General features: G+C 45.9%; 1 protein-coding gene across 1 annotated transcript; it reads left to right on the top strand.

Annotated features, from left to right (window-relative positions):
* Positions 1-16,704: 16,704 nt before the first annotated feature.
* WNT10A (Wnt family member 10A) lies at positions 16,705-59,783 on the top strand. The gene is made up of 4 exons (XM_075609641.1): positions 16,705-17,263; positions 30,285-30,547; positions 48,719-49,092; positions 57,716-59,783. The coding sequence occupies exons 1-4, from the start codon at positions 17,199-17,201 to the stop codon at positions 58,181-58,183; spliced, it is 1,170 nt and encodes a 389-aa protein (XP_075465756.1). The 5' UTR covers positions 16,705-17,198; the 3' UTR covers positions 58,184-59,783.
* The last annotated feature ends 12,306 nt before the right edge of the window (positions 59,784-72,089 follow it).

Below are 72,089 nucleotides of genomic sequence, written 5' to 3'. Positions count from 1 at the left end.
GAAGCAGGGGGGAAAGTTTTCGCACCCCTGATCTACATCATCAAGGGGACTGGACAGAAGACGTAGTTGACCGAATATGACCATGCCACCAGCTTCTCCAGCATGGCCATATTCGGTCATCAATGCTGATCCACTCACTGAGCGAGCCCCTCACAACTGAGCCACCTGTGCTGAAGCAGGGATATCCTTAAAACCTGCCCTGTTGGTGGCCCTTGAGAACAAGAGTGGGCTGCCCTTGCACTAACCCTTTGCCTTCCATCCTATGGATCTTTGTAGGATTGAATCAGACATACTGTACATGTAATCCCATCCTCAGCAAGGAGCAACACGGGATCTGAGATTTTAACCCCCGACGGTCAGCAATGCATTTATAAAAATGTATTATATATGGAGGGGATTTTCTTCATCTCTGTCTAAACCATTAGCAGGCCGCCGACAGCAGGACATGGAAGCTGGGCCCCGGCTTGTCCCGAGTTTCTAACCCCTTTCTCCCCTATATATATATATATATATTTGTTTTTCACAGTTTGGGCCCAGTCCTGCTCTGTGGTTCTGAATGGTTCCCCCCCAGCTATTTTTGGCTGCCAGGTGTTAGATCACAGATATGCTGAGGTCTGCAGGCACCGATGCCCCTATAATTGTGGCTAGTGCATCTGCTTCAAACATATCTTGCCACTAACACAGCTGTGTGCTCTGCTTGGTGGAATTAAACAGGCAAATAAATAAAGCAGATGCAGCATCCACAGGAGTATCAGGTTTATGTCATAGAGCAAGGGCGATCAACTCCCGTCAAAAAGGGCCACCAACAGGTCAGGTTTAAAGGATATCCCGGCTTCAGCACAGGTGGCTCAATCAGAAGCTCAGCCAAAGACTGAGCCACCTGTGCTGAACCAGGGGAGCTGAAATCTGCAGGAGCTACCGGCACCCCCTTCGGAGGTAAGTGTCTGGGGAAGCAGGGGGTCCACGGAGCTGAAATTAATGGGGTTCAGCAATGGAAACCCCCCCGCGTCAAACCTATTTAAAAAAAAAAAGAGAAAAGACGCGTGCGTGGTGGGTAGGTATGGGGAAGCAATACTTCCAGGTAGATGGGAAGGGTGTGGCTTGTAAAGCCATTTATCTACCCCACGAAATCTAGGTCAGTGGGGCAGATTGATTCAGTCCAGTAGAGAAAGGAGCACAAAAAGACTAACTAGCACCGCCTGTCCTGCCACCGCCGCTCCGGTCAGCAGCCTTATGGGTTATACCTCAGTTTGGTCTTACTCTCTATGTTTACCAAAGGCGGTTACGTGGGGCTGTTCCCTTAGTTCCCTTAGTAGGGTTAAACTCTGGGTCCCTCATTCATTAGACGAGGAGACTGGAGGAGACTTCAAGGCATCTTCAACCAGGTTGCTCTTTGAAATCCCTCTTCTGAATTACAACTCTTCTCTAACAAGGCAATGTGTCTCTGGTAGGGAAGGGGTTAAAAAAACCAAACCAAACCTTAATCCCTGTCCCTATTTGTGATGGGGACTCCCTGATACTTCCATCCTGATAAAAGTTCCTTCTTCAAAAGCCTAGTCCAAGGGTGGCCAAGTCCAGTCCTCAAGGGCTACCAACAGGTCAGGTTTTCAGAATATCCCTGCTTCAGCACAGGTGGCTCAATCAGCCCTTGCTTCAGCACAGGTGGCTCAGTTAGTCCTTGCTTCAATGCAGGTGGCTCAATCAGTGGCTCAGCCTTCGACTGAGCCACTTGTACTGAAGCAGGGATATCCTGAAAACCTGCCCTGTTGGTGGCCCTTGAGGACTGGAGTTGGCCACCCCTAGACTAGTCAATGAGAAATGAGGTAACCTCCCCTCCCCCGAATTATCACCGATAGCTTTGACAAGGTACTCACGCCTGCCACACACGGCCACACCGGAGGAGGGTGAGTGATACGAAGATAAAAACATATTAGACAGAAGTAAGACGCCAACGTGTTGTAAGGCTGAGGATAAAGGAATTGCTGCCGTTAGTGTCCATGCAATAGTTTGGCAGCTTCTGCCCACTCACCCGGGGATAATAAGCACCCAGCAGTTACTGCTCTCACGCTCACCCAATGACCAATCAAATTCCAGCTATTATGCGACATCAAACATCTGGACAGCCACACTGCGGCCACATTTCAGCATCTGCAGAGGCACTGATGCCAGAACACGGATTTAAGGAGGAGAAGCGAGAGAGGTCTCAAATGGCTAAGCAAACATTAGCTAATCAGAATAACTTTCACTCACTCATCGCTGTACTTACTCTGTCTGCTATCACCCTCTCTGCTTCCATCTAAGCACTGACACCGAGCGACTGGCTGCGCATCCTGTCCTCATCCTGCTGGCCCCCCACTCTACTGCCAGGGCTGCAAGCTCTATGGGGTGCTATATGTAAGGGGTTCTCCGCTCAAGAACACCCCCCCCCCCCAAAAAGGTCAGGTTTTAAGGATAGCTCAGCTTCAGCACAGGTGGCTCAATCAGTGGCTGTCAAAGACTGAGCCACCGGTGCTGAAGTAGGGACTGATTGAGCCACCGGTGCTGAAGTAGGGACTGATTGAGCCACCTGTGCTGAAGCAGGGAATGATTGAGCCACCTGTGCTGAAGCTGGGATATCCTTAAAACCTGACCTGTTAGGGGGTCTTGACGACTGGAGTTGACAACCCGTGACGTACAGTATGCTATTAAGCTGCTTTCCCAGTGCTGGGGAAGAGTTGAGCTCCATTTGAACCTAAGGTACTAACATCTTCTCCAGCACAGAGAAACGACTTGCCAGCATATTGAATCAGGGACACCCTAATCAGGGTGTCCGCAAGGCGTTGCTGGCCCCTCTTGCGGCTAAAGGCTTGGGAATTTCTTGACGTAAGTTCTACTTTGGCCACTGGATCCCGTCCATCTGTCTGAACCATTGGACCTACCGAGAATAAGATATTACACGACAATTACAGGGTCCTGGAGGAGGTGCTGGTAACTATATATACTTTTTACAAAATATGAACCAGGCATCTCCTGTGCAGTACCGATCTGAGCAGCCCATTTATGTTCCAGGGATAACCGGTGCTAAAGATCAGGCTGTCTTCTGTTGCGCGCTACTCACTTTAAATCAATTAAACTTGGCATCATTAACATAATTCAGCCAATTTTTGGGGGGGCGTGTCCTATTCCTCGCCCTTATTTGTATATAGCCCATAACATGCAGTTATGCTCCCTCACCACTAGGGACTTGATTTGTAGTAATTCACCTGCAATTGCTGGGTGAGCAGGGGTGGCCGACTCCAGACCTCAAGGGCCACCAACAGGTCAGGTTTTAAGGATATCCCTGCTTCAGCACAGGTGGCTCTGTCATTATTTCTGAGCCACCTGTGCTGAAGCAGGGATATCCTTAAAACCTGACCTGTTGGTGGCCCTTGAGGACCAGAGTTGGCCACCCCTGCCGTAGAGTCACAAATGTGGACAAGAGTGGCCATTTGGACGTCCAAAGACAAACAGGCCTTATACTGGCACCATACAAATTGAATCTCATACAGTATGTAGCAGCTTATTTCATGCACCTGTGGTCCAGATCAGGGGTGCGCAAATTATTCGCGCTGCGCCTCCCCTGCCTACTCCCCCCGGTGCTCGCGCCCCCCCTACCTTCCTTTCCGGCGTGCGCGGGTCACGGGACATCACGCCATGACCCCGCGGCATAATTTGCCGTCGTGTTGCCATGGCAACGCTTTGTCGAAGACCCGGCTAGCAGCAGGTAAGTAAGTTACAGAGGTCTCACGCCCCTGTAACCGCCCGCGCCCTCCCCCCTTCCCCCCCAGCAAAATCTCCCGCCACCCCGTTTGCGCACCGCTGGTGTAGATATCAATCACTTCATCAAATAAGTGCAAAAATGTATTAGTTTTATGATCAACACTTAAAATGTGGCACTGCCTTCCGTATTATACTAAACACTTCTGAATAATGTATACAACAATGTATACATTGGAGTATCTTATTGATCCTATAAGTAATCACTATCTGTGATCACACGAACATAGAGGATGAGGACAGCCACTGACAAAAAGGGGTTTGAATTGGTGTTACTAAGCACTGCTTCCACAAGGAACTTTCAATGCAAATACAGCTAACCCCTTTAAGAGATGAACCCTATCAATAGCCTACAGTACATGTTTTTATTTATTTGTTATTTTAAAAAATCAGTTTTGTAGTATTAGAAAATACTTACTACATTATTTTAAAATTCAACTTAATGCCTTTTTTTAATGAGTTATAACAGGGGGGCGCAAACTTTTTTCCCTGCGCCCCCCTGCCGGCTGTCCCCTCACTCCCGCGCCCCCCTCCCAACCCCAACTTACCCGCGCTCCGGCGTAATGACGTCACGTTGCCATAGCAACGTGACGTCACATGACCTCGCAGCGTCATTTTGACGCCGCGTTGCCATGGCGACGCAGGGAGGAAGCCGCCGGAGCCACGGTAAGTTAGGTTTACAGAGGCCCTGCAGCTCCCCCGGCACTTAATTTAAGTGCCTTCGGGAAGCGCGCGGGGCCTCTGTAAACCCCGCGCCCCCCGTCGGCAGTCTCGCGCCCCCCCTGGGGGTCGCGCCCCACAGTTTGCGCACTGCTGAGTTATAATATACTGAGCATCCTTTGCCAGAGCAGGCTTCGCAAGATATTTGCAACACTTTCCTGTTTGTGATCATTTGTTGCCAATGTTCCCAGCAGTTTGAGCTGCAAACTGTAACAATAGATAATGTAGCAATCTATTAGTAATATTAGTCCATGATTATAACTGTGGCGCGTCGCCAAAACGAATGAATGTTTTCAACTGTGCGCGCACAACGCGTCCAAGCGCGCAAATTTTGAGCAGGCGTCTGAAATTGATATTGCTGAGCAACGGCTGCGTCACGTGAGCGGTTCAGCTAAGGAGGGCGAACCGCTCACGTGATGTCATGGCCACGCCTCCCTGTCGCCTCCCAATGCCTGCAGTGCAGGTTTCGTGCGTGCGCATCCTGCTATAATCAAGGCCTAAGAATACATTGTAGCTGCTGAGCTACACTCACTGAAGGGATTGATTGAAACTGAAAGGCGGTCATTTAGTGAACCCTGGGTAGCAAGATCTTTGCTGATCGATTACGGGAGAACTAATCGATCGGCAACTTAGGTAATTCGTTTTCAATAAAGGTAATCAAAGGCTGTATATATTTTTTTTTTAAATTATGTATATTTTTTTTTTAAAGTGCCGCTTGGATTGCCTCTTTAATATGACTGTTCCAGCACTATAAAGAGGCTGAAACAACAGCATCACCGCTGCAACTTTACTGGTCTTCACTGTTGTCGCCAGCTTTATAACAAGCAAATGTTAGAAAACCCTAAAAGACTGTGAGGGCTTTGTATACAGAACTGTTTTTTGAAAATGAATTCAAAGAGGGAATAACGTTAAAAAAAATTCTATTTCTGCCCTAAAATCATTTGCAGCATTTGTTAACATGTCATTATTAATGTTCTTACATTTGGCGCAAAGAAGAAGAAGCAGGCACACGCTCTTACTCAAAAGGAGGTTTAATATGCCATAAAGTCCAACGTTTCGGCAGTCAAATACTGCCTTTCACCTTGAGATAGGCAGTATTTGACTGCCGAAACGTTGGACTTTATGGCATATTAAACCTCTTTTTGAGTAAGACCGTGTGCCTGCTTCTTCTTCTTTGTACTGGAACATTTGGGACTACAGGAGCTCCCCAGGACCAGCGCACCGGCAGCTAAGTACCCCACCTCTATTACCCTTGATATTGAGTGCGTGTCTCATCCTCTGTCTTACATTTGGCACACCTTTTCTTAATCTCTGTATGTTTCATGCGTGTGGCATGTTCATACAAACGCACGAACGCGTTAAGAACTCTGTGTGTGTCTACTTTCACCTGTCTTTTATGCCAAGGAAAAGATGACGGACAATTTGGACGCATTCACGCTGCGCAACATTCACGCAAACTTGTTATTTATTATTACATATCATTTACATGTGTGTGCCCCCAGCATCATCCAAACTCCGTCCCCAACTCCGTCCCCTAACACCATTTGTTTTCTGGGTGAAAAAAAAAAAGTTGATGCACAACACATCAAAATAGGTCTTTTTATTTTTCTTTCCCACTGGCGCACCCAGACGCTGGAATCGGTCACTCTTCTATGCTCCCATTAACTCCAAAATTGCTTTTAGCGACACTTTATTCATTAACACCAACCTCTCCACTTTCAAGCCGTGTAGTTGTCTTAGAAACTCCCCTCTTTGTTTCGTTTCTAATTATTTTTTCCACATCTTTCTTTTTCATCATCCAATCGCAATTATAATATCACAAGGTTTTGCAGTGACACGCCGCTTAGCGAAGATCAAGAAGTCTAGGAGAGCTTTTATTGACAACGTATGTAGTTGCTTACATTGTTACAAAATAGCCTATTATATTGATGACGCACTTAAAAGCATCCTTGTCGTGCAAAGAGTAATTTATAAGCAGCCATACCCAATAAGCCTCTGTTCCCATCGAGAGACTGAGACACCAGGGACTAAGATAACAGGGAAGATTCAGTTTTCGGTGTTAGACCACAAATGGTCTCGGAGGGATAGGCAGTGGGTTCCTTAGCGGTGTGCAACTGCTTCAGGCCTCAGACAAGGAGTATACTAACTGCAGCATGTGCAGAAACATCTCCGCAAGGTGCACAATCACCTGTACAAAGTGTAGGGCATGTTTACACAGCGTATCATTTTCACCAGGTTTACGGACATTGGGTCTATGTCAGGGGGTTCTCAACTCCAGCCCTCGAGACCCCTCAACTGGTCAGGTTTTAAGGATATGAATGCTTCAGCACAGGTGGCTCAAGCAGCGGTGACTCAATCAGTCACCTGCTTCAGCACAGGTGGCTCAAGCAGTGGCTCAGTCAAAGACTGAGCCACTGCTTGAGCCACCTGTGCTGAAGCAGGGACCGATTGAGCCACCTGTGCTGAAGCAGGGAATGGTTGAGTCACCTGTGCTGAAGCAGGGACTGACTCCCGGAGTTAAGAACCCCTGGTCTATGTAATAAGGGGACTACCTCCCATCTCCGGTCAAAAGATTTATGTGATAACCCAAAAGAAATGAAACAGCAAGAGCAAGAAATGCAGAGATTTCTACAGGAATTTGGAGACATCAATTGAATGAATGAAGGGAGTTATTTAATGAAGTCTCCCAACTGTAAAACAGGGGCAAGCCCAATGTGAACGAATAACACCCGAAATTATCAAAGGAAAAACTCCAGTTGTTTTCCGATAGAATTCATTTTCTTTTTTCTCTTGGTAGTGTTGGGACACGCTCAGCACACTGTCAAACTCGGCTTTTGATATGTTTGTGCTTTTTTTAATTCCATAGATACCAAGCCATGAAACGCTGGGCTCTAGTGATGGGATAAAACATCCCACTGGGATTGCCAGAGAAATCGCAGAAACCAAATAAAAAAAATATTTTAATAACGGTTTAAATCGCTTTGAATTTGAAAGATTGGGGGGTGGGGGGGGGGGGTGGGGGGGAAACCCTCTTATGCTTGAGAAGAAAAAGAAAAGATTGTGTTATGATGTTAATGTATAAGTGTCTGTTGAAATCGCTGTATTAAGACTTTGCATCAATTGTGCCCTGCTTGTGTCAGATATCGTTGTTAGAAACGGATATAGGGGAAGAGTTACACGATGTATGCGTGACGATGGAATATATCGATTTAGTGTGTTTTGTTGTACATTTTGAAAACTTTTATGGGTCATTAAAACCCACCCGATGTAAGCTGACGTTAAACTGGTTCTCAAAAGAGAGAGTTGCGGAAAAAAAAGTTACATTGAATCAAGATGACGGTGAACCACCTGATAATTATCAGGTGCGAGCGGACATACCTGTTATCTGTACGGTATAAATTAAAGTGCTGTGCCACTTACTCAGCGACATTGAATTACAATACGTAGCACGTATGCATATCTTAAACAAGGGAAGGCCAACGCCAGTCCTCAAGAGTCACCAACAGGTCAGGTTTTAAGGATATCCCGGTTTCAGAAAGGGTGGCTCAATCAGTGGCTCAGTTGTTGGCCACTCCTGCCTTAAACCATCCACCTGCTCTACTATAGGAGGAAAGGATTATCTGCGCTATCAAGGAAAATAAAGGGTTAAAATAAAGGAGTACAGGTTCCAGCATGCACTGGAATGTGAGAAAGCAGAACAGGGGGATGAGAGAGGGAGAGAAATGGGGGGGAGGGGGAGGAGGGGGGGGAAGTATAGGGATAGGGGGAGAGAAAAAAGGAGATGAAAATGGGGGGGGGGGGGGAAGGAGATGGATATGAGAGATGAAAAATTAGATGGGTATGGGAAGAGAGGAAAGGCAGATGGGTATGGGGAGGGAGGAAAGGGAGATGGATATGGGGGAGAGGGAAAAGTAAATAGATATGAGAGAGAGGAAAAAAGCGATGGATATGGGAAGAGAAGAAAAGATAGATAGATATGAGGGAGAGGGGAAAGGGAGATAGATATTGGGAGAGAGGGAAGAAAGGGGATGAAAATGGGGGGGAAAGGAGATGGGTATGAGGAGAGTAAAAAGGAGATGGGTATGGGAGAGAGGAAAATGGAGAATGATATGGGGAGAGAGGAAAGGGAGATGGACATGGGGAGAATAAAAAGAAGATGGCATGGGGAGAGAGGAAAGATGAAATCATTATTGGGAGAGAGGAAAAATGAAATTGATGTAGGACAGAGGTAATAGGAAGTGGATATGGGATAGAGGGAAAAAGATGGATAGGGGGGTAGAGGAAAAAGGAAATTATTATTGGGAGAGAGGTAAAATGAATGCTATGGGATATAGGGGAAGGAGATGGATATGAGGAGAGAGGAAAAAGTAGATGATATCTGAGAGAGGAAAAGGGAGTGGATATGGGGGAGAGAGGAAAAAGGAGTGGATATGGGGGAGAGAGGAGACAGGATGGATATAGCAGAGAGGGAAAAGGACAGGGATATGGGAGAGAGGAGACAGGAGATGGATATGGGAGAGAGGAGACAGGAGATGGATATGGGAGAGAGGAGACAAGAGATGGATATGGGAGAGAGGAGACAGGAGATGGATATGGGAGAGGAGACAGGAGATGGATATGGGAGAGAGGAGACAGGAGATGGATATGGGAGAGAGGAGACAGGAGATGGATATAGCGAGGTGAAAAAAGGACAGGAATATGGAGAGAGGAAAAGGACAGAGATATAGGGAGAGGAAAAAGGATATGGATATTGGAGAGAGGAATAAAGGAGAAGCATATGGGGAGGGAAGAAAAAAGGAGATGGATATGTTGAAATAGGAAAAAAGAGATGATATGGGGAAATAGGGAAAAGGAGATGGTTATTGGAGAGAGGAAAAGGGAGATGGATAAGGGGAGAGAGATAAAAGGAGATGATATGGGAGAGAGGGAAAGGGAGATGGATAAGGGGAGAGAGATAAAAGGAGATGATATGGGAGAGAGGGAAAGGGAGATGGATAAGGGGAGAGAGATAAAAGGAGATGATATGGGAGAGAGGGAAAGGGAGATGGATAAGGGGAGAGAGATAAAAGGTGATGGATAAGGGGAGAGAGGAAAATAGGAAACGGATACGGGTAGATAGGACAATAGAGATGGACATGGGGAGAGAAAAATTAGATGATATGGGGAGAGGAAATGGATATGGGAGAGAGGAAATGGATATGGGAGAGAGGAAAATTGAGATGGAAGTTTGGAGAAAGGAAAAGGGAGACAGATATGGGGAGAGAGGAAAAGGGAGACAGATATGGGGAGAGAGGAAAAGGGAGACAGATATGGGGAGAGAGGAAAAGGGAGACGGATATGGGGAGAGAGGAAAAGGGAGACAGATATGGGGAGAGAGGAAAAGGGAGACAGATATGGGGAGAGAGGAAAAGGGAGATGGTTATGGGGAGAGGAAAAAGGAGATGGTTATGGGGAGAGAGGAAAAGGGAGACGGATATGGGGAGAGAGGAAAAGAGAGACGGATATGGGAGAGAGGAAAAGGGAGATGGTTATGGGGAGAGAGGAAAAGGGAGACGGATATGGGGAGAGAGGAAAAGGGAGATGGTTATGGGGAGAGAGGAAAAGGGAGACGGATATGGGGAGAGAGGAAAAGGGAGATGGTTATGGGGAGAGAGGAAAAGGGAGATGGTTATGGGGAGAGAGGAAAAGGGAGACGGATATGGGGAGAGAGGGAAAAAAGGAAATGGATATGGGAGATGAAAAAGGAAATTAATATGTGGAGAGGAAAAAAGGAGATGGATATGGGAGAGTGGAAAAAAGACATGGATATGGAAAATGAAAAAAGGAAATGGATATGGGGAGAGGAAAAAGGAAATGGATATGGGGAGAGGAAAAATGAGATGTATATGGGGAGAGGAAAAATGAGATGTATATGGGGAGATTGAGAGGAAAAGGAGATTGATATGGGGAGAGGAAAAAAGGAGAGTTATATGGGGAGAGAGAGGAAAAGGAGATGTATATGGGGAGAGTTACATAGTTACATATTAGATGAGGTTAAAAAAAGACGTAGTCCATCGAGTTCAACCTACGCTAAATTTAGACAACAGATACTTTATACTATATCTGTGCTTACAGTATATTGATCCAGAAGAAGGCAAATAAAAAACCCCAGTGAAATATAATCCATTGATATCTCATAAAAGGAAAAATAAATTCCTTCCTGATGCCAAAAATTGGCAATCAGATTACTCCCTGGATCAACATCCTTCCTATGTTTACTTTTTGGTATATCCCTGTATACCTTTCCTTTCTAAAAGATGTCCAGACTTTTTTTGAACCTATCTATTGTATCTGCCATCACAGTCTCCATGGGTAATGAATTCCACATTTTAACTGCCCTTACTGTAAAGAATCCTTTCCTTTGTTGCTAGTGAAATCTCCTTTCCTCCAAACTTAAGGGATGACCCTTGTCCTTTGTACTGCCCGTGGGATGAATAGTTCTTCTGAAAGCTCCTTGTATTGACCCCGAAAATATTTGTATATAGTTATCATATCCCCTATTATATTGGTAGCCTCTCCTCATAAATCAGATTATCCATCCCCTTTATTAATTTGGTGGCTCTTCTCTGCAGTTTCTCTAGTTCCATAATGTCTTTCTAAGGCATAATGCCCCAAATTATACTCCATATTCAAGGTGTGGTCTTACTAATGCTTTATAAAGGGGCATAATTATGTTTGCTTCCATTCCATCCATTGCCCGTTTAATGCAAGATAAGATCTTGTTTGCCTTTGCAGTTACTGCATGACTTTGGGCACTATTGCTAAACCTGCTGTCTACAAGCACTCCTAAATCCTTTTCCATCAAGGATTCCCCCAATTTATCCCCATTTAATTTGTAAGTCGCCTGTTTATTCTTGTTTCCCAAATGCATAACCTTACATTTATCTGTATTAAACCTCATCTGTAATTTACCTGCCCAAGTCTGCAGTCTATCCAAGTCCTTCTGGAAAGAAATTACATCCTGCTCTGATTCTACTACAGTACCTTACACAATGTAGTGTCATCAGAATAGATGGAGACTGTGCTCTCTATACCAACTTATACCGATCCCTGAGGTTATCCACTTACAACTTTAGCCCAACCTGAAAAAGTTCCATTGATGACAACTCTCTGTTGTCTATCCTTCAACCAGTTTCAATCCTGGTGCAAATATTTTTACCGAATCCAATTGGCTTTATTGTGTACACTAACCGTATCAAACGCCTTTGCAAAATCTATGTACTGTAGACCACATCGACTGCATTACCCTGGTCTAAATTCCTACTTACCTCCTGAAAGAAACTAATAAGGTTAGTTTGGCATGATCTATCCTTCATAAATCCATGCTGACTATTACTAATAATTTTGTTTTCCATTAGGTACTCCTGAATATTATCCTGTACTAAACCTTCAAGTAACTTCCCCAGTATTGATGTCAGGCTTCCAGGTCTGTAATGCCCCGGTTGTGATCTAGCTCCCTTTTTAAATATACAGTAGAGGCAACGTTTATTCTAACATTTGCCGTAAACTAGCCGGGTTACATTCTGGGTATGTGCTGGGTATGTGCTGGGTATGTTCTGGGCTAGTTTGAGGCACGTTTAAGGCATTTCTGCATTGACTAACGACCCATAGGATTAACACAGCAGGGATCCCTGGCAGTCCCATTCAGTTTGAATGGGACTGCCAAGGACCCCCGCTGTTAATCTGATAGGCCATTAATCAATGCAGAAATGCTGGGGCTAGTTTAAGGAAAGTTTAAGGCATGTATTCAGAATGTACCTGGGTGTTTCCTGGTTTTTTTGAGGAATTGCCACTGGTTTTTGTTCGAATAAGAGTTGCCTCTACTGTAGGCACCACATCTGCTTTACGCCAATCTTGTGGTACTGAGCCTGTGGAAATTGAGTCCTTGAATATTAAATGTAATCGTTTGGCAATTACTGAGCTTAACTCCTTGAGAACTCTTGCATGTATGCCATCGGGGCCAGGTGCCTTATTTACTTTACTTTTATCAAGCCACCTATGAACTTCTTCCTCAGTTAGCCAATTGTTCATTAATATGGAGGTTGTGGCTTCCTCCTGCGGCACTACTATTGAAATTGATTCCTCCCTGGTAAATACAGAGGCAAATAATTTGTTTAATACCTCAGCTTTTTCCTTATCTCCAATAATCTGCCTACCCATTTCACACTAAAAGGGTCCTACATGTTATTTACTAAAAAAAAAATTGATTAAGGTACTTAAAGAACTTTTTAGGGTTGATCATACTTCCTATTGCAATCCTTTTTTCATAATCCATTTTTGCTAATTTGATTGCCCTTCTGCAACTTTTGTTACATTCCTTATAATTCTGATACGATGCCTCCGTCCCTTCTGACTTTAAGAATCTAAACGCCTTCCTCTTCTTGTCCATTTCCTCCCCTACCTGTTTATTTTGCCACATTGGTTTAGACTTATTTATTTTATATTTATTACCCAAGGGTGATGAGTGTGCTTATCTAACAATGTTTTAAAGGCTGACCATTTTTTCCACATTTTTCCTGAAAAAACATCATACTAATGTATTACTTGTAGATTAGTCCTCAATTGATTAAACTCTGCCTTCCTAAAGTTTAAGGTCTTTGTTGAACACAAGTAATCTGATTGTTGATCATTTATTTCAAACGAGACCATGCTATGATCACTGTTTGTTATTACTTCTACATTGTTTGTTATTACCAAATCCAGTGCTTAATTGTCTTTAAACACCCCCAAAAACCTGTTTCCTTTAGTTGTAATGCTAATCTCATTACCCCAGTCTATGTCTGGATAATTCAAATCACCCATAATGCAAACATGGCCCAGTTTGGATGCCTTCTCCATTTTCAAAAGTATTTTAGCTTCCTCAATTTCACCGATATTTGATGGTTTATAGCATATCCCTACAAACATTTTCTTTATACTTTCACCTCCACTGCTAATTTCTATCCACAAGGTCTCTACATTTTCATCATTCCCTTCATAGTTTTCATCTTCCCTTGTAATAGGTTTTAGATCCGGTTTAACATATAAACATACTCCACCTCCCCTTCTATTTGCTCGATCCTTCTGAAAAAGGGAATAACACTCTAATTTAACTGCCCAGTCATGAGTTTGATCCCACCATGTTTCAGTAATGCCTATGACATCACACTCTTTGACAAAGGGCAGGAAGCCCGAAACGCGTCAGAGTTCCTCTCGCAGTACTATGTGAGCAAGTTCTTTGGAAGACCCAATTAAAAAAATCATATTTATTGAAATCTTGTTCCAGCCACCGTCGCCTTCTTTTTCCTTGGCTCCCCAAGCTGTGTACTGCCTGCACGTCTCCTCCCAGTCTGTACTATTATCTTATCTGCTCCTGCCTTTCTACACCAATTGGGTTTAGACTTTAGATGTTTTCTAGTATTATCTGTATTTAATATGGGTGTCTCCCTGCTTGTTAAACTCACACTTGCCCCCATTCTACCTCCATGACCCCTTGCTATTTGATGGATATGGGGAGAGAGGGGTAAAGGAGATGGATATGAGAGAGAGGAAAAGGAGATGGATATGGGGAGAGAGGAAAAGGAGATGAAACTGGTGAGAGAGTAAGAAAGACAGACATGGGAGAGAGGAAAGAGGAGATGGATATCGGAGAGTGGAAAAAGAGATGGATATGGGGAGGGAGGAAGAAGGATATAGACATGAGAGAGAGGAAAAGGAGATGGATATGGTGAGAGAGGAAGAAAGACAGACATGGGAGAGAGGAAAGAGGAGATAGATATCGGAGAGAGGAAAAAGAGATGGATATGGGGAGGGAGGAAAAGGAGATGGATATGGGGAGAGAGGAAAAGGAGATGGATATGGGGAGAGAGGAAAAGGAGATGAATATGGTGAGAGAGGAAGAAAGACAGACATGGGAGAGAGGAAAGAGGAGATGGATATCGGAGAGAGGAAAAAGAGATGGATATGGGGAGGGAGGAAGAAGGACATAGACATGGGAGAGAGGAAAAGGAGATGGATATGAGAACAGAGGAAAAAAGGCAGAAATGGTGAGCTAGAGAAGATCCCCACCCTGCAGTAAATTATCGCAATGCAGTCTTTGGCTGCAAATTGGGACTTAAATAGTGAAATAGTTGCAAAACTTGCAAAGAGCCCAGAAAGGTATGTATAGCTGGACAAGAGGCGACAGAGCAAAGCATAGCTTCAGGTACTACGTGTACCAGCGTGCGCTCGGTCTACATAAGGACCACAGGCTGGTTACATCCCGATGAGTCGTTTGGGTTATCTGGGGGTATGTGGTCTGTGTTGTCAGAGACAGGCCCTGCTATTGCTTCGCCTCTTAGGTCTCTCTGGCACCAAAGGGGTTAAGCAGACTCACAAAAGAGCCAGTCCTGCATCCACACAGCTCTAGTTGTAAATTCTTAGGAAATTACCCATGTCACATGCACATGGCCCTTCCTGACCGAGACTGTTCTCTCTCTCTCCCGCCCTCCAAGGTAATTACTTCTCTTTAAAAGTAACTTTTATCGCCATCATCACACACTCCATTGTGAAATACTTCTGCATTATTTATTTGGTTTGGGGAGGGGGGTGCTGGGGGGGATACTGAAAACAGAATGTAAGGGTTAAAATAACTTATGGGCAATATTAAAGATGGCTGTCACTTTTTGGAGCGGTTTAATCACTACAACTACATCATTTGATTGGCTGTCATTTCTTGTAGATTTCAGGTCCAAAATATTTATTTCTTTTCTTAACCCTTTGGCTTCTGGGGGGGGGGGGGGAGGGAGGGGTGGGAGCTTTTAACAAAAATGCTGCGTACTATGTAAGAAAGTGAAAATATTGGCTCAAAGTCATTCTTTGGGCGCAACTCGGACAGAAATATGCCCGCACCAGGCAGAGCGTATGTGTTGATCTTGGTTGCGCCCTTTTTTGCTGCGACGAGATGAGGGATTTATGGAGCAAGTAGGAGGAGTAAGGGGCGGAGTCACATTTGCATATTGGCTCCGGTCTGTGAGTTAGGAAGTGTGCGGCTTGCGCTAGTGCGTTGGTTTTTCTGTCACGTTCAAGGTGACGTAAGTTTTTTTTTTTTAGCGCAAAATACGAGCGCAGCACGCACCAAATTCTACAACAGTACAAATACACTTCATAAAAACGTAGCGTTTCAGACAGAAAACAATGCACACTTTGCCGCAGCTGCGTCAGCGCACATGTACGGTCTGTACCTCTGGAAACATAGCGCCCTTGGTCACAAATGTATGAACTGGCAGCTTTATTTTAACCCATTGTCGCTGCTGGAAGGGCGACCGATGCATTGGAGAGCCAAGTTAAGAGCAGATATATCCTTTTTGGTTACAAATACATAGATATTATTGGGAAACGAGGTCACTGTCAATGGGATGTTGATGTGGTCTGGGAGTTGGGGTTATATATGTAATCATCTGTCCGTATACAAGACTGCTGGATACACAGACGTTATCCACAGTAGGATTTACAGCAATCCTCAGGGGGAGACAGAGCCACTGGATGAGTCACCTGGTCAGGTTTTCGGGACAGGTGGCGCAATCAGTGGCTCAGTCTTCGTTTAAGTCACCTGTGCTGAAGCAGGGATCTCCTGAAAACCTGACCTATTGGTGGCCCTAGAGGACTGGAGTTGCCCACGCCTCATTTAAAGGCACAATAAACCCACATCCCAAACTGCTTGTGACGGCTCAGACTGTTAGCTCCTTGGGTTGTGTTTTCACAAGGCTGTGCTCCGCAGGCATCTGCCCGCACACGCCAGGAGCTCGAACACTTCCTGACATTACCATATAATGCCGAGCTTGGTATGTCAACTGTCAAAGGAAGCACAGCAAACATACACATACGGCCGATCTCCGCTCATCTTTCACATAACTCACTCGTGCACCTAACTTCTCTACAAGGCTAACGTGAGCACCCTCCTAACATCCCAGCCATGGAGACCCATGGGAGAGGTCTTCACACAACATCTCTCTAACAGGGGACTTCTCTCCGGGGTATGCCGGTGTGACCCTGTACATAAGGCTACCAGCTCTTTTCTCTCCAAGTCCTTAGGTGATGTCAGAGTAGGGGAGGCTGGGGGGGGGGGGGAGGTGTGTGACAGTGCAGAGAGGGTAATTTAAAGAGGAGGAGAGTAGCAGGGGAAGTGTAAGGAGGGAGGAACATGCAGACTCAGAGCAGAATAGGACAGTGTTGTGACAGCTTCTCTCAAGGACACCAGCAATATCCCAACACTGGAGCCTCTTTGCCAACTTATTGATGACAACTTTGCGGGAGTCTGATGCATTAGCACACAGAAGAAGACAGAACAAAATACCAAGAGGGGCAGAGAGAGAAAGAGGGGATGTGAGCAGGAGCTGAGCTCCTAACCCCAGTGCCTGCAGAGCCCAGAGTGATACAGAGAGGGGAGAGTCCCTGGGTGACCCATAGAGCCACTTCTTCTTTATGCTGCTGTCACCAACTCTTGGAACTGCACAAAGCAGGGGCAAGAGGACTGTGGTCTCATTTCCACAACAGGCGAGCTTCCCTCGTCCCCACCAGGGAAACATGAGCCCCACTTACAAAGAGCCACAAATCAATGGAAAGAGGCAACAGGGGAGAGAAGGATAAAGGGTCAAGGGCGAATCCCAGACCGATCGCGAACCAACATGGCAATGTGGCACCTACCCGGCGTTCTGCTCACACTGGTTGGTCTCGTGCTTTCCATACAAAGGTAATGCTGACTGCTTATGTGTAACTTCCTAATAACTTATTCCTATACAGAGCTGCTGACAACAGCACCGCACAAAAGGAATATTGGTTTATTGTGTAAAGTGCCGCTCCTCTTACTTTGCAGTAATTCCACAATCTGATACAGTTAACAAACAGCAGAGGGGTGTATGAATGACCCTGGTGCCTGAGCAGGATTCCAGCCTCACAATGATGACTGTATGCCTGTGGCTGTCACTGCTGTATTGTATAATCACTGCCTGTGTTTTATTCTGCCTGCATGGGAACTTTAAATCACTAGAAATAATCATCCTGCAATAACCCCCATTTCAGAGTCTCGGTGATACCTGAAAACAGGGGTGGCCAATTCCAGTCCTCAAGGGCCACCAACAGGTCAGGTTTTCAGGATATCCCTGCTTCAGCACAGGTGGCTCAGCCTTTGACTGAGCCACTGATTGAGCCACCTGTGCTGAAGCTGTGACTGAGCCACCAGTGCTGAAGCTGTGACTGATTGAGCCACCTGTGCTGAAGCAGGGATATCATGAAAACCTGACCTGTCGGTGGCCCTTGAAGACAGAAGTTGGTCACCCTTGCCTTAAAATGTAGAACTGCACCTCTGCTTTACATTGGGCCCTTTTGACAAGGAAGGGGTTAATGCACTCCAAGCATCTACTCTTCAGGGGCTGTTGTATCATGACATAATTCAGAGCATGGGTAATACTGTAGATGGGACATTTAAAATAAACTCAGAGCAGAAGAGTCTACTTGCATGAAACCCAAAGAGTTGAAACCCGTTGGAGTAGAGCTACATTTACCAATGTCATCCACAAAACACAACATGGGATTCTGTTATCATTGGGCACATCCAGGACCCCACTGAAAATAACACGTGTTTCTAGCTACTTTCTGTAACAAACCACATTACAATTTAAATCATGCAGCCACCTCTGGGGAGGGGATGTGACATCTCGGCCACATTGCTCTGCACGTGTAGCATCCACATGGAAGTCAGGTCCAAATTGCATTTTTATTCTCCAGTTAAACCTGGATCAAATGAAGGCACAGGAGGGTAACGTGATTAAACCACATTGAACCAAGAACTCTGTGTATCCAAGATTAATAAGATTCTTCCCATCAAATGAGACATTGCCAAGAGGTTGCATAATGGTAAACTAAGTCATGAAGTGCCTGCACGCTTTTAACAGGCAAATATCATTTCTCAAAAGATTATTCTATTAAGTACCCATTGTACTTATATCTGGTACCATTAGTATGATCACTAGGTCCTATAAAACAAATATCCAAATTCCCGTTTAAATATTTTTTTGCGCATTTTTCCTAACTTCGCCTCCTTGTTAAATGTTTTGCCACGCCTCAAAGGGCTAGTAATGTCGTGAAACCTTCGGAAGCTTTAAGCGAGAGATCTCAAAACAGCGAGTGAGACACGGTGGGTGCTGCGCCCAGTCTGCAGTCTGCATATTAGGCAAATCTAGACATTGGCGAGAATTTCGCAAGCGAATCTAGCGTCTTTAAAGACTTTCGCACATTAGCGCACTAAGCAAAGTTGCGACGTACATTGACTTAACGCTTGGTGAACTGCTTGCAAACGCTGACAAGGACGCCATTTTTGTTCGCGGCTGAAAAGGGGGACACAATTTGCCGTGTTAGCAAACTTGGGTGAAAGTGTGGCTCATTTCTATTAGTGAGCTCTGGTTTTAGATCTTCCCATCCTAATACATTATTCTTGATGTTGTAGCTTTATATAGAACAGGGAGCTCAGTCCTCTAGGACTACCAACAGGCCAGGTTTTATGGATATCCTTGCTTCAATCAGTGGCACAGCCACTGATTGAGTCAACTGTGCTGAAGCAAGGATATCCCAAAAACCTGGCCTGTTGGTGGCCCTTGAGGGCTGAGTTTGACACCCCTGAAATAGGAGCTCTGCACCGCCAACCTGTCCTTGGTAATGCGGAAGAGCTGGTTACACCGGGTACCATGTAAAATGACCATGTGCTTTAAATCTGTCAACCCTCATTATACACCATTGTGTTGCAGACTATGTTGACATTAAAGGGAATAGTCATAGTTATACCATTCATGTCCCTTCCTCTTTAAGCAACACCATTATTTCACATTTGTATTTTTCATTGTGACTTTTTTTTCCATCCCAACGCAAATCATCTGTGTCATAACAACCAATACACACAGACATCAGAGACAGAGATCTTCTATATGTATTTTAGTATGTATACTTATGGTACCAACCACGTGAACAGCACTTTACAGAAAACATATCGGAAATAAGGGTGTTATATTACAGCACCAAATATGAATGTGAACATTTGGAATAAGGAAACCCGGACACAAAGTGCTTAGTTTCAGTAGTTTGTGGGGAGAGTTACAGAGTCACCTGGAGCAGGCATAAGCTCTGTGTCTTGTTTGGCCAAGAAGATAAGTGCGTTTAGAGAGCGTTCTTAGGCTGCGTCCATACAGCCTTTCGACCACGCGCAGGCATGCACGTCCATGATGTCACCCGCGTGAAGCATGTGCGTTTTCTGGACATGGTAGATGCGCCATTGGAACGTGTCTAGGGGCGTGTCTGTGACGTCACGGAGCTGGATCGCACTCATCGGGCGGACCGCTCACATGACCTGCCCGTCGCCCCGAAAAATCAGTTTCAACTGATTCCTCGCATGCCCACTTCTGCTGTCGCGCGCGCGCCTGAGCGGTCTATGGGCGCGATCAATGCCTTAAGGCAATGTGATAACGCACGGACGCCTCCGCGCGGTCTTCGGCAGCATGGACGCCGCCTAAGTCTTGATTTGGAACCACTGACTTGTTTCATCAATATAGTAGGTTTTCACAACTCCTACTGAATCATCAGGAACCATTGTACTGAATCATCATACCTATCACTTGTGCCACTGATACATCTAGGACACATAACTACCACCCCTCCTGCAGAGCCCTAGGGACACATATTTTACTTGGGCCACTGAGATATCGACACATACAGTACCTAGCATCACGGACACAAACCTATCTTCAGATTCACAATGGATATACACACCTCGCCCATGTAGCTCCCACACCCTTCTTCCAAAGAAACATCCACACAGGTATCATAGAGATACCCCAGGAATACATACCACTTTTAATTAAAACAGAAACACATCAGTGACACAACCCTCCCACCAATTGTTTGTGTGACAAATAACTCTCTTCCAGGAACTTCAGGGACTTAGGAATGATTATACAAAACTGCTTCCCCGTTCCCTGTTACCTGAAAAGCTTCATCTCTTTTCTCTCCATTGTGACTTTGGGTAACACCATATTGTCAAATAAACTCAGCAGTGATTGTCAGCTCTTTAGACCAAAGGGGCATCAGCCTTACTAAGACTGAGCCACAGATTGAGCCACCTCTGCTGAAGCTGGGATATCCATAAAACCTGACCTGTTAGGGGGTCTTGAGGACTGGAGTTGAGCTCCCCCTGCTGTAGAACATTGTATTGCAACTAAAGATGAAAGGAGAAATTCAGATTTAGGGTAACACTGGCATATACAACCTTGAGCATGACTGTATATTTGTCACCAGTCAGCACTATTATCCCTGCTCACGTCAACAGCCTCCTCCAATGTTCCTTTTTTAACCCTCTCCCATAAATGAGAAATCACGACTTATTTCATTTGTGTAAAATAGGTTAGATCAGTGTGGTTCTCAAACTGTGGTCCATGGCACACCAGTTGTGTGTGTGTGTGTGTGTGTGTGTGTGTGTGTGTGTGTGTGTGTGTGTGTGTGTGTGTGTGTGTGTGTGTGTGTGTGTGTGTGTGTGTGTATACTGTATATACATTACAACATACATTACCCAAAGATTTGAATGAATATACAGCGCACGAGTCTTTCAGTGAAAAACTATATTTGTAGTCTGAGACTCCTGAGATTGCACATGTTGTGTCATATTTGTTTCTTTAAAGAGTGTCACTGTTCTGTCTTTGTTTATATTGATGAACAGAGCTATGTGTAAGTATGGGGGGACGCCAAATGATTCGTAGCGTGGTGCGTGACATGGACAAGTGTGAAGGCTCCTGGGATAGAGGGTTAAAGGAAGAGCAAAGCGTATCTCCTGTTGTGGGCACTTATATTTAAACTTGGATAGGAAAAAGAAGTTACAATGCTCAAACTGTACTGAGATACTCTGTATCACTGCATCTTCATTTGAAATGGTGCACCCCAGTTACACTTATCTGTTCAAAGGCGTGCTGTTTTCTTTACAAAATGCCTTTGCTTTAGCACCAGCTTCATTGTGAAATCACCCAGTAGATTTCTCTTGTTTAGTTTTCAGGGATTCATAAAAATAGCCATCTAGATTTTGTAAACACTGCTTAGTAATTCTCCCCTCATCTTTGTATGTTGTGCAATTGCTGCTGTATTGCCAGTGTCGCTGACGTACTGATAACGCAGATTATCACCGTTTCCATAGGATTCAATGGCAGTGCGAACGTCAGAATATGCAAACACAACAAATGCTAAATTAACCTCTCTGGGTACATACTGTATGCATTTCCTCAATCTACCCTGAGTACCATACAAGCCTCTACTAAAAGCAATATATATATATTGTATATATTGTATATAAGTAGGGACACTTTCACTCGTGTTGTGGTTTTAACATTTTTCGTATTTTTGTTTTTCAATGTGAAATGTTCTTGTGTTTGGGTTTTTGATTTGTGTGTTTGGGTTTTTGATTTGTGTGTTTGGGTTTTTGATTTGTGTGGTTGGGTTTTTGATTTGTGTGGTTGGGTTTTTGATTTGTGTGGTTGGGTTTTTGATTTGTGTGGTTGTGGTGGTGTTACATTTTTATAACATTACGAAAAGAAAAGAATAAAACAATTAAAAATAAGCATGAAAATGATACAATAGAACAATAAAACATGGAGGGGAAAATGCTTCAAATTTGTATAAAATCATGCAGTAGGCATAAGCTTATAGGGGCCCATGTTAAAATGGATAAGAAGTAAAGAGTGAGTCACAGTGAGTGCTCATTTGCATGTCATTACCCAGAATCCCTGGCGGCAGTGGAAGCATTGTTTGCTAAGTGATAATTGGGAAAGGCAGGGTTGCAGACCTGTCTGAAACGGGCAAATGCACCACACATGTTTTTTTTTTTTTTTGCTATAAAATCATCAAAACAATTGGGAAAATAAAATAATACAACTGAAAAACGTAAAAAAATTAAGAATATGGCGAGAAATCAGCCCGAGTTTTCCACTTCACTGCAGCGATGGGAACTTGGTCTAGCGTTCTGATTTTAAGTGATTTGGGGTTTTTGCTTTTGTTTCTAAAAATCTTAATGGGTTTGGATTGTGAGGTTCTGGTAGGTTCTGGTTTCACACACCTGGTTTTTCCCCATTTGTATAGTCTTTGATATTATGATTTTCAGGCCGTAATTTGCAACGCTGTTAAACATGTCTTAAGACAGGAGTGGCCAACTCCATTCCTCAAGAGCCATCAACAAACAGGTCAGGTTTTTAGGATATCCCTGCTTCAGCACAGGCGGCTCAATCAGTGGCTGAAGCTGCGCTGAAGTAGGGATATCCTGAAAACCTGACCTGTTGATGGCCCTCGAGGGCTGGAGTTGGCCACCCCTGTCTTAACCCCTTTGCTGTCAGAGGAGAAGGAGTTACATGGTTGAAACCTTTAATCCTGGTTGGGATTGCATATTTAAGAAAAGAAAAAAAGATACATTCTCTGTGAATACGAAATGCTCTTTTACGCTGAAAGGTTTTGCTATACAGACTATTTTGCCGTTGACTTCAACAGTCAGACAAAAGCAACTGGGATTCCGGTACTGACTTGTGAGTGTCTACAGATAGGGGAGGGAGAGATCGTCCCTCTGTATCCTACCTGTAATCACCTGGCAGGGCTACAGAAGAGACTTACTTAGCTCTGCACGTTTTTTAGAAATGTATTATTATTTATTTATTTGAGTGGCTGTGTCAGTTAGTCGGCATTTATAAATACCTCTGTACGAGGGGGGGAATTTTTACACTGGGCTGTAGAGATGCCTTGCTATACTGTATATCTTGCGCTGTACCTCAGTCTCCTAAAAACACCTCCTGCTACACTTGTACTGAACCATACGCAGAGGTCTGGCACCACAGTCATATATGTGCAGTACACGCCAAGCACCTTCTCTCCCCACCTTCAAGACAAACCAGAAAACCCATCTCTTAAATTAAGCATCCCAATAGCCTGGACTCGTGGCTATTGTCCCACAGTCACTCCTGCCAAGCACTGCCATCTACTACACTTAGTCCCTCGCCTGCTGTCTCTGCAAGTTTCCTAACCTACCACATAGATTGTAAGCTCCACGGGGCAGGGATTGCCTTTCCTATTGTGACTTTGTTGTGCTTATTGTATTATAATTCCCTGTACTGTATTGTCTTTGTAAAGTGCTGAGTACACTCTGGGTGCTATATAAAGAAAGCTATACATACATACATACATACATACATACACATATGTACATACAGTAGAGGTACTCAGCATCCTCATGCAAGCTTCATTGTCAGGAGTCTGAATGATTTTCCCTTCAATATAACATTGGGGTTTTTTTATATTACAGACACTTTGAAGGTTAAAATATGTAACAGATGTGGGATTTCTGTACTGATTTGGTGTTGGTGCAGGATGGGACTGTACAGTACAAACCCGGGAAGCAGAGTGGATCCCTGTCTTGTAGAGCATGCAATTCTTCCTTCAAACTAAGGTGGAGAGACAGACTGGGTTGCCCAAGGTCACACAAAGCAAGTGTTACACCTGAACACATTGCCCACTTCAAAGAGAAGTGTTTGAACCACAAGTCCACCCCCTCCTTTCATCGTGCACACGGAGGCCACACTTCACCTCCTCCACGTGTGACTGTTCAGAATAATAATTGGCTTTGGAAATTGGAACTTGTGCCCTATTCAGGGGGAGGGGGGGAAAAAACCTAAACGTAAATAAAAGATGTCAGAAATAAATTGTGGACGGGAAACACACCAGAGACTTGGCTTTGATCAGGGAACTCAGGACGTGGAGGGATCACTGGCTATTTTTGGCTGGGTTCTCATTTCATCCGGAGGGGTATGACCTCCCTTTGATCTGGAGGCTGTGAATACAATAAAGTAGCGGGCGGGGCTGGAGGTGCTCCCCGCGTACCCCTGTAAAGTGAGAGCGAGACTCATGCAATCACAATGAGATTTCGGAGCTAAAGACAGGTGCAAGCGGAGAGTGGATTTAGGGTCAAACCTCTGGCACATCTGGATTGTATTGTAACTCTACCATTATTTTGCAGGAGTGGCCAACTCCAGTCCTAAAGTTCTACCAACAGGTCAGGTTTTCAGGATATCCCTGCTTTAGCACAGATGGCTCAATCGAAGACTGGCCAACTCCAGTCTTCAAACGCCACCAACAGGTCTTTGACAGAGCCAGTGATTGAGCCACCTGTGCTGAAGCAGGGATAGCCCGAAAACCTGACCTGTTGGTGGCTCTTAAGGATAGAAATTGGCTACCCCAGCTCTATAGTTTGTCCCTACTCTATATCTGAAAGTAGTATTTTCTAATTCCCTATTTAAAAAACAAAAAACTGGCATTACATTTTGACATACCTTTAGCGCAGTATTCCGTGCGGCGCTCTCTTTTAGGCTCTGCTAGAACGCCAGAGATATCTCCTTGTCGGGATTTTATTGGACGGATAATGCTTGGTCCTGATAGTAAATAAAGGTTTTTCTGCCTGATGCTTAGGCACCGGATACAAGCAAAAGGTTAAAGATGTTAAAATTACCTGGCTGTCCTATAGTTATTCTGCAGAGAGAGAAAAATATACTTTTTGTGGAATTCTTTAAATATTTGTTATCTGCTCGTTAAATGTAATTCTTGTTTTAGCACGGAGGTGGGAAACAGAACAATCGCTAAACTTACTTTACATGACTGGGGGAGGTCCGATAGGCCCCTGCTAGGGACCAAAATCAGGCACTGTACTGAATAACAACAACAACAGCTGTTATTAATAATACAACACGAATTATAACTTGGTCCCAGACTGGTGCGTGACATGTCGAGAGCCCCCAGCGATTAAGGTTGCCAGGTGACTTCTCCAAAAATACTGGACACAATGGTGACAGGTGCGATGTGCTCAAGACACACACACACCTCATGTCTCTCCACTCCATGCTGCTTCCCCCTCTCCTTGGCCCCACCCCGAGGCTCCTGATGCCTCCCCCTGATTGGTTGTATTACCCAGCAGCAGCCAATCATGATGGAGGAAACTGCACCAACAGCCCTGCTCTCTCCCTGCTCAGGGAAATCCCATGGCCCTCCAAGCCAGTCAGGTCACTATGTCCAGAGAGGTAATACCGGACACATACATGTCCACTATTACCTCAAATATTTTACTGGACAGTGTCTCCAAATACAGGACAGTCCCTTTCAATACTGGACACCTGGTAACCCTACCAGCGATGCTATGACTTGTGATCCCTTTGCTGCGGACACAGTTCCCATAAACCCTCATTCCACCGAGGGGTAGGAGCTTCCACCGCCGGCGGCCCACCCCGGGCCGATTACTAACCGGGTGGTACGCCCAACTTGATATTTTTGGGCCCAGTCTGTATCCTACCAAGCTGTGACCAAACTCAAGGAATAATTCCAATATTTTCCAATCTCTTTTCAACGTTTACATTTTTATATTTGTTACTTGATAAAACACATACCATAAGAACACTACAACAGCACATTAACACGGGGAGGGAGGGTGGGACCTCTTCCTCTTCCTGCCACGAGGTGAGTGAGAGCACCCACCTACTGCCCACAATACCCCCTACAGCTTCTCCCCTAACCCCTGACCCAAATGCCCACCCCCTGCCAAGTCCAGCCCGACACATCATGTTGCCCCCCTGCCTGATTGCAGGGGCTTTTCTTTAATCTCACGTCACAGGGTAACAGATCGTCTGTGCATCTGTGCAATACAGACAGAGGGATGGCGGTTACACACTGTAGCCAGCTCACTCATCTGGAGACGATACCTGGGGAGAGCGCGTGTCCAGGAGGCATATTACTCCATTGATTCCTGGCACCTGTGCTGTTATACCTTCTACAGCACTGCACATCCTGCCCGCTCTGATATAATGACAGTGAGACAGAGACATAATTATTTTAATGGTACAAAAAAAAAAAAAAACATCGCTCTTGAGAGCAAAGTACCTTGGGGCTTTTGTAGATAAAAGACTACAAATGTCTGTAAAATGTCAGGCAGAGGCAGGTACAGCAGCAGCGGGAATAATGCTGCATGTTAAACATTCCACAAGGCTAGTAGCCATGCAGGTAAGGCACTGGTCTCTAAAGTGGGTGCTTGTCCAGGTCAATGTATCTTCTAATGTGACTGTTTGACCTCTGTTCTTTTATTGTAACCATGTATTTTTTTATAACTCTGTGCCCAGGACATACTTGAAAACGAGAGGTATCTCTCAATGTATTACTTCCTGGTAACACATTTTTATAAATAAATAAAAAATAAAAAACGTAATAATAATTTATTTGAACCCCTTATGCTGTCAGATGGGCTAGTAGCATACTACATTGCAACAAAATCTTTGATCTTTTGGGGTTAATGGTCAAGCTCTTTAGGGCAATAATTTCTACACAAACAGACAAACAAACGGGCACACACACACACACAGAGACAAACACACACACAAACAGACAACACACGGACACACACACACACACACACACACACACACACACACACACACACACACACACACACACACACACACACACACACACACACACACACACACACACACACACACACACAGACAAACACACACACAGACAGACACACAGTACTGGGAAATGTATATGTGTTGCTATTGGAATCTGTCAGTCAGGGGAAGGTTCTATATTGACAAGGAAATTATTACTGCTTATGGAAAAGAACATAATATTGAAATCCTTATCTTGATCTTCATTTCCAAATGTCATTCAAACTTATTAGGATGTCAGACAGATTTGTTTTTGCTTAAAGCAAGCTTCTCCTGTATATAGATTTTACATCTCTTTTTCTGCATAAATCTTATGCAGAATACAGCACAGATTTATCCAAGAAACCATTCAGCTGCTTTAAATATTTAGCTTTGATACTGTGCATTTGGAAGACTTTGATAATACTTCACTCGGGCCCAGGTTCACAAAAGGATGCAAAGCTTTAGCAAGCCTCAGATCCCATTAACGGAATGGGAGTAACAGTGTACTAAAGTTTTGCTCTCTTTTGTGGATCTGGCCTAAATGTATCACCTTAAGCTTCTTCTTTTAGTTTAGTGCCGAAGGGGACAAAAGTATTATAATGGGAGTATTCTGGAACCAGGGTCACAAATAGGATGTGAATGAGGCCAGATAGCTTAACTCAGCCCTCTTTGAAAGCACAACAAGTCCTTATGTATTTTCTTAACTTTATTGGGAAAGTCACAGCAAATAAAGGGTACTTGTAGATGTTGTGAAGTGGTAAGAGAGTGTTTCTCTATGTGGAGTGCTTTGTATCAAGGGAAGGTAAAAACGGAATGGCCGTGCCAGGGGGTAGATAGCATATGAGGTACTCACTCAGCCTGCTTAGGTTGGAAAAGGAAGTGAGTCATCTTTGTCACACAGGAATAGTGACAGGACTATGCTACGTGTGAATACAGACAGTGGAGTATGGAAAAGTCCACTTAGCCAGGGGGATTAAAGAGGTTGGCAAGGCAACCAGCTACTGGAAGTGTAAAGAAGGGAATTTGTAACAATAATGTATCGATTACACAGGCACTGTCAGTTTTCAGAGCAGAGAAAACATGCAACTGAAATATAAAGGGCTAGCAGGCAGAGCTGCAAGGGGGGGAACAGAAATGAACCATCCTGTTCCAGGACAGGTAGTATTATCTTTGTGAATGAAATGGGTAAAGGAACCCCTTTTGTAACTGGGTCTCCTCACCCTGTTGGATGCAGTTTGACACGTAGATACATACATATGCTGGAGACAGAAGGGCAGTTCCTTTATTGTATTGTAAATATCTGCCTGTTACTCTTATATGGAGGGTACACAGCCTTCCTCTACGCCAAGCTAGGGAACGTCAGCTTGATGCGCAAACAGAAATAAGGCAGGAATACCTGTTCTGCTGCTGCCCCTAATGATGTCTTGCAATCTTTGCCATTACCTAGCATTATATACCGCTCCATGACCAATCTCACATCACGTATAGTACCTGAGTCTGTGCTCTAGTCTCTGACACTGCCTCAAACACTACCCAGTGTACTAACTTAATACCCTTCCCAATAAACAACGTCAGACTGGCCCGTATGTAGCCCTAAACACATAGAGGGTTATTTATTCAACTGCGAAAGTGCAGATCGGGGCACTCTTTCACAGAAACTCCTGTAGACTTCAATAGAAGTTTCCCCCCATCAGTTTCACATTGTCCCCACATAAATTCTCAAAACACTTTCCAATAGAAATATGGCAATAAACGCAGTAAAACACAAAACCTCACATTCTGCATTTTCTTGGTTTTATCCTTCTGGCAACATCTGGGACAGACACACGTGGCCTGAAAGGAGAGCAGGATGATCCAGTGACGGGGTTTCAGCGTGTGTTCTGTTGAACTGTGCATTTCTACAGGAGATATCCTGACATACATTTAATAATGGCCAATATTTAACTTTTTAAGACACCACATTTTTTTTACTGCTATATATATATATATTTTTTAATGTAATAATACAATAAGGTTTATTACATGTTGAATTTCAATGCTCCTTATTATATGTGAAATGCAAAAAAACTAGGGAGGGGTCCAGGGATACTTGGGGATAGGGAGGGGGCCAGGGACACTTGGGTTTTGGAGGGGGCCAGGGACACTTTGGGAGGGAGGGGGCCAGGGACACTTTGGGAGGGAGGGGGCCAGGGACACTCGGGTTGGGAGGGGGCCAGGGACACTTAGGTGGGAGGGAGGGGGCCAGGGACACTTTGGGGGCCAGGGACACTTGGGTCTGGGGGCCAGGGACACTTGGGTTGGGAGTGATTGGGCCAGGGACACTTAGGTTAGGGGGCCAGGGACACTTGGGTCTAGGGGGCCAGGGACGCTCGGGTGGGTGGGTGGGAGGGGGCCAGGGACACTGTTTGGGAGGGGGCCAGGGACACTTGGGTTTGGGGGCCAGGGACACTTGGGTTTGGGAGGGGGCCAGGGACACTTGGGTGGGTGGGTAGGAGGGGGCTAGGGACACTTGGGTTTGGGAGGGGGCCAGGGACACTTGGGTTTAGGGAGGGGGCCAGGGACACTTGGGTGGGTGGGTGGTCGGGAGGGGGCCAGGGACACTTGGGTGGGAGGCAGTGACTGGGTGGGGTGACTTACCTTGCCGCCGGACACTTTCCCCTGCTGCCCGGGATGGGAGGTGGGCTTTGGGGGCACGGGAGGTGGGCTCGGGAGGGGGTGCCACGGGAGGTGAGCTCGGGAAGCTGGCCGCGGGGGGAAGCGGGCCGCAGTAGGAGCTTGTACTTCCACCCTCCCCCATGTAACGTGCGGGCCGCAGAGGAGCTGGTACTTCCTCCTCCGTCCCACGTTGGGAGTGGGGGGGAGGAAGGGAGCGGGCCCTGCTTGCCCTGCGCAAGCGCGCGGGACCGCGGGGGGAATCGCCGCCATTTTTTTTTAACTTGAGCGGGGGGGGGGGGGGGAGACACCGCGCGGCCAGCCTCGCTGCGACCCGGTGCCGGGTCGCGGCCCACCATTTGGGAAACGCTGGTCTAGAGGACTGGAGTTGAGCACCCCCTGCCTTAATGGGACTTCCACATATACTGTATAATAATAGGGAGGGTGGTTATGTGGTTATGTGCATTTACCTTCTTGCAAACCCATGCATCTTATTAGGTGAAACTGATTCTTTCCCACCAGAACATACCGCACTTCTCCTTGTGACTAACTCTCAACTTCCCCCCTTCTTTCTGTACAATGCAGGTCCCTGACCAACGAGATTCTGGGGCTGAAGATTCCCCCAGAGCCGGTGCTGAACGCCAACACCGTGTGTCTGACTCTGCCAGGCCTGACCCGACGTCAGATGGAGGTTTGCATGCGCCATCCGGACGTGGCGGCCTCAGCCATCCAGGGAATTCAGATCGCCATCCACGAATGCCAGCACCAGTTCCGTGACCACCGCTGGAACTGCTCCAGCCTGGAGACCAGGAATAAGATACCCTACGAGAGCGCGGTCTTCAGCAGAGGTAAGACATGTGGACACACAAGTAGGGGAAGCTGGGTAAACCTAGCCATGGAATAAAGAGCCATAAATAAGAGGGACTTGATTCCAGGGGGAAGACGTTTTAGAAAACAAGGCGGGCGTTTCTCATTTCCTAAAATCTCAGGCTGTACATACGCTACAAGAACAAGTCGTTTGACTGCCCAACATACCTGATGTTTCCTCATTGGAGTAATGGGACTGAAGGTCCGTAAACTATAGGTGGTGATACTCTGTACACCTTAGTACTACAGCCGTTCTTCTTCTGGCCAAGATTTTAATCCTATTTGCAGAGCCCAATAATAATTAGAGAATTAAGTATGAAAAATAATATTGTATCAATCTGGTAAAAAAATAAAAATAATAAGTCTATGAATGCATTTTGGTTCAAAGCACCGAAATGTCACTAATTTCAGGTGCTCGTACATTGGTGGCATGGAGGAGTTATAGAGTCAGCCCATCGTGGTTATAAGGAGGTCACCTGACCCTGCATTCCAGTACAGCCATCTTGCCTCAATTCTTTGGTGGAGAATTAGAGACGCCCCCTACAGTAGAATAAATCACCTCAGTCTCCCAATTCCTGCCTGACAACCCTTCTGTGGGAGGGTGGCTGCCCTCCTACCTCTTTATAGACGTGCATCCTTCTAGCCCCCGTGGTCTGACGCGCTCATCCCATGTGTTCTAACCCCCGTGGTCTGACGCGCTCATCCCATGTGTTCTAGCCCCCGTGGTCTGACGCACTCATCCCATGTGTTCTAACCACGTGGTCTGATGCGCTCATCCCATGTGTTCTAGCCCTCGTGGTCTGATGCGCTCATCCCATGTGTTCTAACCCTGTGGTCTGATGCGCTCATCCCATGTGTTCTAGCCCCCGTGGTCTGATGCGCTCATCCCATGTGTTCTAGCCCCCGTGGTCTGACGCGCTCATCCCATGTGTTTTAACCCTGTGGTCTGCCGCGCTCATCCCATGTGTTCTAACCCCGTGGTCTGACGCGTTCATCCCATGTGTTCTAGCCCCCGTGGTCTGATGCGCTCATCCCATGTGTTCTAGCCCCCGTGGTCTGACGCGCTCATCCCATGTGTTCTAGCCCCCGTGGTCTGACGCGCTCATCCCATGTGTTCTAACCCCGTGGTCTGATGCGCTCATCCCATGTGTTCTAGCCCTCGTGGTCTGATGTGCTCATCCCATGTGTTCTAACCCCGTGGTCTGATGCGCTCATCCCATGTGTTCTAGCCCCCGTGGTCTGACGCGCTCATCCCATGTGTTCTAACCCCGTGGTCTGATGCGCTCATCCCATGTGTTCTAGCCCTCGTGGTCTGATGCGCTCATCCCATGTGTTCTAACCCCGTGGTCTGATGCGCTCATCCCATGTGTTCTAGCCCCGTGGTCTGACGCGCTCATCCTATGTGTTCTAGCTTCCGTGGTCTGCCGCGCTCATCCCATGTGTTCTAGCCCCCGTGGTCTGATGCGCTCATCCCATGTGTTCTAGCCCCCGTGTCTGACGCGCTCATCCCATGTGTTCTAGCCCCCGTGGTCTGACGCGCTCATCCCATGTGTTCTAACCCCGTGGTCTGACGCGCTCATCCCATGTGTTCTAACCCCCATGGTCTGATGCGCTCATCCCATGTGTTCTAGCCCCCGTGGTCTGATGCGCTCATGCCATGTGTTCTAACCCCGTGTCTGACGCGCTCATCCCATGTGTTCTAACCCCGTGTCTGACGCGCTCATCCCATGTGTTCTAGCCCCCGTGGTCTGATGCGCTCATCCCATGTGTTCTAGCCCCCGTGGTCTGATGCGCTCATCCCACGTGTTCTAACCCTGTGGTCTGATGCGCTCATCCCATGTGTTCTAGCCCCCGTGGTCTGATGCGCTCATCCCATGTGTTCTAGCCACCGTGGTCTGACGCGCTCATCCCATGTGTTCTAACCCCGTGGTCTGCCACGCTCATCCCATGTGTTCTAACCCCGTGGTCTGATGCGCTCATCCCATGTGTTCTAGCCCCCGTGGTCTGATGCGCTCATCCCCTGGTTTCTAGCCCCCGTGGTCTGATGCGCTCATCCCATGTGTTCTAACCCCGTGTCTGATGCGCTCATCCCATGTGTTCCAACCCCCGTGGTCTGATGCGCTCATCCCATGTGTTTCAGCCCCCGTGGTCTGACGCGCTCATCCCATGTGTTCTAACCCCGTGGTCTGACGCGCTCATCCCATGGTTTCTAGCCCCGTGGTGTGATGCGCTCATCCCATGTGTTCTAGCCCCCGTGGTCTGACGCGCTCATCCCATGGTTTCTAGCCCCCGTGGTGTGATGCGCTCATCCCATGTGTTTTCAGCCCCCGTGGTCTGACGCGCTCATCCCATGGTTTCTAGCCCCTGTGGTGTGATGCGCTCATCCCATGTGTTATAGCCCCCGTGGTCTGACGCGCTCATCCCATGTGTTCTAAACCCCGTGGTCTGATACGCTCGTCCCATGTGTTCTAGCCCCCGTGGTCTGATGCGCTCATCCCATGGTTTCTAGCCCCCGTGGTCTGATGCGCTCATCCCATGGTTTCTAGCCCCCGTGGTCTGACGCGCTCATCCCATGTGTTCTAGCCCCCGTGGTCTGACGCGCTCATCCCATGTGTTCTAGCCCCATGTCTGACGCGCTCATCCCATGTGTTCTAGCCCCGGTGGTCTGATGCGCTCATCCCATGTGTTCTAGCCCCATGTGTGACGCGCTCATCCCATGTGTTCTAGCCCCCGTGGTCTGACGCGCTCATCCCATGTGTTCTAACCCCCGTGGTCTGATGCGTTCATCCAATGTGTTCTAGCCCCCGTGGTCTGACGCGCTCATCCCATGTGTTCTAACCCCCGTGGTCTGACACGCTCATCCCATGGTTTCTAGCCCCCGTGGTCTGACGCGCTCATCCCATGGTTTCTAGCCCCCGTGGTCTGATGCGCTCATCCCATGGTTTCTAGCCCCCGTGGTCTGATGCACTCATCCCATGTGTTCTAGCCCCCGTGGTCTGATGCGCTCATCCCATGGTTTCTAGCCCCCGTTGTCTGATGCGCTCATCCCATGGTTTCTAGCCCCCGTGGTCTGATGCGCTCATCCCATGGTTTCTAGCCCCCGTGGTCTGAGGCGCTCATCCCATGGTTTCTAGCCCCCGTGGTCTGATGCGCTCATCCCATGTGTTCTAGCCCCCGTGGTCTGATGCGCTCATCCCATGGTTTCTAGCCCCCGTGGTCTGATGCGCTCATCCCATGGTTTCTAGCCCCCGTGGTCTGACGCGCTCATCCCATGTGTTCTAGCCCCCGTGGTCTAATGCGCTCATCCCATGGTTTCTAGCCCCCGTGGTCTGATGCGCTCATCCCATGTGTTCTAGCCCCCGTGGTCTGACACGCTCATCCCATGGTTTCTAGCCCCCGTGGTCTGATGTGCTCATCCCATGTGTTCTAGCCCCCGTGGTCTGATGCGCTCATCCCATGGTTTCTAGCCCCCGTGGTCTGACGCGCTCATCCCATGTGTTCTAGCCCCCGTGGTCTAATGCGCTCATCCCATGGTTTCTAGCCCCCGTGGTCTGATGCGCTCATCCCATGTGTTCTAGCCCCCGTGGTCTGACACGCTCATCCCATGGTTTCTAGCCCCCGTGGTCTGATGCGCTCATCCCATGGTTTCTAGCTCCCGTGGTCTGATGCGCTCATCCCATGGTTTCTAGCCCCCGTGGTCTGACGCGCTCATCCCATGTGTTCTAGCCCCCGTGGTCTGATGCGCTCATCCCATGGTTTCTAGCCCCCGTGGTCTGATGCGCTCATCCCATGTGTTCTAGCCCCCGTGGTCTGATGCGCTCATCCCATGGTTTCTAGCCCCCGTGGTCTGACGCACTCATCCCATGTGTTCTAACCCCCGTGGTCTGACGCGCTCATCCCATGTGTTCTAGCCCCCGTGGTCTGACGCGCTCATCCCATGTGTTCTAGCCCCCGTGGTCTGATGCGCTCATCCCATGTATTCTAGCCCCTGTGGTCTGATGCGCTCATCCCATGTGTTCTAGCCCCCGTGGTCTGATGCGCTCATCCCAGGGTTTTTAGCCCCCGTGGTCTGATGCGCTCATCCCATGTGTTCTAGCCCCCGTGGTCTGATGCGCTCATCCCATGTGTTCTAACCCCCGTGGTCTGACGCGCTCATCCCATGTGTTCTAGCCCCCGTGGTCTGACGCGCTCATCCCATGTGTTCTAGCCCCCGTGGTCTGATGCGCTCATCCCATGTGTTCTAGCCCCCGTGGTCTGACGCGCTCATCCCATGTGTTCTAGCCCCCGTGGTCTGATGCGCTCATCCCATGGTTTCTAGCCCCCGTGGTCTGATGCGCTCATCCCATGTGTTCTAACCCCCGTGGTCTGATGCGCTCATCCCATGTGTTCTAACCCCCGTGGTCTGACGCGCTCATCCCATGTGTTCTAGCCCCCGTGGTCTGACGCGCTCATCCCATGCGTTCTAACCCCCGTGGTCTAATGCGCTCATCCCATGGTTTCTAGCTCCCGTGGTCTGATGCACTCATCCCATGGTTTCTAGCCCCCGTGGTCTGATGCGCTCATCCCATGTGTTCTAGCCCCCGTGGTCTGATGCACTCATCCCATGGTTTCTAGCCCCCGTGGTCTGATGCGCTCATCCCATGTGTTCTAGCCCCCGTGTCTGACGCGCTCATCCCATGTGTTCTAGCCCCCGTGGTCTGATGCGCTCATCCCATGGTTTCTAGCCCCCGTGGTCTGTCGCGCTCATCCCATGTGTTCTAGCCCCCGTGGTCTGATGCGCTCATCCCATGTGTTCTAGCCCCCGTGGTAAGATGCGCTCATCCCATGTGTTCTAGCCCCCGTGGTCTGACGCGCTCATCCCATGTGTTCTAGTCCCCGTGGTCTGAGGCGCTCATCCCATGTGTTCTAACCCCCGTGGTCTGAGGCGCTCATCCCATGTGTTCTAGCCCCCGTGGTCTGATGCGCTCATCCCATGTGTTCTAACCCCCGTGGTCTGATGCGCTCATCCCATGTGTTCTAACCCCCGTGGTCTGATGCGCTCATCCCATGTGTTCTAGCCCCCGTGGTCTGATGCGCTCATCCCATGTGTTCTAACCCCCGTGGTCTGATGCGCTCATCCCATGTGTTCTAACCCCCGTGGTCTGATGCGCTCATCCCATGGTTTCTAGCCCCCGTGGTCTGACGCGCTCATCCCATGGTTTCTAGCCCCCGTGGTCTGACGCGCTCATCCCATGGTTTCTAGCCCCCGTGGTCTGATGCGCTCATCCCATGTGTTCTAACCCCCGTGTTCTGATGCGCTCATCCCATGTGTTCTAGCCCCCGTGGTCTGATGCGCTCATCCCATGGTTTCTAGCCCCCGTGGTCTGATGCGCTCATCCCATGGTTTCTAGCCCCCGTGGTCTGATGCGCTCATCCCATGTGTTCTCAGCCCCCGTGGTCTAATGCGCTCATCCCATGTGTTCTAACCCCTGTGGTCTGATACGCTCGTCCCATGTGTTCTAGCCCCCGTGGTCTGATGCGCTCATCCCATGTGTTCTAGCCCCCGTGGTCTGACGCGCTCATCCCATGTGTTCTAGCCCCCGTGGTCTGACGCGCTCATCCCATGTGTTCTAGCCCCCGTGGTCTGATGCGCTCATCCCATGTATTCTAGCCCCCGTGGTCTGATGCGCTCATCCCATGGTTTCTAGCCCCCGTGGTCTGATGCGCTCATCCCAGGGTTTTTAGCCCCCGTGGTCTGATGCGCTCATCCCATGTGTTCTAGCCCCCGTGGTCTGATGCGCTCATCCCATGTGTTCTAACCCCCGTGGTCTGATGCGCTCATCCCATGTGTTCTAACCCCCGTGGTCTGACGCGCTCATCCCATGTGTTCTAGACCCCGTGGTCTGACGCGCTCATCCCATGCGTTCTAACCCCCGTGGTCTAATGCGCTCATCCCATGGTTTCTAGCTCCCGTGGTCTGATGCACTCATCCCATGTGTTCTAGCCCCTGTGGTCTGATGCGCTCATCCCATGTGTTCTAGCCCCCGTGGTCTGATGCGCTCATCCCATGGTTTCTAGCCCCCGTGGTCTGATGCGCTCATCCCATGTGTTCTAGCCCCCGTGGTCTGATGCGCTCATCCCATGGTTTCTAGCCCCCGTGGTCTGATGCGCTCATCCCATGTGTTCTAGCCCCCGTGGTCTGACGCGCTCATCCCATGGTTTCTAGCCCCCGTGGTCTGACGCGCTCATCCCATGTGTTCTAGCCCCCGTGGTCTGATGCGCTCATCCCATGGTTTCTAGCCCCCGTGGTCTGATGCGCTCATCCCATGGTTTCTAGCCCCCGTGGTCTGATGCGCTCATCCCATGGTTTCTAACCCCCGTGGTCTGATGCGCTCATCCCATGTGTTCTAACCCCCGTGGTCTGACGCGCTCATCCCATGTGTTCTAGCCCCCGTGGTCTGACGCGCTCATCCCATGTGTTCTAGCCCCCGTGGTCTGATGCGCTCATCCCATGTGTTCTAGCCCCCGTGGTCTGATGCGCTCATCCCATGGTTTCTAGCCCCCGTGGTCTGATGCGCTCATCCCATGGTTTCTAGCCCCCGTGGTCTGATGCGCTCATCCCATGGTTTCTAGCCCCCGTGGTCTGATGCGCTCATCCCATGTGTTCTAACCCCCGTGGTCTGATGCGCTCATCCCATGTGTTCTAACCCCCGTGGTCTGACGCGCTCATCCCATGTGTTCTAGCCCCCGTGGTCTGACGCGCTCATCCCATGCGTTCTAACCCCCGTGGTCTAATGCGCTCATCCCATGGTTTCTAGCTCCCGTGGTCTGATGCACTCATCCCATGGTTTCTAGCCCCCGTGGTCTGATGCGCTCATCCCATGTGTTCTAGCCCCCGTGGTCTGATGCACTCATCCCATGGTTTCTAGCCCCCGTGGTCTGATGCGCTCATCCCATGTGTTCTAGCCCCTGTGTCTGACGCGCTCATCCCATGTGTTCTAGCCCCCGTGGTCTGATGCGCTCATCCCATGGTTTCTAGCCCCCGTGGTCTGTCGCGCTCATCCCATGTGTTCTAGCCCCCGTGGTCTGATGCGCTCATCCCATGTGTTCTAGCCCCCGTGGTAAGATGCGCTCATCCCATGTGTTCTAGCCCCCGTGGTCTGACGCGCTCATCCCATGTGTTCTAGTCCCCGTGGTCTGAGGCGCTCATCCCATGTGTTCTAACCCCCGTGGTCTGAGGCGCTCATCCCATGTGTTCTAGCCCCCGTGGTCTGATGCGCTCATCCCATGTGTTCTAACCCCCGTGGTCTGATGCGCTCATCCCATGTGTTCTAACCCCCGTGGTCTGATGCGCTCATCCCATGTGTTCTAGCCCCCGTGGTCTGATGCGCTCATCCCATGTGTTCTAACCCCCGTGGTCTGATGCGCTCATCCCATGTGTTCTAACCCCCGTGGTCTGATGCGCTCATCCCATGGTTTCTAGCCCCCGTGGTCTGATGCGCTCATCCCATGGTTTCTAGCCCCGTGGTCTGATGCGCTCATCCCATGGTTTCTAGCCCCCGTGGTCTGATGCGCTCATCCCATGGTTTCTAGCCCCCGTGGTCTGATGCGCTCATCCCATGTGTTCTAACCCCCGTGGTCTGATGCGCTCATCCCATGGTTTCTAGCCCCCGTGGTCTGATGCGCTCATCCCATGTGTTCTCAGCCCCCGTGGTCTAATGCGCTCATCCCATGTGTTCTAACCCCTGTGGTCTGATACGCTCGTCCCATGTGTTCTAGCCCCCGTGGTCTGACGCGCTCATCCCACGTGTTCATTCTGTACGGGCCATTTACACATATAGACCAGTAGTTTAGACGTTGACATTCCAATGACCACGCTAAGTGTTCTACTTTTTGGGTCTACCTCTTTAAGACTGTACCTAAGGCATGTATTATAGAAAGCGCTAGTGCGCGTGCAGGAGCGTTTTGTGCCTATAGGCCAAACAATGATGCGCGCAGCTTGTAGGAGTGGCCATAACGTCACACGGGTAGGCCTCACTGTGATTGGCTCACAGTGTCACAGCAGCCGCTCGAAAATACTACTGTCTTTGTATTTCCACCAAGCTGCCGCGCCAACGCTGTCTGCCGCGCGCGCGTGTCGGCAGTGGATACACTGTCGTAGGAAGACAGGTATTTTTAATTGCCGTGCGCGCTTAGTATAATACAAGCCCAAGGCCGCGTCCATACTGTGAGCGTGCATGGCGCGAACAAAAGGCCGCTCCTCAATGAAGCAGGTCATAGAGTGCGCGACGTCTCGGCAGATTTTTCACGAGACAAAATTATTTTTGGTTTTATCGCACGACGGTCGGATCACGGGAGCGGTTCAGCCAAAGAGGGCGAACCAGCCTGGTGATGTCACGGCTACGCCTCTACCACGCCTCTCCGTCGCTGTAGATCGCAGGCCACAGGTCGCTCGGCCGACAGGCACGCAACGTCAAGCACTCCCACTACATCCGAGGCCTAGTACTGGAAGCAGCTCAGACAGCCAACCCTGAGTTAAGGACGTTCGGAGGCAGAAACCATGTCATATCCTTTGCCCACTCGGACATAGAATCAAATGTGGTGCAGGAGCAGCACTACTGTATGTCAATGTGATGGGGGTCTGTACTGGAGGAGCAGCAGGTAGGATCAGTGCTGAAAAAGCAGAGGGTGCAGTAGGGAAGTAATACAGTGGAGGAGCAGAGCACCCTCTGCCATTAGTGGGGTAACAGCAGAAGGTGCTGGACATTTCATCATCCTAGAAAGGAATATATGATGCCTGCAACCTACATCCTCCACTAATGAAGGGATTCAAATACTACTTGGGATCTTGTTTTTCAGAGTTCCAAGAGCCATGTTTATTTTGGAGGTTTATTGCAGGATGTAAGACCCTTCAATAGACAAACACAAGGGTTCTCCATAGATGTAGTTGATTTTTGTCGACAACAGTCTCTTTTTCAGGTATCGTGTGACACCGTGTGAGGTCTTTGAAGAACTCTCATGATGCTCCAGCAATGTTGTCACAACCTGATAACACGATGCCCGTTCCCACTCATTAATACGATACGTAGGCAAATCAATATCATTATGTTATTAGAAATAGGCATGAGAATACTAAACAGTGCAATAAGGCAGGAATGATTTCCCAACAAAGTATAGTGTGTACGTGGGGAAGGTCCGCAGAGGAAATGCATGGAGGTACCTTATTGTAGCATTGAGGTTTTAACTGGGGCACAGTTGAGCTTTAACAGCCTTCAAACACTTAAGAGGAGACGGGTCTTTGTGTACCTCTGCTAATGGCTCTTGCTCTCTCCAGGGGAAGCAATTCCTCTCACAGCATCTCCATGCCTCACCCTGGATGCCAGGCACAAAATGCGCTCATTGGGTCATCAGCCCTAACCTGAAGTGACAAGGCCTCCTCAATATTTCATCCCTTTTTCCCACTTCCTCACCATCAGCCCAGCCGTGCGTGCTCCACGCTGTAAATTATTTGTGGCTCGGATATTTATACACACAGAAGAGAGTAATTCCTTCACATTACGTGTCTAAGATATATGCTCGCGATCTCACTTGGGGTGTTCCGAAGATGTAAGGACATGCTGAACCATCACCACTTCATGGCAGCTTTCTTTAAAGTTCCAGGCGCAGAACCAAGTTTCTGCTCCGTGTGACCTTGAGGAAATCACTTTCTCTCCGTGTGGGTTCAAGAAAATTTAGATTGTACATGGTACATAAGTTGTACATGATAAGGATTCCCTATGCCTGCATTCCTACAATATATATATATATATATATATATATATATATATATATATATATATACAGTGTTCGACAAACCTATACATTTGCTCGCCCCGGGCGAGTGGATTTAACCCCCGGGCGAGTAAATATTGGCCCAAGCAGCACACGTTTGGTACTAGGTGGCGAGTAGATTTTTTTGTGTGGCGAGCAGATTTTTTGGTAATTTGTCAACCACTGTATATATATATATATATATATATATATATATATATATATATATATATATATATAATGTGGACGTACATTCCTTAGCTACTAAATTTGTTAAACGTATAATTCTCTGGAAAGCCCCCCAGGATATTAGAACAGCAATTCAGATATTAGGGTAAGGGAAATTCAAACTCTCATAATAGACAACACTAAATAGTTATGAGGAGTATCCTTCCACATCCGTTCCACGGCTCCTTCTTCGGAAATGATATAGGACAAAGTTCAGAGAGAGAACTGACATGCTTGAAATACTGATTTGGGGCTGCACCTGTCCTGCTAACATTTAATTCCCAGTAATATTCAGGAGAGTGTTTCTTTATATTGCAATGTAGGGGGTGTTGAAAGACAGATAGGATGCTATTAGCTGCTGCGATCATGCTAAACGAGACTGCACTCAAGAAACGAAAAGACAAGAGATTACAAGCGCACTCTTTTTACTATGCCGAACAAATCGAGTTGTTACCACATATTGATGAAGAAACATACAAACCGGCGCCTTAGAGACAGAGTCCAAGTAAATGTCCAAGTAGACTGATGAATATGACAGCGTGGAATCCTTGTAGGGAGATGGATCTTATAGATCTAAATCCAGCTTGAGGAGCACAGCAATGATAATAAGCGTGGTAGTCCAACAATAGCAAAACAGCTCCTGCTCTTTCCTCCGTCACCGGGGAGGGGGGTTCTGCAGCACGTCCCACTGACCGGTACACTTCTGTGTGGAGGGGCAGTTGTTCGCTTTAAAGCTGGATGTTTCCCCACGCCTGAAACGCTGCGCATGCGTATCGCCAAAGTAACCACGACCTCTGACCCTACGCGTTTCGTTTCGTCACTTCTTCAGGGGTAGGGTCAGAGGTCGTGGCGACTTTGGAGATACGCATGCGCAGCGTTTCAGGCATGGGGAAAACATGCAGCTTTAAAGCGAACAACTGCCCCTCCACACAGAAGTGTACCGGTCAGTGGGATGTGCTGCAGAACCCCCCTCCCCGGTGACGGAGGAAAGAGCAGGAGCTGTTTTGCTATTGTTGGACTACCACGCTTATTATCATTGCTGTGCTCCTCAAGCTGGATTTAGATCTATAAGATCCATCTCCCTACAAGGATTCCGCGCTGTCATATTCATCAGTCTATTCGGACATTTACTTGGACTCTATCTCTAAGGCGCCGGTTTGTATGTTTCTTCATACCTGTTTTCTGATTTGGTTTGGTCAGTTTCTCCTGCCAGCCTTGGCTCATATTATGAGTTCATGTTGCACCACTATATAATTTGAGTGTAATTAGTATTGGTTTATTTGTTCATTAGCTTGGGCGCTTTTTCAACACCTCCTTTCTTTTGTTCACATATTGATGAACCAAATGGAACTTTCATCATGAAGAAAGACTGACCACGGTTTGAATAATTCTGCAAGGTCCCAAGCAGTGTGACTGTTGCCACTTGCTTTTCATCTACACAAGCGAAGAGCAATATTATCAAGCACCATATTTCCTACTCTCCACTTGTACTCTCTGCCACCACTTGCACCAGCTCTCTATATCTTTATGGTGTATCATAGCTTTCCTCTCCTGCCTTTGAGTCAACTGGGCAGATGGGTTGCATCCCCTTGACCCTGCATCCAGTCCTGCTCAGGCCTTTGCCGTTTGACTACATTAGTTGGAAACAGCCATCTCTGTCAATTTTGTTATTCCATTCCCCAAGAAATCATTGGGTTATGGGTCACTCTTCTAAGGGACGATTATCCAGTGTTTGCACCAGTATTTCACAAGGTTAAAAGTAGCATTATATCCATCAAGGAAAACATTACCTTTTTACTTTCTCTGAGACATCTCATGTAGTACAACGTGTATTGTATGGCATTGTAGTGCAATAATAGCAGAAAAATACACTTGTCATAAAAGGATCCCTATGTTCCCAATACCAGACAAATGTATGTTTTACAACTGTAAAATCAATTGCTAATGAGATATTTATGAGAGGCACAGACCACTTGACTAGGGTGACCATATTCTTCTCGGGAAAAACCAGGACACCCGTCACGCATGCGCGAAAGCCGAGTTCCGGCTGCGCATGCACGATCAGAGCTTACCGGTCGGTGGAAGCAGACCACGTATGCGAGGTGGGTGCTTGATGGTGGCGGGCACTCGCCAGTCGCGCATGTGCCTGTCGACAAGCGCCGATCACACATGAGCCATGCGAGAAAACCAGAAAATTTACAGACATATCGGGATACCCAGACAGGTGACAAAAAAAACGGGACTGTCCCTGCTAAACTGGGACATCTGGTCATCCTACACTTGACCCACCATGTACTTATCTGCTTTCAGTACTTATTCTTTCTTGACCCCCTAGTGTCTATCCTAATCAAATGTTAAATCCACTTAATATATTACACTTTACCACCTATGCTGGGAAGCTGCTTTGTGAATCCACTACCTGTTCTTCTGAGCCTACCAGATTCAGCGTATGAGTTAGGAGGGTGCAGAAAAATGCTAATTCCTTTCATCTTTTTTAAAGAGGAGCATTTTTTTTTTACATTCCTCTAATTGTACCCACAAGGATTTTTTTGATTTTTTTTTTCCAGGAGCGAGAAGGTGCTGAAGTGTTTAGATGAATTAAAACAAGTTGGGATACGTGAAAGGCTTTACCTTGTGGCTGGCTTTCAGCCGAGGGCAGGTTCATCCTTAGTTTAATTACAAAAAAAAACAGAGGTTGGGTTGTGAGGGGGGGGGGGGGGGAGACAGTGTAGGTTAAGGGAAGCAGAGGAATGGATAGGGGAGACGTGTTAGGGCCAGTCAGGGCTGCGGAGCTACAAGGAAGCAAAATAGGGGAAGTGCTTGGCTCTGTCTGCAATCACTTTGCATGGGAAGGTTGGTAAACAAAAACAGAGAGGAGTCGATAAATGGGGATTAATGCAAGGAATTTATTATCAAGTCCTGCCAGTACAGAACAGAGAAAAATCTCTGGCCTAACAAGTCTGCTCCTCCCACATTCTGATGACACAGTGAGCAAGAGATGGCAAGGACCAATAGGCCGTTGAGCCTGTCTCTCCCATCACAGGCTTCTAATGACATGCCTGAAGACCAGTTACATATTGAGCCATGCTCTGTGGCACAGCAGGTTAATGCTTAGGGTTCAACTTCATCCAAGTACATTAACTGGTTTCTTATTATCCAGGCCTTCCAAATATCATTAAAAGAGATACAATAGAAAAAGCAAGGTACATTTGCCAAAGGAAGGTAAACAAAGGGGGGGACATTGAGCAGTCTTAGAACAGGCGGAAAAACTAATTATAAGGGTTTATGTGCAAAGTGTCCCACTGTACATTAGGCAGAGCTTGTTAGCCAGGGAGGATTATGCTAACTCAAACACAAAGGAGATATTGATGCAGAAGCTGAAAAGTTTAAAGGGTATTGTAATGACATATATACACAAAAGGGTTCCCCCGCACTCTCTTCGTCAATGAGAATGAGAGGCAAGAAGGTAATGAAAAAATATATAATTTTATTAAGGTACTAAAAAAATATATATATATAGACATCAAAATAGACAAATTATATACAAACACCATATGTACACAGGCTCCGTCAGTCAGCGACTGTCTCACAATTATAGCATTGTGAACAGATAAATCAACTGGATCAACTGTATATATATGAGAACAAATACTACTACTACTACTAATAATAATAATAATCCGTGATGTTGAAGAGACAATTGGTCCAATGTGTCTGCAGGATAACTCAGGAATTTACAGGTGCATGTGTTCTAAAGACAAACATCAAACAAATATAAATGCTGTAATTGGGGCACTGTCATAAAGAGAAATGACACAGTGTAACAAATAGTTACAAAAACAGGGGGGGGGGCACGTTTCAGGGTGAGAACCCCATCTTCCGGCCCGTTCCCACACTATATGAGCCTGGTACTTCCCTCGCATAAAGCGTATCTGATTCAGACAGTAGAGAATCCGCGTGTATCTTGGCCTCTCCTGTCCTGCTAAATGGCTTTTAGGAGAGCATATAAGGGAAGTGCCACGTTCATATAGTGTGGGAGCGTGCCAGAAGATGGGGTTCTCACCCAGAAATGTCGCCCCCCATGTTTTTGTAAATATTTGTTACATTGTGTGTCGTTTCCCTATATGACAGTGCTCCAATTACAGTATTTATATTTGTTTGATGTTTGTTTTTATAACATATCTATCACGCGCCTGTCGGTCCTTGAGTTATCCTGCAGACACATTGAACCAATTGTCTCGTTAACTCACGGATACGTTTTTGTTCTCAGTTGATCCAGTTGATTTATCTGTCTGCAGTGCTATACTAGTGAGACAGTTGTGCATACTATCCGTTACACCAGGGGTACGCAAACTTTTCAGTCTGCACCCCCCTGCCTGCTCTCCCCCTCTGCTCGCACTACCCTCCTTACCTTGTCTTTAGCATCAAATAACGGTGCGGGGTCACGTGACATCACGTGACCCTGCAGCGTCATTTGACGGCACGTTGCCATGGTGACTTGTCGCCGAAGACGAGGTAAGGGAAGTTGCAGAGGCCTCAAGCAATCCCCGACATTTAATTTAAATGCCTTGGGGAAGAGAGCAGGGCCTCTGCAACCGCTGTGCCACCTGGAAAATCTTGCGCCCCCTCCCACAGTTTGCGCACCCCTGCGTTACACTGTCACTCTTTTGCTTGGCTATACATTGGTTCATGCGCGTGACATGTACATATGGTGTTTGTATACAATTTGTCCGTTTTTATGCTTGTATATTTTGTTTTTAATACTTCAGTAAAATGATATTTTTTTCATTATCTTCTTGTCTCCATTACTTCATTCTCATTGATGAAGAGAGTGCGGGGAAACCTTTCGTGTATACAGGCGGACCTCGGTTATCCAACGCAATGCGTTCTGGGAAGTAGCGTGGGATAGTCAAAGTGTTGTACAGTGAGCCCCATGTTAATCAGCGGTGGTGAGAGTCGGCTAAGGCGTTCCGGCATTGGCAAACAGCCCCATAGGATTGCATTGTGACGCATCGGATTTGCTGTCCGTCATAAAGGGAAACGACGGATAGCAAGGACCACCTGCATATAGTCTTGGGAATTGAGGGGCTCCTTTGTGATCCCATCTCACCAGTCTTGTATTTCTCATATTTCTCTCGTCCACATTGGATCAAGTAGTGCTGTATTTCTAATGTAATGACAGCCAGAAAGACAAGCCAGAGATGATCATATCTGATGACCTAAAGTGGCCAGATAACGTAGCAAAGCAGCAAGATTAGCCAGCACGATGTTAGGCAAATCCATTGCTAGCAGAAAGGAGGAGGTAGTGATGCCGCTTTGTGGATAATTACTCTACTCTTATCTATGTCCAGTTCTGGGGGCCACATCTCTTTGAGGACATCGGCAATGAAAGCCTACAGAAGGGCATCAACAATGATTTAGGGCTTGCACTTGAAAGCATGTAACTCACTGAAGTGACAGAGAGTAAATATATCAAGGACATCAGAAGGCAATGTCAGAGCAAAGTGGGTGACGCTTGGAAGCCGGAGGGTTTGCAGACTCAGAGAAAAATGTGGGGAAGTATTTGGTTTGCACCATAAACCGCAACAGGAAAAAAGGCTGAAAGACTTTAAAATGTCCGGCCTGGACCAAAGGAGAAAGAGAGAGGATATTCTTGAACCTCTGAACTGCGCCAATGGTATTAATAAGGCACTGGAGGGAAGCCTTTTCCATAGAACGAGGAATGCTGAAACAAGAGGTCATGCTCTAAAGCGGGAGGATGGTAAGTTTTAGGAGGAAGATGAGCATTTCTGCACTTAAAGGGTAGTAGAACAACGGACCAGCCTCCCAGCAGAGCTGGTTGATGTTAATAAAGTAAACGATTTTAAAGATACGTCGGAGGCAATTGCGGTCTGAGGTGTCACAGGAGGTAGGAAAATGAGCAGACTAAACATACTAGGAGGTCCTTATTTGTCAACCACTAATATTTGTCTGCATCCAACCCCACAGAATTGTTATTGTATTGTAACACATAACCTATAGTTGAATCTGAAGAAGCTGCTAGCAGTATTATAGTAATCCAGCGATATTACTATGTATAGTAAGCTGTGGTGACATGGTTACTGGCTCACTGTTACTGTACAGGTTAATCAGCACAGTTTGTCACTTTGTTGCTGGTTTCCATCTGTTAGTGGAAGGATTTAATGGTGAGCACAGAAGCCGGAGAGATGTTGAGGGCTCATCCCTATGTGATCCTGCCCCTGTTTTTGACAGCTCTTGGATACAGGCCTGTAAACACAGCTGATTTCACTTAAGGTCCTCCCCCCAACTGCCAAGATGAAAGGCAAACCATGCTAATGGCAAATGTCCTGAGGATGTGCACTTCCCTAGGCTCAGTAATACAAGGACAGCCACTCCCTCCCGTCACAATCCCACACTGTTTATAGGCTGCTGATAGAATTTATGCTGCAGACTTTGGCTGTCACAAGATAAGGTTTCTATCCAGACACCCAGTAAACTCAGACATGTTACCTGTACCACAGCATCCTACAGTAGCATATTGCCATATTCTATGCAAGCATTCCCACTGAGCCCCATATAAAAAGAAATCAGTTTGTTGACATATGTTAATAGCAGTATACTGACAATAATAATGTGTATTTAAATAGCGCCTTTGAATTCCCAAAAGTACTTTACAACTTTTCTCGAGAGATGTTCACCCAGTTACTTCTTGGGTGGAACCCTGCCAGAACATAGCTGGGTCTATGCTCCATATGGGCACGTTCAAAGGGAAGCCAGGAAAGAAAAAGAGAAAGTAATGACGGTGATGTAATTATTATCCAATTAAAGGACGGTAAGCTGAGCTGAGTGATTTGTCCAAGATTACACACAGTGAGCTAAAGTGGCTGAGGATAGAATTGAACTCACAGACTTGTGCATGCCTGTCCAACACGCTAAATCCTTTGCCAACCTTCACCCTCTAATAGGTCATTTCAACCGTGTTGTGAAGTTGCTGACTTTAAGCTTCAAAAACAGAACAATCCGTGAGACGGGATTTCTAGCTGCGTGATGCTGGAATTTCCCAGCCATCTTTGAGTTACAATTAAAGTCATAGTGATAGAAATCGAGGGGAAAAAAAAAGAAACACCTTCTCTTCAACCTTTATTAAATTCTAACTAATGGCGGAGATCCATGTACTGTAAATGTATGTATAATAGTCCAGGGGAAGGACGTCTACAAAGTTTAGGAGGACATGTCCCTCAAGGATTGCACCTATGGACTTGGAAGATGCTATGTATCAATACGATTTTAAGATACCAAGATGTAATGCCACATAGCATCGTGACAAAGAGTGGCCCGAAACGTCGATCCTGCTTGAATAAACACCTTTTGTCTTCACTAAAGTCCATTGGAGTGCTTGGATTCTTCTTCCTTTCCTTTATGCCACACGGCATGCCATCTGGTACATATTTGATTCAAATATAATTTTCCATACAATATATAATATTGTTAACACCAAGGTGGACAGATGTTTAAATGACTACTGAAAAGAAGAGGAAATTGTTGCAAGGAAAAGTAGACATTTATACATTTTTTGGGGCGTATGATGTTAGTCCCCTAACACCTCCTTCTGCTCTTAGTTTTAATCAAAATCCATATTATTTAAATGGCATATGTGCACAGAACAAAATGAACTTGCACAATCAGCGGTCTTTTCTTTCTATGTAAATATTTTACAATATGTACATTTTCTTTGAAACTTAAGTTGTGCCTTTATTACTTGACATATCAAAGTTTGCTTTGGCTTATATACAACAGTAGCACCTAACTTAATACCATATTGTGAATGTATTAATGTATGGGAATGCTTTGACATTTGCCAACTATCTGAATATAAGCAGTCCTCATGAGGCTTACTGGCATTAATTAAAATAGTCAGATTCAAAGCACTTTGATATAAAGTGACTGGACACAATGAATTCCAAATCAGTTTTGAAGCAATGTTCCAGTTGATGGACCTTGCTTCTTTAACTCATGGATGTAAAGAATACAGTGCAGTCGTAAGGCTAAACTGCACTGAGCTACAAACTAGAATTAAATGGTCTCTCCCACTAGGGCACCCACTGACCTCCCATTCTGCTCTTCATCCATGGCAGGTTTCCGTGAGAGTGCTTATTCCTATGCCATAGCTGCAGCGGGAGTGGTGCATGCTGTCTCCAACGCCTGTTCCATGGGCAAACTGAAACCGTGTGGCTGTGACGAGAAGAGGCGAGGCGACGAAGAGGCCTTCAGAGCTAAGCTGCACAGGCTGCAGCTGGAAGCAATGAACCGCGGGAAGGGCATGATGCACGGCGTGCTGGAGCACCTGCCTGCAGATACTCCAGGCCCTCAGGATTCCTGGGAGTGGGGAGGCTGCAGCCCGGATGTGGAGTATGGGGAGCGGTTTTCCAGAGACTTCCTGGACTCCCGGGAGTTGTACAGAGACATTCATGCCCGCATGAGGCTGCACAACAACAGAGTGGGCAGGCAGGTGAGTGTGTATGAGTGCCAGGGGTTATATTAAATTAACAGTCCTCCAGGCTCACGTATTGCTCTGCTTGCCCTGGTCCTGGTCATCTCTCCTTCTCATCAACATCACTGGCACACAGAGACTCTTCTGTCCTCTTCTCACCCTTGTGGGTACTTCATTGAACCCATTTACCTCCTACCTTTCCTCTGCCTTTGTACATGGAGACCCTTGTGCACTTACAGTACTGATGCTCTTTCCTATCAGCCAGAGCCACAATGAAGCAGGTTTATAATGACTAGTGTATGAGTGCCCTTTCATCGCATTGCTGGGCTCCCTACACACAGCGCTGTTGTTATAAAAAGCAGAATACATTCTAGTAATTACTAGGTAATCTGGGATACAAAGTGAGATCTAAGTGCTGAAGAGTGGAGAACAGAGATACAACTGAACCAACCTTTTACACAAGGTTATGTATTTTTGTATCCTTCCTTTGTCTAGCTGGGATCTGCATCTGATCTATACTTGGAATGCCTTTAAAAGATCCCCACAAAGCATCACATGGTTTTAAAAGTGACCTCAACCTAAATGACCAGTTGAATGCTGGTGATAACGCAACGTCGGAGGGTAAATTGTGCAATAAAAAGTCTTGACTCCTTCCTTGTGCTTTTCTACTCTGCTGATACAAAGAAATTATATAGTAAGAAATAATGGGGTCATTATCAAAAGGTCAATGAATGATGCCAACTGACTAAAATGTACGTAGAGGTCCCCAGAATTCCAATCATGCTTCAATTACTAGAGCAGTCCAGATCCGAAGAACTGTGAGATGTGCATGTCCAATGTCAGCTTGTACATGTCACCTCTTGTGTGTAGCTGCGATATGTCTGTACCTGTGTTCGCTGAACTGTGCTTCGTGCTACAGTATGTGTGCAGGAATGTGAAGTCTTTACAAGGTCAACAGGTGTTCACACTCAGTGCTGCCTATTCACACTGCCAAGATTTGTGACCAAATCTCACTTTTGTGCTTCTGCAACAGCCGGTGCTGTGCCAAGCCTGAACTATCAGCACAGCCCCAACCTATGTTATAGAAATGCATAGAAGTCAGAAGTAGCATGTGGCTACTGTAAAAAGTACATCTAAACCAGGGGTGGTCAATTTCAGTCCTCAAGGGCCAGCAAATGGTCAGGTCTTCAGGATATCCCTGCTTCAGCACAGGTGGCTCAATCACTGATTGAGCCACCTGTGCTGAAGCAGGGATATCCTGGAGACCTGACCTATTGGTCAGGGCCGTTTTAAGACCTTCGTACGCCCTAGGCACTTTTATTTCTAGAGGCCTGTGTGTCCGATATTTTTACTCATTTTTATGCTAATTTCATCGTTTGCTTGTTTCTTTCGATACTAGCGATATTTGGTATCGATACTTCGACGGCATTTTAAATTAAAATTGGCTGTTTTCTCTTATTTTGTGATTTTTTTTTGTTTAGGTATTTTTCAAGTGAAATATTGTAGGCCCTAAAAGGTTCGTAGGCCCCAGGCACTGTGCCTAGTCGGTCTAATGTATAAAGCGGCCCTGCTGTTGGTAGCCCTTCATCCCTGGAGTTGGCTACCCCCGACCTAAACACTCCTACTGCCTAGAGTCTTGGATATAACAAAGCATTCCTCTTGACATTTGTAGATATAATGGGCCATATTCATCAGGTGGTGATATACCCCATTATGTGCTTCACGGGTTAACCCCGCTTAGTAAACATATGCTGTAGGTGAGCTATCAGCAGATAATGAAACATGTTGTAGATGGCGAAAGAAGTTCTTCCAACAGAAGCCCCTCTTCCTTAAAAAGGGATCGTAATCCAACCTGTAAACTGTGATTATGTGGGGGCCACACTCTCGACGCAATGAATTATCTCCACCTGCTCGTGTGAAGATCTCCAGCTTTGTGGAATGAAATGGGCGAGAGGCTTGTTGTGTCTGTGAAGGGATGATCTTATGAAAGGTATCACACAGTTTTTTTTTTTTTTATCTGATCCTGACCCTTCTAAAGCTCAGATGGTGGATTATTCCACCGACACATCTTCTGAACAGAAAACTCTCGCCCTGTCCTGCTCCAACACTGGGTGGGGAGGGGTCTGCTTGGAAGCCTCTGATCTTTTGTGTGAGTGTGTGTGTGTGTGTCAGAAGTACAGGAGCTCCTCTGATGCATTAGATCCCCCGTGCTTCGTTTGATGTTAATGATCCTCATCTGTAATTATCTGAACCACCTGTACGAGCTACTGTTATAAATCACCGAGCAGCCCCTCCTTCACAGCTGCAGGGGACTAGCACGCATTGCTTTGCATTATGCTGCAGCGCTGTGCTTGAGCTAAGGGGTTCAATGACTATCCCTGCTAAAGCGGAGAAGTAAGAAAGAACTGTAGTAACTAGCTGTACTGAAACAATAAAAATGCACCTTCTAGCCACATACTGTACCTTTCACTGGTCAGCCTCAGTCCTCAAGGGCCACCAACAGGGCAGGTTTTAAGGATAACCCCGCTTCAGCATAGGTGGCAGGGATATCCTTAAAACCTGTTGGTGGCCCTAAAGCAGGGGTGCGCAAACTTCTTGAGCTGCGTCCCCCTGCCCAGCAGTCGCAGCATTCGTGACCCCCCCCCTCTCCAAGGACTCTGCGTCAAATGACGCTGCGGGTCATGTTGCCATGGTGACACGTCGCCGGAGACCCGGCAGAGAGCAGGTAAGGGAGTTACAGAGGCCTCACGCCTCCCCCGGCATGTAATTTAAATGCCCTGGGGGAAGAGCGCGGGGCCTCTGTAACCGTCGCTGCCCCCCTTAAAACGGGGGCGTGCCCCCCAGTTTACGCACCGCTGCCCTAAAGGAAAGCAGTTGGCCACCCCTGTTTTACTGGAAAGAACAGAATGAAGGGACCTATGGTATATCACGCTAGTCTCTTCCTTGCACGTACCTATTGTGACTGGTATGAGAGGATAACACATTAAAAAAAAGTAAATAAGCCGAATGTATTAAAGGTGCAATCCAAGCAGGCGATTTTTTTTAAGCGGGGGTCTCTGGAGCTGAAACCCATTCATTTCAGCTCCGGGGACCCCCTGCTTCCCGAGATACTACCTCCAAAGAGGGTGTCGGTATCTCCTGCAAGTTTAAAGCTCCCGCGTCACATGGGCCAATAGGAAGCCGCAGCGGATGATGTCACAGATTCCTATTGGCCCACAGGCGCGGGAACTTTGAAAAGCAGGAGCGGCTAACCGGCACCCCCCTTACGGAGGTTTGTATCTCCAGGAGCAAGTGGGCGGTCGTAGGGCAACCGCCTTGGTCCCAGTGCCTGCGGGGGCCCCCGTGCTCCCTCCTGTCAGCGCCAGGATCCAACTTCCACGCGACCGGAGGGTGGGACTGGAGGAGGGAGCGCTGGGCCGACCAGACCAGCAGAGAGAGAGGTGTGTGTGCTTTGCTTTGTGAGAGGTGTCTTACATGTTCCGGAGCGGGTCGCCTCTTGTAGCGTCACATTGCCATGGTGAACAACATCAAGTGGCGATGTGTTGCCATGGCAACATGATGTCACATGCCGCCGTGATGTCATGACACCACGCCGCTGCCGGAGGAGGGCCGCCCGTCAAGGTAAGTCCCCTCAACTTTTTTACATGGGGGGCCCCGCCGTCAGCATGCGGGTCCCGCAAAGCCTAAGACTGGCCCTGATTATGGGGTTCAGCTCCAGAGACCCCCTACTTCAAAGTTATGTTAAAAAAATTGATAATTTGCAAAGAAAAGCACCCGTTTGGACTGCACCTTTAACAGTCTCACCAGATATACCTTGTTTCCATGGTACATTTGGAGCACTTACTATACATTGACCCAGAATCGTGGCCATCCAGTGTTTGGGAAGAGAATGGTACACACTATCAGCCTGCGAAACCATTCCTTGTGGGGTTTTTCTGGGGGGTTGTCTGGTTTTTTGTTTTTTTATCCTGTGAATTAAGATTTGAATACCCTTATTCAATATGCTGTGAAGCTATCCTCCCTCTGCTGGAGAAGCTTTCAGTCCCAATCAATTGAATGGAGCAGAAGTCCTCTTCAGCACTGGAAACCTGCTCCCCCTTATATTCAATAAGAGCTAGATCAGGGGTGGCCAACTCCAGTCCTCAGTGGTTAGCAACAGGTCAGGTTTTCAGGATATCCCTGCTTCAGCACTGGTGGTGCAGTCTTTGATTGAGCCACTGATTGAGCCACCAGTGCTAAAGCAGGGATATCCTGAAAAGCTGACCTGTTGGTGGCCCTTGAAGACTAGAGTTGGCTACCCTTGAGCTAGATTGACTCCAGTCTGCACTCCCCACCAGCAGATCCTTGCATTGAAATGAACACTCCACAAACGAGAGATTGTCGGGAGTATTTCACTAGTGCTGATCTTAGCACAGTTGTTTTACTTATTCATTAATACAGACGTAGCATGGAACCAAAGCATTTAAAAAATCCTGCCTAAATCAGAAGCCCTGAACTTAAGTCTGCCAGAGCCAGAGGTGAAACTCCTCAAACTAAACTTTAATTACCGTTGGAGTTCCTCTTGTATCAAATACTTGGGAGTTAAGATATCGAGGACCTACCAATCACTATATAAACATAACTATCCGACCTTGTTCCATAAAATCAAACAAGATTTGGAAAAATGGGGAGGATATCAAATATCATGGATCGGGAGAATGATCTCGGTCAAAATGAATATACTCCCTAGATTATTATATTACTTCCAGACTCTCCCGGTCCACATCCCTGGCTCAGAATTGAAAAATATTCAAAAATCAATCTTCCATTTTATTTGGCAAGGTAAAAAACCTAGAGTCCCCAGGTCAGTTCTCTTGGCTTCAAGGGGGAGAGGAGGACTGGGAGTTCCAGACATTACGAAATACTATCTGGCCGCACAATTGAGACAGGTGGTAGTCTGGAACGCAAGCCCAAATCAATATTGCTGGCTGGATATAGAAACGCAATATGCCGGAACGCCTTCACTGCCGGCTTGCCTATGGTCCCTGAGCAGGGAGGACATGCAAAATAACAAATTCAAATTAGGCCCAATGAGACACACTTGGGAGACCTGGACGAAAAGCAAACTCAAGTACAAGCTCACATCGCCACAATCCCAACTCATACCAATCCACAGAAATCCGAAATTTCCACCTGGCTGTGAGCCCAGACAATTTGACCAATTTCAAACCAAAAACATTAAAACGATTGCCGACCTCCTGAGCCTCGGGAAGTTCCTGAGCTACCAAAATCTACAAACCAAGTATGACATACTAGGACTGAACGTGTTCAAGTACCTACAAATTCGGCACTTTCTCCAAACATTATCCCCAACATTGGAATTTCCCCCTCTCACAGGTTTCGAGCGACTTTGCAGCGAAACAGATCACCAGAAAGGTCTAATAACACAAATTTGCACAGAGCTAGGAGGGACTACAGAAGTCCCCACGCATGACTACATGCTGCATTGGGCAGCAGAATTGGATATAGTTATAGACCGAGAGGACTGGGAAAGTATTTGGGAAAATGCCTCAGGAACTTCCATATGTACCACAATCAAAGAAAACATCTACAAAATACTGTTCCGCTGGTATCTCACTCCAGTCAGAATAAATCAAATTTACCCTCTGGCATCCGATCTATGTTGGAGAGGCTGCGGTCAAAAGGGGGACATGGCCCACATTTGGTGGACATGTCCGGAAATTCAGAAATACTGGGAAACAACACAAAAATTAATAGAGGAGGTCACAGACCTCAAAATACCTGTTGAACCGCTGACCTACCTGTTGGCCAGGCCCCTAGACTATCTGGACCGACCAACAGGAAAATTAGTCTCCTTCATCCTCACGGCGGCTAGGTGTGCGGTGGCAGCCGCCTGGAAGAAAGTGTCTCCCCCCTCGAAACAAACAATAATAAGAAGGGTGCAAGAAGTAATGGACATGGAGAGATTGTCTGCTTTCCTTAAGAGGTCTTCTACCTCATTTACAGCAATTTGGGACCCATGGTACACCTATTTGGCGCATATAAGACGAAACGCCCCCTAACAAACTAGAAGCCCAATCCACATTAAAGCCCAAACCAAAATCACCAAGGTTCTGGGGATCATGACCACCCCCCGCTATACCCTTTGTACCCTCTCCACCCTCCCCCCCCCCCCCCCACACCCTGCCCCCCCTTCTCTACTCCCTCTCTGTTTCCATACTCGCGCCTCCCTGATGGACTTCATGAGATCAGGGAGGCGTTGAGCCTTTTCTTTTCTCTTTTCTCTCAAGAAAAAGAAAAAAATGTACATTAGGCTGACATATTGTTTATACCGTACCTAGCATGTAATTGTTTAACTGCCTAATAAAAAATTTTGGAAAAAAAAAAAATCCTGCCTAGAATTATACCCGATGAGTACATTTTTCTGCCTATTCAGAAAACACATGTATTATGAATTGAGCAAATGCAGCCAGGTACATTAGAGAAGTTGGGTTTCATAAAGGGACATCCCCATATGCCAAAATGTTTCGACAACCTGCAATGTTACCCAAACGTTTAACGAAAACATAAAACAATGTACTTTGATCTTGTAAACATTCGTATCAATGAAATAATGTGACAAGTGCTGTTCATGTTAAGATGGAAAATGGCAAGGATGCCAGCACTTCCTATCAGAGTTTATATACAGGAAGCAGACATTGTGTTTAGATGCAGAAACAGCTAACAAGCACTAATGTGATGTCGTGTCTGTATGTAATTGTATATTGGTTGTGTGTGCAAACCGTATTTTATTTACTTGGTTTTCATAGTCCAGTTCTGTATTAACTTTAATGAAGGTACAAAGTATTGTGCAAGCAAACATTTCCCTCTCTGTTTGCACAAACAGGAAAACATTATGTATATTGATTCATATCAATACAGTAAGGACAGTTACAGTGTGGGATTCATTACCCATGGAGACTGTGATGGCAGATACAATAGATTTGTTCGAAAAAAAGGTTGGACATCTTTTTATAAAGGAAAGGTATACAGGGATATAACAAATAAGTATACATGGGAAGGATGTTGATCTAGGGAATAATCCGATGGCAAATTCTTGGAGTCAGGAAGGAATTTATTTTCCCCCTTATGAGATATCATTGGATGATATGACACTGGGGTTTTTTGTTTGCCTTCCTCTGGATCAAAAAGGAAGTACAGATATAGGATAAAGTATCTGTTGTCTAAATTTAGCATAGGTTGAACTTGATGGACATACAGTACGTCTTTTTTCAACCTCATCTACTATGTAACTATGTAACTATATACAAAGTGCACATAGATATTGGAGGATGTGTCAAACTGCGTTGCCTTTGTTTCAAGTTGCATGTTTATGGAAGACCTCTATTAAGCCACCTAGGCCCTGGGTAGAAGCAATTCAGGCTTCATGTGCTAATAGGTGCATAAAAAACAAATACAAACGATGCCAAGAAATTGATACAGATCATTATATCCTCAACAACGGCTGCATGTAAGGTCAACAACACTCGCTATATTGGTTTAGCCAAAGTAACTAATGCAAAATTGACAAAGTACTTTGGCAGTTTCATGTTGAGGGTATATTCCAAACTATTATTTTAACATGTAGTATAGTACCATAGTTCATACGAGGACTCAAATGCCCACCAAGGACATCTATTCCCATTGTGGGATCTATATTTTCATGCTATCATTCTTAATATCAGTTTCGTGAACATACAGTATTCCACCTGATCAATAATTGTAGGAGATTTTGGCAGCCATGTGATAAATCCAGCCCCAGAGCTGTCCCTGCTGAGCAGGTTTTAAAAGCAGCGCATACCCCAACTCTGACCCTCAACCTCTCTCCTACTTGACCTACCAGTGACCCCCACCTTCACCTGCAGGGCATGTATGTCTTGTTAAGGAACAACTTGTCAGAGGAGCTTTGGCTTTCATACCAATTTGCTTGGGGCTTTTTTCCATAAATCTTTAAGCCTTTCCTTCATCCACTGGGCCCGAGAGTCATACTGACAGTTTGAGCAAAAACTATTATTATTAACGCCTTCCTCACCCAAAGTGCAAGCCCTAGGTTGGCAGACGCCGATGGGTCACAGGTGTTTCAAATGGTGACACCTCACTCCAAGAGCCTGGTGACAATCTCATGTCTGGTCCTTAAATGAGTGCAGAGGATGGTGCACTCACGGTACTAAAAGTAACCACTACAGGTGCTCAGCACCAGCGATCCAGTGCAAGAGCAGAAGCTGCCAATCATCCAAGATGCAAAATAGAATAAAGGGGCATGCCAGTGGTCTTCCACTTTCAATGACATTTATTGTCAGTTCATTTATTGTGGAAGACCGCTGGAGTAGCACTTTATTCTATTTTGCATCTTGGTCCTTAAATGACACAACTCTTACTGTGTCTTACATGTGAGTAAAGAGGCAGAAAAATCCCAGCCCATCTTCTAAAGTCACAGATAAATAATGCGCCAACATATGGAGGGGTGAAGACACTAACAATAAATTTGCAACACTGACATACACTAGTACAGTGGGTAAGGTGGGCTCTGAGCTAAGAAGCTTATGAAAAAATACAAGTTTTTGCAAAGGAGTTTAATACTTGTCCTGTCTTGCTTTTCTAGGTTGTGACAGACAATATGAAGAGGAAATGTAAATGTCATGGCACTTCGGGAAGTTGCCAGCTAAAGACCTGCTGGCAGGTGACTCCCGAGTTCCGTGTGGTAGGCTCCCTGCTGAAGGACAGATTCTATGGGGCCACCATGATAAAGCCTCACAACAGGAACACGGGGCAGCTGGAGCAGACGCAGGCTCCGTACCGGAGGAGAGCCAGCATCACCGACCTGGTATATTTTGAGAAGTCGCCAGACTTCTGTGAACAGGAGCTGAATTTAGACTCAGCAGGCACCCAGGGTCGAATATGCAACAAAACCAGCCCTGGGATGGACAACTGTGAGAGCCTGTGCTGCGGCCGGGGTCACAACATACTGCAGCAGACGCGCAGTGAGAGATGCAACTGCAAATTCCACTGGTGTTGTTATGTTGTGTGTGAGGAGTGCCGCTTCACTGAGTGGGTGAGCGTGTGCAAGTAGTGAGATGATGCCCATTGTTCTTCATCCCAATACAGCACCACTTGCTTGGAAGCTCTGCCTTCCACAATGAGCCCAGTGTCAAGGCACAAAGATGGCCAAATGGTGGCCAGACACAAGGCTGGCAGCAACAGTGATTAACCAGGGGGTTAAGTGACATGCATAGAACTTCTGCAACCACAGACTGGATGATCCATTCATTAGCTACTATATGGACTGCAGTGGAAGAAAGGACCAAGTGCACTTCAGTTTTCTCTGAAGGTTTGTTGGAGAATGATCCTTGTAACAAATCAAAAAAGGCTATAGATGGACAAGTGGGAATTTAGTTCTCAGCCACTATTACATGTATATTTTCAGAGAAGCTTTTGTATAACCGACCCATATGTATAAAATATCATTGCTGCCTTCACTCACTGAGAAGGCCTGAAACCCATTGCCTGCACTGCAAGCCCTTCCCACGAGCAATGGGGGTGAATGTACCCTGTGAGATGTCCACCGGCTTTAATGCAAATACAAATCCCAAGGTTACTGCATCTAACGAGCTTGTGAGAAGCACTCTGGGAGTTGGGAGACATTTCTTCAAGGGTTCGCAAGTGGCTTATTCTCTAATGCACTCAGTAAGTTACAGGCACAAAGGGATAACAGCAAATGAATGCTACACAGGGCTATTACCACTAATGGGTATCCCAGGGCTGTTCTGCCACCGATTCCCAAACTTCTTTGAAATAGGGACCAGTTAACACCACATTTATGACAATAAGGACCAGTGTGGTGAAAAAAAAAGTCTTCATACTAGAACACTTTAAATGTATTTAGCATTCAGAATCTCCCTGTATGCAGTTTAGTTCTGGTCTATAGGTATAGACTGAGAAGCATTAGGATACCATACATTATTAAACCTGTGTTTTAGCATTACAGTATTTATTGCATCTGATAGGACTAGGAGAAAAAGCTTGGCGGACGAGAGAGGCAGGCCAGTACCTCCCAATTCAGTACATGCAACTCTATCCCCCCGAAAAAAACCATAATATTTGCTGAAAAACCCTCAGACATGTTATATACTGTGTATTATACCTGCAGCACTGACAAGCCAATATGTTCCATACAACTTCATCATTCCCAGAATACTTCAGTTCCCAGTACAAAACTCTTACTTAAATCAGTATAACTGCTACATTTGCAGAATAGCCTCGAATCATTTTCATAGGGAGTCATTTTATTTAATAAAGAGAAGAGAATCAAATCACATTATCCGTCCTTCTCCCATAATTACTGTCATTTATATCTGGTCTACCCCCAAAAAAGCCCATGCATGTGATTGAGAGGGATTGGCTGAACTTCATAGGTGTATTAAGACCCCCTCTTACCTTCACTCAACCTTTGGCATCACCTTCCTGAGCATTAAAGAACTTATTAAAAATGTCAACATGTTATAGTTTTTTTAAAGTCACAATTAACAGACATCATTTTATCTACTCGCAGAAAACAGAAATGTCCAAGTGGCTTCGAAAATGTTATTGAAAAAGGTGTACAAACACTGGGAGGAAACAAAATGTTAATCGTATTAAAAATAAAATCATGTTCAAAATATATATATATATATATATATATATATATATTTGTTTTGGAGATATATAAGCAATTTGAACATGATTATATATATATATATATATATATATATATATATATATATATATATATATATATATATATATATATATATACACACACACACAAATAATCCAGAGCACTCCCGTTTAGCACCTAGTTCTATGTGGGACATTTTTCTGCCAAATAAAATAAAAATGCATGTTGCAAGCAATTGTCTCTTTCTTAAAAGCTGAAATATAAATACAGTTTCTCAGGATTTCCAAAGTCACAGAAAGTCAGTTCTTTCTCCTACACCTACGGGATCTTTCATTTTCTTCTTTTTTACAAACAGTTCTACGATCCACCAAGCCCCAAGTCCACATCCTCGCAGTTGAAGGCAGTTCTAACTCATACATTTTCCCCCAGGCGGAATGTTAAACTATAAGTTTAAAAAAAAAAAAAATGATGAGATTCACACAATATATTAAGGCTCCACTTAGCAACCTGGATGTCATTTGGTTAGGAAGCTCCAAAATTGCTCTGATGATCCCTAAAACATGTCTAAAGATGAATCAGGTGTCATTACATCTCCAGCGTGATTCATTTACAGTCAGGGACTACAACTCTGATACAATAGGGGTGGCTATTCTACAGAAGATGCGGGCTTAAAGTCTTTAAAGAGAATGTCTCTTCCCTACTAATTTACTCCACATCTCAACACTACATTCTGCTCTGGTAGCTGGAGAACACAGGGAAGACTGATGCAACCAAGTATCTCTCTCTAAGTGAGCTTAGTCTCCAAGGATTAACTCCATCAGTGCCTGGAACACATTGCTTTGCAGTATGTTGCAGGCCGTGAAAGGGTTAAGAGGCCCAACCCATAGAGACACCGTTTTATTCTTCATATGTATAGAAACTGTCATCTTGTAAAGTTGAGTAAATATAACAAAATAAATAATTTATCGCAATGTGTATTAAAAATATAAAAAAAAAACGCTAAATGACCTCTTAACAGTTAAAAAATAAATATTCGCAATAGAATGATCAGAGCTATGGTGCCAGTAAATCTTTTATTTCTAATTTATTGGTGTCAAACCTGAGCGAACGTTTTGTTTACACATTGCTGTAGAATAGCATTTCCATGCAGCTTTTGTCTTTGTGTCCACACACCGATTTGGCGCCCGAGAATTTGCCAATGCCAAGAGAGCGTCCGCCATCTTTAGCTGGCCATTGATGTGTTTCCTGTTGCCAGCCCCTGGCCTTTGCTAATGCTGTGAGATGGTCAGTGGCAATAAGCCACGGACGTGGTGCGGCTGCTGGTACACAACTCTCCATGTGGCTAATAAAAGCGAGACGCGTGGTCATATTTACAAAGTGCTGCTACTACAGAAGACATCTTCCACCGCCGGGAGACATGGTGCAGTTCATTCAAGTTAATGGATTGTATGGTGTCTTACAGTGCTGGAAGGTCTCATATGGAGTGCAACCACTTCGCAAATAAGGTCCATAATCTGGTGCAAGGATGACCAACTCCAGTGCTCAAGGGCAACCGGCAGGACAGGTTTCCAGGATATCCCTGCTTCAGCACAGGTGGCTCAATCAGTGGCTCAGTCGAAGACTGAGCCACTGATTGTGCCACCTGTGCTGAAGCAGGGATATCCTGAAAACCTGATCAGTTGGTGGCCCTTGAGGACAGGAGTTGTGCCCCCACCCCCCGATCTGGTGGTACTGTAGACTAACCTGTGCAGAGCAACCGGGCTACAGAATCCAGTGGTACTTCTCACAAAGGTTAGATAGTAACCCACTTTGTGGTTAAGCTGGTCTACATGTAATAAACAATTAATGGGGTGAAAATATGTTGTAAAAAAAAGAAGAAAGTAATAACTGCGCTTGTGAATTGTACATGGAGATATTGTGTGTGTTATTATATGGTAAGTTATTTTCTTGTTGCGAATAGTCATTAAAAACAAATTAAACATAGTGTTAAAAAGTGTCATTATTTCAACACCCCGTGTGGTTTTACTCACCAGAACAGAACTGCTGTACACCTAGTCGCTAATTACTGCAACAGGATTGTAGTAACTCAGGAGGGAGAGGGAGGGTGGTATGATACCTTTTATTGGACCGACAAGTAGCTGATATGTTACAAGCTTTCAAACCTCAGGATCCTTCATCAGGCTGGAAAGCTTGTAACATATCAACTACTTGTTAGTCCAATAAAAAATATAATACCCCCTACCATACCCCCTACTCCCTCTCTTGTTACATGGAAGTAAGGTCCAACATGGCAACACCCCCCCCCCCTTCTTTGCAACAAGAATGTTAGAGTCGGTTATACGATGCAAAAGCTTGGGTTTCCAATGTCCCTGCTCTAGCATTTATCCTTCCCAATGCAGAACAACATAGCCATAGAAAGACTTATTGCATATTTGGAATAATTTCATACAGTGCTTGTTTGCTACGTTGTTCCTCCAAATGCCAGGTTTCAAACAAGTACACTTTTGGATCTCAACGTAGGGTGACGTGAAAGCAATCCGGGGTCTGTCCTCACATCACAGGGTGACATGATGTGTGTCTTTCCCCATACCACACAATGAAATAAAAGCATGCCTGGGGGTTATTTTTTCTGTTCTTTTACTTTGAGTATCCCTGTCATTCTTACAGAACACACTAGTTTTGGAGATACGATGTGTGTCTATGTGGGTGTCACACATGTATACAGAATACAATGACCTTCTCTTCTAACTTGCTTCTATTTCCACCTTGTATACATTACATAAATGGGCCAGTTTTTGTTTTCATTACCAAATAAAATAAAAAGCAATCAATCTCCATGGGATCTTTGTGTAACTCTATATTTATGAGCAACATGTATGCTTTATTGTCACTGTGCCCATGTGTGATGTCATAGAAGCTTCGAAAGGCTCAGGGTTCCAATATGAATCATGTACTGACAAGGCCAATGGAGCATCTCAGGTTGAAGGAGTTAACCAATGGAAATTCCCATGGTGAAAGGCCTTGCCCAGTCGAGCTTGCCAGCAAACTGTCTTCACCCCTTTCCACCACTGTGAGGTGACTCACTTGCTGCACTCATCTGTATCTTGCGCCCCCTCCATTCCCAAATTCCAACACCCCTCCCATGCAAAACACTCACAGAAAGTGTGCTCAGACTCCTTGGAAGTAGCCTGGAGGAGCGTCTGCAAGTGAACTAGGACCAAAGTGAACTCATTCCAGTGGTGTTTAAGTCTCATCTGGGGTATTGGTATTTTTTGTTAATCCCAAATCTGCCACCTATAAGTATTTTTCATTAATTTGGAAAAGTTACACTTGGGACAGGTTTGAGTCAACAAGTTATTCTACAGCCAGAGTCCCCCCTCCCCTTATATTTATTGGTTCTCTGAAAAGGACGGGGTGGGATAAGTGACGAACACTCCCCCATTCTGACGACCCTATGATATTCAACTTGACAACTACGTGGCACAGCACCTTTAATGGGGGCAGGACGAGGAGGATTTCCCATGCTGTTTATGTGTGTGTGTGAGGGAAGGACAATGATGCAGGGGGAAAAGGGGGTCCCTACACTTCCATAAATCAGACCAATATCTGGCATTTTTAAAAGAGGTTACAGACTACAGTGTAACCACTAAACAAGGCTATCCAGATGGGATTTCCGAGTGTCATCTCCTGAGGATAGAGGTGTGGCTATGGTGTTGGTCTTGAATACACAGGCCTGGGTTTAATTCTAACCTCAGCCACTTATGTTCACTCTTTATGACCCTGGCAAGTCACTTTTTCCTCAGTACTAGAGATTTCAGGCTCCTCAGATTACATTCTACTACATTACTCTGTGGCACCTATTGGCACTATAGGAGATTGCAGTGTTTTTCTATAAGTATCACAAATGTACAAAAGGAATTGTACAGGAACAATGCAAATAAAGCGGAAGCACTAAATAAAATACAATGTACTCTTTTTAATGTTTGCCACATTATTTCAGCATTTGCTACCTTTTTAAATGTAGAAACAAAATTCATACAGTACTTCCTTTTCTAAAGCACTTAAAGGTGCAGAATACCATTTTAGTTGTGCGTGTTACAGGTAATATGAGGGTTCATAGCCACGCATTTAGAAACATGTTTAATAACTTTGCAAATGTAGTTCCAATTTTAGGGCCCCAACCCCAACCCGCCATGAAACGCACATACTACGCTGTTCTCTCCCAAAAGAGAAAAATATTAAATCCATTGTATAAAGGAGGTGTCTGCAAGTTGGGTCACTTCTTGTCCCTCCCAACCCTGGCGGCTTTTACTGCCCAACATATTTAATAACTTTCTAAATCGATTATCCTCCGTATTAACAAACCCCCCCCCCCCCCCATCCAGGTTAGATTTCTACATTTCCAGAGTAACCCACCCCAAATCTAAACCCTTCAAGCAAAAAGCTACACCTTTAACCTGGGACCGTGTGCCAATCCAACCTGCTGTGCATTTTGTATAGGGATTCAAAAGAGTATCTTAGTGGTAAGAACACAGTCTTTGAAGTGGGTGAGTCTATTGTCAGCTCGTTGTGACCTTGGGCAAATCATTCTATCTACATGTGGCTCAGCTACCACCTATTAGATTGTAAGACACCAGTGGGCAACTTCTCAAAGGCCACCAGTCTTCGACTGAGCCACTGATTGAACCACCTGTGCTGAAGCAGGGATATCTTTAAAACCTGACCTGTTGGTGGCCCTTGAGGACTGGAGTTGCCCACTGGTGTCTTACAAAGTGATAGTTGAGCCACATGTCAAAGACTGAGCCACTGATTGAGCCACCTGTGCTGAAGCAGGGATATACTTAAAACCTGACCTGTTAGTGGCCCTTGAGGACTGGAGTTGCTCACCCTTTTGTAAGCTCCTCAAGGCGAGGACTCCTTGTGCCTGCAAAATTCTATGTACAGTGCTTCGTACATTACCTGCACTAAATAAGGGAGAGAAAAAAATGATTACCAGGGGATATAATTAGAAGGGAAACTGCAGATTTAATGGGATTAGCAGCCCGAACATTCTCTTAGAGAGGAGTACCTGCTACAAAAGGTGCACCTGTCCCACGCTAACTGCCCACTCATTAACCTCCTGACCAGACATTCCAAAGGTAGAGAAACATGCACAGGTTGATGGACAACAGAGCTGTTAATTAGAGACCTGTTTATTGCAGCCCGGAGAATATATTTGACCCTGCCTAGTCTTTGGAGCAGAAATGAAATGTTCCAGTGAAACTGGATGTCCCTCATACCACAATGGCGCCGCCCTGCTGCCAGAGGAGTCTTACAATTCATGCAAAGCAATGTCTCCCCTAGCAGCAAACAGGTCAAAGTATATTATGGAGGATTCTGATTCCCTGAAGATACTGGTCTTAGTTGTGGTGCTGCATTGTATCACATACAGCCATGGCGGCCAACTCGAGTCCTAAAGGGACACCAACTGGTCAGGGTTTAAGGATATCCCTGCTTCAGCACAGGTGGCTCAGTCATTGAGCCACTGATTGAGTCGATATCCTTAAAACCTGACCTGTTGGTGGCCCTTGAGGACTGGAGTTGGCCTCTCCTGACATACAGGTACTATATCAGTATAGATCAGGGGTGTGTAAACTGGGGGGCACAAGATTTTTCAGGGTGGACCCAGCGGTTGCAGAGGCCCCGCGCTCTTCCCCCAAGGCATTTAAATTAAATGCCATGCTGTCGCATGAGGCCTCTGCAATGTCCCCTACCTTGTCTTCAGCACGCGTTGCCTTGGCAACGCGGTTTCATTTGACGCCGAAGACAAGGTAGGGGGGGGGGAGAGAAGGCAGGGGGCGCAGCGGGGAAAGTTTGCGCGCCCCTGGTATAGCTGACAGAGTCCATAAAGTTTCACTGGATCTCAATGCCTCAGACCAGCTATGCCTCCCCTCTTTGGGATGGGTGTGATTTCAGAGAACTTTGCTACATCAAACAGTAATTAACTCCTTCAAAGCACCTGGTGATTAACCCCCTCCCAACTCCCTCATTCCTGTGGGTACTAATCAGCTGGTATTTACAACCCAGCACCTGGCTTTCTGCTCACAAGGTGTACTCACTTGTCCTACAGGTATCACTCTCTCAGGTCTCAGATCTTCCACAGGCTTGTTCACAGCACCTGTCTATGTCATATGTGTATGCTGCTCATTATCTGTCTATCATTCCTTCCCAGTATCGATGCATCATTCTTCCCATCTTCTCTTGGAGGGATTTCGAGTCCCTAAAGCTTTGGCAGCAGAGATTTCTAGTTGTCGTTCTTTGTACATAATGTTTTATTTTTTTTATTGTATTTCTATTTTCAAAGCTTATAAAACTTTGGACACAGTGACACTCTGTAGTTTTCCAGTATTATTCTTTATTCTGATATAGTCTGATCATGTAGTGAACAAAATGAAATACAATACTGGTTCAACAAGGAAGGGCAAGATCAAGAGTTCAGGCCATGCAGAGTAGGGGGATAAAGTGATATTGATACAGCGGATTACAGTGCACAGTATAAACATTGAGAGGTAAATACGTGCAACATCTGTACCTCTGTTAGAGGAGAGTAGGCTACAGTTGGTTGGTTGGTTTACCATTGAAAGGCTTCCTTAAGAAATCTGGGGTTTAGCCGAATGTTGAAGATACTGTAGGCATTCTGGCTGTAGTGTGAACACTGGTTGGTTTGGATTTCCTGAGGTAAGGCTTTGCTAGGGAGAATGCTTTCACCTATAACCGCCATAGGGGCAGAGGGAGCCGAGCGGAGACAGGATTGCAGACCTCTCATTTTCTGAAGTGGGAGGCCAACATGCAATTGCTGCTGGAGTCTAACCCCATGCTCACTGCTGCACCTATTTACCCTCTTCTACATTTACCCATGCTAAATTTCCAGTCTATGTGCTCCTGGTACCTATGCCAGGCTGTCAGAGGGAGTTGAAAGGCTTAGTAGCTGCCTGCCTCTAATTACAGCAAGACTGGGAGCAGCAGCACCCTCCTCTCCCAAGCGAGCCTGGGAACTGGTGTAACCATTTGTCCCTTCCTGTACTTCTTGAAGTCACCGTCATGGGAGACGCCTTCGTATCTCTGTAACCATTGTGCTGGGGGGGGCTACTGTCTTCTGTCAGCATCCCCAAGCAGCCCCTACCCTGCTAAGGTGACACCCATCCTCCCAGCGTGAGAACGACAGGGTGTCACTGGCAGGGAAGGGCTGCGCTGACATCACAGCACCCCCTTCCTTCTTCAGGAAAGGGAAATGTACTTCTCCCCTCCCGCTTTCACTCTTTCATTGCTGGGGTGATCGAACAATGGTAAAGTAAGTCAATTTAGTGTTAATGTCTCAGAAGACCTTGTTGATGTGCCAGATCCCACAGTTGCACAAAGTGTAAGTGGCAGTAGTGCAAGATTCCCCTATATACACACACTGCCCTGACAGCCCCTCCACTTGTACAATGCAAATAGAAAAAGCATTAAGTGGCAGTGTAAACCTCTCTTAAATACGACATTATAAAGGCTTCAATTTTCACGCAACACAGGTATTTCATGGGTATTTGTAGTGATGCTTTCTCCCCAATATCCAAAAACACACCCGCTGCCAAGTCCATGCAGCACATCATACCGATTTAAAGCACAATTTAAAAAACTCAGAAAAGTGAGATTTCTAAGAAGGCAGTGCCATGCAATGAATTACTATCTGCTAAGGCATACAATGGGGTTATCTCTCCCTCCTCCACCCCAGAAGGTTTGACCTCCCACCCAGGACACCTAAACACATCACCCACCCCCATTATCCCAACCCCAACACACCTTATAACCCCGATTTTATAGAAATAGCTTACATGCTTATTAGCCAATGCTGGCTAATAGGGCTGTAGGCCAAGGCTATAAAAAATAATAATAAACACCTGTTTGAAAGAACACACATATAGACATTGCATGAAGATCGTTGCGCAAAGATTGCACTCAACTGGACTCCAATTGATATCAAAAGACCAATACGATGACCAACAGTAAGATGGGAGGATGAAATGTGTTGGACCAACGTGGACAAGAGAGCAACAGTAGTTTCAGGAATATCATCAGGGAGGCCTCATCTAGCAGTGGATCAACAGGGGCTGAGCATGATATATATATATATTAAACTTTTCTATGTGAAATGAAGATCCCCACTGGCACTCTAGCACTTAATGAGAGAAAAAAAAAACACTTACGCCATCCACGGTGATGTCCTCCATTATCTTCAGAGTCAATGACAGGGAGAAGGAATGGCTCAGTGAGTAAAGACACTGACTGGCACTGAGTGTGAAGCAGGGGAACCTGGTTCAATTCGGTCCATGTGAACCTTGGGCCAGTCACTTTATCTCCCTGTGCCTCAGCCACAAAAAAAATCCCCATAGATTGTAAGCTCTACGGGGCAGGGACCTGTGCCTGCAAAATGTCTCTGTAAAGCGCTACGTAAAACTAGCAGCGCTATACAAGAACATGCTATTATTATTATTATTATATAACCTAAGATAGAGGTGGGCCAATAAATGGGCAACATTTTTTCGGAGAGTCCACTGTCCAGCCCATCGCTGCTGCATTTGGGACAATGGCAGCCTGTGTGAAGCAGGCAGGGCCGCCGACAGCTTTCCTGGGACCTGAGGACTAGAACTTCCATGTGGACCACTGTGTCGGCAGCCCTGTAAGCCCCTTCCACCCCTCTCCCTCTCGCACCCCACCTCTCTCTCACTCTATTTCTCTCCTTCTTTCTTCACCATCTCCCTCCATGTGTTTCCATCTCCCCTCTATCTCCCTCCCCTCCCTGGCCCTTTCACTTCCCCGTCTCCCCCTTACCCTCTCCTCCTCTCTCAATCCCCCACCTCTCACCCAATTCCCCCTCCTACCTCACTCAATCCCCTCCTAATCTTTCTCAATTCCCTAATCACAATTCCCCTCAACTCAGTCACAATACCTCCCACCCATTACAATCCTCCCCCTCACAAACCCTCCTCATCCCCACCAGAAATGTTTACCTTGGGGGGTGCAGTTGCCCACGTGATCGGCGTCATCTCGTGCCGGCCCGTACAGCAGCTAACACCGGACGTTGGGGACTGCCACCTCCCCTCCATCCCCTACTGCATCGCTAGCAGCAATCAACTCCTATTTCTATGAGATCACTAATTTTATCGTTTGAGTTAATTCCCGACTAACTATCATTGCGTCCAGTATATTATTGACTAGTTCTTAGTGAGTAAGGTTTTGTGTCAGAAACATGCACCTTATTTTTTTACCGGGTGAGATATCAACTCCTTTTTTATAGAGTTTAATGAATCTAGGCCGGGGTGGCCAACACGAGTTACTCAAGGGCCCCCAGCAGGTCAGAATGTCCTGAAAACCTGATGTGTTGGTGGCCCTTGAGGACTGGAGTTGGCTAATCATAGACCATTGAGAGACATGGATCCCCCTGCCTAGGAGCAAAGCGTTCTCACCCTTATTTCAGACTTGAATAGTCAGTGCATAAACCACAACACCATCACTTCTCTACTCCCACTTGGCCACCTTGAGGTCTTATCAAAATCTCAGCGGTGCAAAACCGGGAGCAGAAAACAGCACGTGATTCATCAAAGAAAATGAATCCCATTTAGAGATTTCTTTCCTTTGATAAACGTAGTGCCGTTTTTTTTGTCCCAAGTATTGCAGGCAATATACATTGATAAAAAGACAATGTTAGATATAAAACATTATACTTCTTAGAGAATAAAGTCTACAGTGTATCACACTGGATGAAACATTGATGCCTTCTAACTTACAGTATCACAGTAATCACTGCTAATGTTTGAAGGGTGTTAGAATCTTTAGAGGGACATTGGGTGTCTTCCAGCACCAGAAGGTGTCTTCTGGAATAACACTGCTTAGAGAATATGGGCCCAAAGTGGTGATCCACCTTTAACAAGACTATATTATGCTATGACTAAGATCATGCTGGGAGAATTCCATGTATAGCCCATGAATATTGCACTCCTATATATTGGGGAAAGGCATCTTCTGTGTTTTTTTGTATTCTGCGGTCAGCATCTTGCCAATGCCTGATGTGTAGGATGCACCCATCCCAAAGATCTGAGCGAAACCTGCCGTGAACAAATACAGTGGCACCTGTCTGAACATCTCCTGGGACAGGCAGAGGTTGAGAGTCCTCCAGGTTTGGGGATGTGTGTCAGTGTTTGCACAGCACTCTGACTCAAGTATCTCACGCTCCAAGATACAAAGGGAGACTTTGTGCTCCTTCCCTGGGGTGTTAGAGGGAACATGTAAGCACAGCTTTCATCCCCAACAACCACAGCGCATAAGGAGTGTCACTCAATGAGAAAACCTAAATACCAACAGGAAGAATAAGGATTTATTGCACTATATTCCACAGTGCAATACATCCCCTGAAGTATAAAGGGCTATAGCGGTAGTAGTCGAACCCAGTATATTATTTTGGGACTGCCAATGTGTATAGTGTGTCTACTGCGGAACACCTCCAGAAACATCACATTATGGAATATTCCAATCCAAATAGTTACCTTTAAGAAAATTGTGCTACAATACTTTATGACAATGCTATGGTATCGGAAAATTCCATAGTACCTCTAGGAAAACCGTGCTGCTCTATGCCAAATCCTCAAGAAACATCTGACTATGGCATCTGAAAGCCCTCTTTGTAGTAGCAGTGTGCTATACATTGCCAAATCTAGGGTACTAGCTTGTGAAACATAATGCTATGGGGGTATATGTATCAAGTGTCGCGAGTGGAGTTTTGCTCCATAACCAGGTGGAAATTGCAGCATTTTGACTCATTATTCTTCAATGTACAGTATCAATAAGGTTTACTCCAGTGAGCGTTTTGGGCAGTGGTTACAGGTGGGGTTGGTGAACGAGTCGGCGCCATATTCTAATGTAATGTATCAAATTTTGCAACTAAAACTGGTCCATTTTCCTCTTTCTTTGTGGGTAGCATTAACCTCTGCTCCTAAGAGACTTGCTTAAAATATAAGAAGCAACATTTAAAGGCTTCATACATATGCCCTATCTTTGGAAATAAAAGTCAATATGCAAACAAAACAGAGCAATGTCTCCAGTATATGAACTACGCTTTCCAAACTCACAAAGTTTCCTTTTTGGAAACCAAGATGTACAGTGCCAAACCCCAGACTATTATTACTTCTAGAAATACCTTTTGTATTGTACATTGTGCCAAACCAAGAACGTTACCTCTATGGATACAACTTTATCCTTGAGTTGTGAGTTATAACCTAGAAATCCTAAGAGCCGAACTATATACCCCTTTAACGACTATAGCATACATGATCTCGATGAATACAGGGTCCTTATTCATTGTTTTAAATTCTCAGTGGATAAAAGAAGCAGAATAATATAATAGAGGAACGAGAATGTGAACAAGTCAGTAAAAGCCAAGATAAGAGAGAGCTCAATTCAAGCAGCAAAAAAACAAACAAATAAATAACATAAAACAAAGGGAAAATGAGCTTTGTGGGTTATAAAAGTTTATGACCTAGTAACGCCACTATCGCGAGTGTAAACTCCTTGGATCATTTGCCCTATGTTTCTGGTTGTGAACATGAGACAAAGCTCTGGACTGTAGACTTGTGCCTGTAAATATTATGTGCTGCAGACACTGTCACAGCTTCACTTTTATATATATATATATATATATATATATATATATATATATATATACACATATATATATATATATATACACACATATATATACAGGCAGTCCTCGGTTATCCAACACAATGCGTTACTCAAAATGGCGTTGGATAGCGAAACGTTGTAAAGCGAAACACATTTCCCCATAGGAACACTGTTTAAATTAAAGGTTCCGTTCCTGAAGGCATTTTAACACTAAAATACACCAAATATTTTACGCAGGCAACAAGATATGCAGCACACACATAAATTATATAGTGTATATACTGTATTATATATATAATATAACATAATAATTAATATATTATATAGTATAATATAATATTATATAGTATAATATAATATTATATATATATATATACGCTCTTACGGCGCTTTGCAACGTTGTGTATGTGTGTGTATATATATACACACACATTGTGTATGTGTGTGTATATATATACACACACATAAACAACGTTGCAAAGCGTCGTAAGAGCATTGGATAAGCCGTTTTGGCGTTGTAAAAATGAACATAGGTATGCATTGCATAGCTGCTAACATAGCATAGCATAGCGTTGGATAAGCCATTCGTTGTAAAGCGAAGCGTTATTAAACGAGGACTGCCTGT

Source organism: Ascaphus truei, chromosome 7 (assembly GCF_040206685.1).
Source record: "Ascaphus truei isolate aAscTru1 chromosome 7, aAscTru1.hap1, whole genome shotgun sequence".
NCBI lineage: Eukaryota > Metazoa > Chordata > Amphibia > Anura > Ascaphidae > Ascaphus > Ascaphus truei.
Note: the sequence above shows the minus strand (reverse complement) of the source record. Positions and strands in the feature narration are given on the sequence as shown.

Excerpts from the sequence above, each read along its gene's own strand:
- WNT10A (XM_075609641.1), top strand. The coding sequence starts at position 17,199 with ATGGCAATGTGGCACCTACCCGGCGTTCTGCTCACACTGGTTGGTCTC. Across the intron at positions 17,264-30,284 it reads CTCGTGCTTTCCATACAAAG|GTCCCTGACCAACGAGATTC; the intron begins GTAATGCTGACT and ends TGTACAATGCAG. Across the intron at positions 49,093-57,715 it reads ACAACAGAGTGGGCAGGCAG|GTTGTGACAGACAATATGAA; the intron begins GTGAGTGTGTAT and ends TTGCTTTTCTAG.